This window comes from Rissa tridactyla, chromosome 4 (assembly GCF_028500815.1).
Source record: "Rissa tridactyla isolate bRisTri1 chromosome 4, bRisTri1.patW.cur.20221130, whole genome shotgun sequence".
Taxonomy (NCBI): domain Eukaryota; kingdom Metazoa; phylum Chordata; class Aves; order Charadriiformes; family Laridae; genus Rissa; species Rissa tridactyla.
Window position 1 is genome coordinate 63,543,525 of NC_071469.1, and position 72,089 is coordinate 63,615,613.

Here is a 72,089-nt window from a genome sequence, read left to right on the forward strand (position 1 = left end):
GTATTGGCTCAACTCCAAATGAGGTATTTTTGATTTTATTTTCCCATGGGGCACTTTTCAGGAAAACAAAATGCTTAAGGTTTTCAATAGTCAATATTATTCCGTGGCAATCTTTAAAGAAAAAATTCTTTTAATCTTCATTTACGTTTTCATCATGATAAACAGATACATCTGAAGATCACCAAATCACACACCAGTTTGCTTCTCTCTGGACTGAACATCCTCAATTTTTTCAAATTCAAATTTTCAGTTCTCTGAACCACTTTCCTTCTGTTGACCTACAATTTTCATGGAGTGCAGTGTCCAAAAGAGGACACGATATCCCAGCTGAGGCTTACACAGTGCTACATAGTGCAGAAGGATGCCTTCCCATGTCTCACCTCTGTTAGTTTTCACATAAATTCTTGTTTCGGTCCCTAACACTAGCCAAGATTATGATATTATATTACCATTAATTCTTCATCTTCATAAGATAAATCCAAGAAAAATTCCGTAATTTCAGCTGATGTGACCTTAATCAATGAAAATATATTTTCTCTTTCTAACAGTAGTACAAGGTGGTTGAAACCTCTTAATATTTGAGACTTGACAGCCTGTTTGTGTTCTGCAATTGCGATATTTTCCTTTGACAATAAGAACAGCAAATTTACAGCTCATGATACTGTGAGGAGCCTAGAAACCCTTCGGCACTTTTAAACATCAAGATTTACTCTTGGAAATACAGGAGGTTTTTTAAACCATCTAAATATATCCTCTTAATTATTACTTTGACTGTTACATGCCTCAGAACGTAAAGGCTTAAATCCTCATGTCTAATTAAAGCAACGTATGGAGAGAGAGACAGTGGATTAGGAGGGAGCAGTCTGTCTTTGCAACAACTAGCAAGTTGCCGTTTTATCTATTTTGAACCAAACAAAGTAGCCTTTTAAAGATGAAGAAGAGGACAAGAAGTGTGATATGTACCAGTCCTACCACTCAGTGGTGAAACTAATTACAGAAGAAAGCAAAACCAGACAAATAATACAGCACTATGCTTGCAACCAAGAGGAATAAGTGACAAACATTTACTGTGATCAAACCAATAACTTAAAGTGCACATTACAAATATTTCTTATTCATCTCTAATTCCGGAAGGCCTTCTTTCCCCCTGTTGTGCTAATTGTCTTATACCCAAGGCCTCTGGCCCCCTGCCAGATATTTGCTGTTCTCTGAAAGGCTTCTCTATTCTAGAAGATAAATGCCAGCCCAGCATGGAAGTCATTTAGCAGCCAAAGAACTGATGGATTTCCAGTTTTGATTCACTGTACTTCAGGACCATTGTAGCGCTAAATACTGTCTGTCTTTTTAGTAACAGGTGTTGTTTTTTTTAACACCACTGATGTTTGGTGACAGTACCAATAGAAGGGAATATCAAAAGATTTTTAAATAGAAAATTCAGACATGGAAAGATTTTTTTTTTTGGTACTTTGAAAATAAACACCACTATCAGATCAAAGTTCCCAAACAAAGGCTTGTCTGAAAGATTAAAATAAATGAACCCTGACTAAATAAATTAGGTGTTGGGATTTTTTAAATGTCATCTGCAAAACTCAATACAGCACAGCATTGACTTCAAGCCTTGAAAGTTCAAGCATGTTATATATCCAATATTTAGCTGAAGTAATTCAGGAAGCAACATCTCCCTGTCCCTTCTCTCTGGCCATATGGATGGAAACCATCTTGCTAGATTTTTGCCTCATCCAAGACAACAACATAATCAGGATCTGAAACCATTATTCAAAAAGTGGAAGAAGAACTAAGGTGGAGCACCTTGCTTGGCTGCTCTCTTGAACTCTCAGCCACACGCTGGTTTCATTGCAGGATCTCTTGCCCACACTCCATCTCCCTCTGTTCATCAACGACCTCTCTCAAGGGAAGATGTAGAGATGCTTTAAGGCATTTGTGTCACATCAAGTCACCCAGAGAAGGCGTCCTTTCCATCAAAGTACCAGTTAATTCCATGGATGCAACAAGCTTCCACCTTGATACTGAGTGATGCAAGAAACTTGGGAATATGACTTTCTGCTGGGGAATCTGTGTGATTTGGGAGTGAAGCTCCCTTTTTTCTTCAGTGCAATAAAATCTAGACTCAGAGCGATTAAAAAAAAAAAAAAGAATATTGAATGTCCTTTTCCTCACTGGTCTCTACCGCAGTTTCCCCAAACACACCCCTCCAACTCAGGGAATGAGCGGAGCTCTAGTTGCAAGCATCTGCCTGTGTATGCATTTTTATGCTTCTTTACCTTATTATTTGAGCCTCTATCCTCTACTGAGTGATAATGAACTCCCGTTCATTGACTGTATGCCGATGAGGACATCATCACATCTCTCTGCAAACAGGCAATTGTGCAGCATCAGCGTTACATGTCATTATGATGCAGCTACAGTACTTCAGCCCTTTCCTGTACTTTGATCAGCAAAGATTAATTACCCTAGACTGAATTATTAGTGGTGATTAAACCTAACAGAAAATAAATGGGACTGCAATATTATTGGGTTATAATTTCACCAGTGTGGTCATTTGCAAGCAATTTCCTTATGCACAAATTTTTCGTAATCATTATTCCCTAAGAGTTTTTTTATCATGTATTAATTAGGGGGAGACAGCTAGTACACAATACCATATTGTACATTACATGACATATGTAAATCATGCGCAAAGCCCACATAGAGCCATATGTACAAAGCTCAAGCTGACTTGGGCAAAACTTTAATTGAAGTCAGTGGAGGTTTGTTTGTGGTAGAGTGTGATCTTTGTACATGCAGCCGTACATGAGCTTTGCATATGATTTGCATATGTCATGTCATCTTGACCCAAGATTTGATCAATTGGTTTACAGGGTCAATTTCCATTAGATCTACAACTCTCCTATGAATTCCGAATGTAATAAATATTAAATGAGGAACTTACTGCAATCATAGTACAGCTAGGCAGGAGCATTAGATAGCTCTTCCACGGAGAGTTCATATGTCCTACACTCACAACCGTCTCCCATGTTCTTCTGTTCACATATTGCACGGGCAGAGGCTGCAGAGGCAGACTTGTGAATGTGAGCAGGGTTATATGGCAGCCTGGGCTGTGCTTTGAGAATGCTGAAAGCACTGCCAGCCTTCCTTTCCTCCAAGGGTAGCTCAGGGCTCAGAGCATCATGAAATACAAGCCCCTGCCTTTCTCTTTGGCTCCTCTGTAGAACCGGGTGTGCTCAGATGTTTTGTCATCAGAAAAGCTCCGTACCACCTATTTCTCTAAGGCACCTAGGACTTCCCCACCATTGTCAGGGGTCGCACTTTACCATTAATTATATTCTTTTTTTCCCTCCAGCACGTCAATTATCCAGTAGAAAAAAAAAAAACCAAACCAAAAAAAAAAACCCAACAATAAAACCCCAATAATTCTTTTTTGCAAGACCTGCCCTTACCACCCATATCAGTCCAAGAAGGAAATAAATTTTTCACCCCAGGCATCTCATTCCCCAGCCAGCAGTCCCTGGAAAGAGAAGGAATTGCTGGAACAAGTCTTCTTTCATATAACAACAGTCCACAATCTTGCAGTCTGTGCGAGTCTTGGTCTTGGCTTGAGCCATAAGGTCACACATTAATTAGTCCAATCCCCTTCTTGGGTCAGAGTTTTCTTGTTCACAACAACTGGTTGCTCAAATGTTTTTCCTGCCTTATTCTCAAGCAATTCTGATGGCAGGCTGTGAATACTGTGGTGAGCACCATGGTTTTAAACTACTCTAACATAACTCAAGCCTGGAAGTCCCTGCTTCATCTCTCAGAATACCACTTAATGGTCTCCTGCAGACCGTACCATTACCTGGGAGGCCTCAGAGCTCCTGCAGCGGGGTTCACTCCAGAGACAGAAATAAACAGCAAAGATTTTTTTCTCTGAGCAGCAAATCTCTGCTCTAAACCAGAAAATTACTTGCTTTTTATAAGAATGTAATAAGGTCAATAAGAGGCCTTCCAAGCCAATACTGTGTCTCCTGCAGTGACCAGTAGTAAACACGCAGGGAAGAGAGGGGCTTGGGGTTTTTGATTTTTAACTCCTCATTGGCAGGAAAAGTCATTCTCAATACCTGAACTAATACAAACAATTTCTTTCCATTTCTGTCTCTGGCCGTATAACATGCAGTCAGTAGGAATTACCTGGTTTCTTTGACTTCCAGAGCCACAGAAAGAGCTCCACCTCTATAACTTTATTCAATATTTTGCTTTTCCATCGCTGAGATTCCTCAGCTCCTGAATCAGCTCTCCTTTCTGGGTAGGCATCATGTGCAACATGCAACTAGTCACCCCAGGCCTTGTTGTGAGGTGTTAAACCCCACAGTCCAGCTGAAAAGTTTTGCCAATAACTCTTCAAAATTTGGTAAACCAGACACAGGACTGGCTTTTCTTCCATAAAATCTGCACAACCACCTTATAATTTCACAGTGTCACAAGAAAGAACGTGTTTTGTAAAACTGCAGGGGACCATGATTGCCAAAAGGGAACCCCTCCTTTTGATTCTATAGTGTATAAATCAACCTTGTATTTGTTTAAATGCTCAGATAAGCCATTTGTGACTCTGCCGGAGTGATAGATCTGAGATTATATATAAATACACACGTACACACACACACGCATACAGAGAAGCGCACACTACAGATCAAAAAGGCATCTGGCTGTCAAACATGAAAAAGAAAACAAAAGGTGTAATTGTCAGCTGTCTCCCTTGGACACCTGGAGCTACGGCTAATGCGATCATCTGAAAGGCACCTCCGAGCGTCTGCCATGGCTGTGGCTTTCATGTCAGGCAGAAACTTATTCCAAAGGCAGCTAAAAGCCCACTGAGTTTGATTTGATTTCTCTCCCCTCTCCCAAGCCCCGTGGCAAAGAGATCCAGGCAGTGCAGCTTGGTTTCTCACTTTAGGGCCTGTTTCTTATTCTGCAGCTCAGAGGATTTTCAAATTAGTTTGGCCCACTGTTCCCCATTTGCTTTATGCATTAGGTGGGCACAGCTGTAGTTGACAGAGATGTGATTTCATACCACCCCTTCTTTTTTTTCCTAAAAATCCCACTGAAATTAAAAAAAAAAAGAAAGAAAAAAAGCCAGCCTGCATCTCTGGCTCTGAGAAGCAGTCCTTGTCCTTGCTCCCTCCTCCGCATCAGTCACCTCTCAGCAGATGGTGCTTTGCCTGTGTGGACTGGCATGTGCACAGCTCAAGGCCTCCCCTTCCCGGAGCAAGTCCCTCTGGATCCGGCTGCCCTTCCTCGGCAGCTCTCCGTGAGGAACAGCTGCCATCGCTGCACCTTGCTGGGTGTCGGAGAAGGAAGGCAAGCAGCTGTTTCAGAGACGCTGCCGGCGCCAACGGAGGAAGATGCCAGCAGGCAGTATTGAAGCTACAATGCAGCCTGCGTACTGCCGCTGAGAGCTCGGACGTGCCTCTGCTAGTCTGTCCTGCTCTTGCCCTGGACTAGTCCTGGGCTCCGGAGCTCTCTGAGCCCGCTGATCCCTCTAGATTATACAGCAAATCCCCCTGCTGTTCCGCAAGGCCAGCCAAGACAGAGCTGTATTATGCTTTGCCTAGTTTTTCTCCCCCTTGAATAGGTGGCATCTCCCCGTCTGGAGCTGGCAGGAGAGGTGAACAGCCTGTGGACGTGCAGCAGATCAGTAACAGCGTGTGATGGCAGCCACACCATTCCGGAGCTCACCCTTCCCAGGGGACGCAGCATTTTGGCCTCACAGTTCGCATGCAATTGCTGTTCTTACACTGCCCGAGGGCTGGCAAACTGGTCACCTCTCCCAACCCAGGAGTGCTCGCCAGCCGGAACACGATGCTGAAACCACATGCATACAGGGTAGGGTTTTCATCCAGGGGACTTTCCTCGTCTTGTGAGAAAGTCTTAGAAACCTGCATCCTCCGGACATGTTGCTGCAATGTCCTTCCACTGTTAAAACTAACCCTTCTCCCTTAGCCTCAGGTATTAAATCTGGTGCTAGTAAGGAGGTTTTGTGAAGGCAATGCAAATCAATTCCACTAGAAATGGGCTTTATTCTAGCAAGGAAAGATAAATCGGGTTATTTATTTTCAGCATCATTGTCCTGAATTCAGAGTTCAGTATCCCAAATCATCTTTTTGGTGTATTATGTATCCAGCTTGGTTACACTGGCATAACTCCTTTGAACTGACGGAGCTATGCACATGCACAGCAAATGGGAGTCTGGGTCTTAAAAAAAATATAATAGAGCAAAATCCTACCTGGCCCTTAAGTGATTGGAAGGAGAAAGGAAGAGCAGGTGCCAAGGGAAATCTCTGAGTGCTATCACCTCCCAGGCAGAGGAAGCAGAGCGATTTCAAACAGATCTGGAAGTCCCAGTTGTTTTATTTTGCAGGGAGATACCCATCCCATCTGCAGTGCCAAAACACATGCTGGGAACATTTTAACTGGAACTGGCATGTAGGCCTTGAAGAAGCTGCTAATTCCCACTATATATAAGAAGCTACAGCCTCCCTGTGCCAGGGTTGTAAGAAAGAGAGAGACAACCTCATTCCCTAGAGGGTGTTATTATCCCCCCAATATTATTATTCCTCAAATTCCATAATATTCAAGATATTATTATTCCTCCAAAGCCTTGTCAGCATGAAGCTGCTTGTAATCCAATCCCCGCCGTACGGCAGCCAAAGATAGAGCCACCCTGTGAGGTATTTGGCTCGTCTCTAGAGAGCAGAGGCCCCCGGCAGCTGCAGCCTTCATCACATGGAACGGCTCACAGGGGAAGGCAGAGGGACCAGCACTGGGGTATGGGCGTAGATCCCCAGCACGATGGACGGACTCAAGTTCTAACATATCCAAAACACCTGAGGTTTTAAAACCCCTCTGTTTCCCCCCGTAAAAGCACACCACTGCCTGGAACAAAGAGTCACAGCGGTGGAGACGCACGTGACTCCTCGCATCAAAGCCCCAAGTCCCGGCGTTAAGCGGGCAGGGTTAAGCCTGCCTGCGCCGTGTGAATGGGAAAGCCCAGGACTCTGCCTATTCCGGTCACTTTTAGCCTTTGATCACAAAGCTGATGCAGATTGTATAAAAAGGCAGCAATCCTTGCAGGCAATCTCCCCCCCTTCCTGACTCCTGAGCCAGGCTGCCCTCCCCCAGGAAAGAAGACGGAGCACTTGAGGGTAGATTCGCCTCTCTTGCACATCTAGAGTGATTGCACTGACATCTGTGGAGTTATTTCAGGTTTGGACTTGTGTAAAAGAGATCAGCTTCTCATCGGAAGATTCTTGCTCGGGGCAACAATTAGTTTTGCTCTCCTAGTGCTTGCATCGGAAACCCCAGATCATTCGCACCATCTCTTAGCAAAGTCGAGCCAGGATGACATTGTTTGACAATGTATCTTAAGCAGCTATTCAGCAGCAGAAAGTGAGACGGGAATGTGATGAGGAAAATCAAGACTATTTCTGAATTTGCTTCAAGCAAAGGAGAAAAAAAAATTGCAATTGAGGGCAGAGAGGCAAGGAAAGATTTGGGTGTTCATATCCCACCTAAACACACTGTCTGTCCTTCAGTGATTCATGACAAGAATAGAAATTGCTCTAATGCCAAAGCTACAAAGCCTTATACTTTAAAAAAACACCCTGTCTTAGAAATATTGCCTCTTGCTTATTCAAACTCAACCTATATTCATCCGCTAGTATCCTGCTAGAAAAGAAAAAAACAGTATTATTCTTCCACATTATTTTCTTCAGATTCAGCCCAGTGGAAATTTAGCAGCCCAGATTTACTCAGGCGTTTTGAAGTCAGGCTGTGGTTCCTGCTACCTGATCCCACTCGTCTGGCATCTGGCACAGTCCTGCTTTTGTTTCCTATGACTTAAGCATCAGGCTTTACTGATGTGTGGCCATATTTTGCTCAGCCCTGCGGGTCAAGTGAATTCCATGTCTGTATTGGTTCCCAAGGGGCCAAGAAGGCGGTCGGGTATAAGCTCTCACATAACCTCTTCTTCTGCAGCCAACTTTCCAAACGGCTCTTATTGCTCTTCATGTTCACTGAGGGGCTTTTATTTAACTTGGCAACTGCTGTCACTTTTCATGTCCATTTCCGCTCGCTCCTTTTGATGTGTAAATTATCCCTGGATATTGGCAAACAGGACAATTTGGGTATTGCTGAGGGGCCCTAGCCTGACTTCCCCCCACCTTCTACAATCATACAGGCCTCATTGACTATCCTTCCTCCACGCCCCACTTTTAATTTGTTCAAGTAGCCTGAACATACACAGTCAGTAATTTGACCACGTATAATCAGACACTACAGCTTTCTGTATCCTGAGTCTTTGCCCCCGTTCCTTTCTGATTTAATGTATGTACAAATTGGTTGTGGTGCCAGAGAGGTCCTGATTCAGCAAAGTGTTTCAGTACATGCCTGTCAGGAAGCAGCAGAGCTCTGTGCTGAGGAGGGACCAGACGCCCCAAACTACACTGTGGAGCTAGGAGAAGGCATAAGCACAACACTCTTGAAGACCCATGGGCTTTGCAGTAGCAGCACTCCAGGTTCAAACAATCCATCTAGTGTTTGGAAGGAGCCAAGCTTAAGATGTGGATGAGTCCATAGCCCACTCGCACAGATGGTGCCTAAATCCAGCCAAACCACGTGGGCAGGAGCTGGGCCCTCACAGAGGTACCAATACCACGGTTGAGAAAGCCTTCCTCCGCGCAAGAAAATGTGTTTGCAAGAAGGATAATGGACAAGTCTGGTCATGAAGTAAGCTCAGATCTATGCTTACCTGAGATTATGCAGCTGAGCTTCTGCTGCCTTTGCTAGGGATGTTTCCCACTTCAAGTGCCATTGTGCTGTAACTCTTGTGACAGACACATTGCGTGTTACAGCATCTGAGCAAGAATATCGCATGACATGAGATCTCTACTGTAAGTATTGACAGCACAGGTCCTACCAGACCACCATCTCCACCTCCTCAACCCATATACACTGTACAGCTACAAAAGCTGTATCTCTGTGATAGCACCTCACAGTGTCCTCTTTCCATCCACTGACTCTCCATGCTCCTGCTTTACTAGAAACTTCATGAAGAAACCACAGAGAACTTCACCTGAACCATCTGTACCCTACAGAATAGACAAGGTGGAGCCCAGTCCCCACCTCTCTCCCCAAACACACTGAGATAAAGTGCAGAGAAACTGGTCAAGGCAACAGTTGCTGCAGGCTGATGGGAGTATGTTTTGGTGTGGGCTGTTCTATACCATATGTATGTACAGGAGCCCACGACTCCACACCCAGGTTTTTCCAGTGAGAAAACTGTTTAGTTTGCCTCACCGCAGGCACAAAGTAATGTGTACGCAGTCTGAAAAACAGGAGGGGCAGGACTTGGGTGTGAAATGGGGAATACGCCAATATGACTGTATAAATTCAGCGCCTTAATGTGTCACCAATGCCCTTATGAATCTTTGGCAAAGTAACCTTTGCCCTCTGTGCTCCAGTTTGTTACCCTTGAAGTGGGGATAGCACAGAGGTGGCATAAGAAGAACAACGTAATAACTGTGAGGCACTCAGAGCCTAGGCCTAGAGATATACAAATAGTAGACTGGTTCAATAAATGGTGTACTGGATGGGAGCCTAAACAAGGAACTTTTTGAAGGGTTTCTCACAGAGAATAACATTTCCCTGCTCAGGGTAGTTGGTCAGCAGCTGGAAGCGCGCAGAGGATGCCGAGGGTGGTTAGCCATGGGAGAGAGGGACTTATTTCCTCTACTTTGCTTGACTGGTTTTCAGGGAAGGGGAACGGCTGTCAGCTGGTTATAGTGGCACATGTTTTTTCTGTATTTGCATTTCAACTCAAGGGCATCGAGAGCAGCTGGAAAGCAGCTATTTTGTCCTGTTTAAATAAATAATGTGTGTGTGGCACATATTATTTCACCATACCCAGCCTTCACTGTAATATCAGCTATGGGAGGCGCTTATGGTTTGAGACTTGCAAAAATAAGGGGCTTCCGACTGATTCTCTGAAGGTTGACCAACAGGTTCAAAGAAGTCCCTTTCTGCACAGGCTGGTGTGGTTAGAAGTAAGCTTTGTGCTTTTCAGGGCAGGGGTAGGCTCAGTTGTGGGTTGTTTCTGTTGTCGGGAGATGGCTTCCATCTCCTTTAACCCAGAGAAATGAGTCACCCAAAAGAGCTGGCTCAGTGACTGCAGTGTGCCATCCAACCCAGTAAAATACCTGTGGGCGTGGGAGGTGGTAAGGCAGTTCCTTCAATACAACATCCCAGAAAAGTGAGGGAACAACCTGTGTGTAAGGTATTATCATTTTAACAGATTCACAAAAACCACACACACTCCAGCCCTTTAGTTTTTCCAGGCTAAAGCAAGGGCACCAATCTTGTTTTCCTGGGACTGTTAACACCTGAAAAGCCAGGAGTTCATCCCAGTGACTTTGAAGCAGTAAAACCTTGAAGATATAATGTGGCTTAAACACATGGAAATTCCTCCAGGCCTTAATTAATTTAGTATTCTTCCAGAGAAAGACTGTTGGTGTTGTAAATTATTCATAAGATATTATAGACTCACTGATCTCAAATTTCATACAAAATTACAGCAAAGCTTTCAAAATGTGAAAAAAAAAACAGCTCTCAAATTAACCCCTTGCATAATGCATTTCTAAAATTACATCCATAGGGGGTATTTTTTTGGTTTTTTTTTTTATATATTATTCTATCATTATTGCTAATACATATAATTGCCTTTTGTTTAATGAGATACTCTACCAATTTCATAAGAAAAACAGCAGCCACTACCAGCAAAACCCAGGAGCTCATTTTACAAAATACTGAGATATATTAATCACTAGTGCTTTAGTTGTTTCACTCCAGGTTCAATAAACCAGTCCAGTGGACAGAGCATGTCAAAGAGCAGTTGCTGTTTGATCCGTCTCACACTCTCCATTTTGTTCTGGCTACAGAGTCCTCTTGATCAAAACACATCATGCAACAAAGCAGACAAATAAACAGATCATAATGATAGCATTTGCCAAACCAAAATGACACCCAGTTTGGTGCTCTCTTTCAGTAAATCCTTGCAAATATTCCTTTCCCAAAGCACTAAGAACATAAGCAAAACATCAAATCATTTCTTCAAATTGTTGCAGAGGGTTTGAAAACCTGGCAAGTTAGCTCCATAACACACTATGAAATATTCCAAGAGCTGCATTTATTTACTGCAAAACTTGCTGAAATTTGGAAAATCTCTCATGTAGAGGAGTATGCTGGGTGATGGGAGTTGCTATTATTTTTCTCACAAAGAGAATAAATCTGCTTTTCTGAAAGAGATGGTTCATATGTATGCATTGACAGTAAAAACAGTTTGAATTGATATTATTGCAGCCAAACAAAGCACTTATTGTTAAAAGTACTCTGTGATTTTGTTTAGTTAATAAGATGTTAGAAAGTACTGTATGCAACCAATACCACGATATTATTCAATAGAGAAATCAAGATGTTAAATACACTCGCTCTGGACTAAGATTAGACAGATCATCATCAAACACTCAATAATCAGTTGTCTAACTACTCATTGTCACCCACCAAGTAGCTGGGATACAAAACACATAAACAGAATCATAAATGCATCTCACCTTCCCCTCTGTGCCTTAGTCTAAGCCTAGTTCCATATTGATATTGAGCAAAATGTCCTTCTTGATTTAGCTTTAACACCGCCATTTCAGGCACACTCCTACAATGAGCCCACCTTCCTCAGTGTCCCTTCATCACATGCACTGCATCATCCCAGTCTCCCCCATGTTTTCTAACCCACACATTTCTAACCCTGCCCCTTCTTGCACCCCCAGACTTCCCCACGTCCACTCTGCACTCACATTTCCAGGTCCCCCAGTGTCACAGCCCAGATGTGACAGATAACCTGGAACTAGGTCCACACCAACTTGATGACTGGTTGGGTGGTTGCTCCCCTGCAGGAGGGTTAACAGGCAGCCCTGTCATTCCCTTGGAGGGATTTCTAATAAAGTCTTTCTCCTTGACCTAGCTGTTGATTTGCACAAAATGTGTGGGAACGTAATATCTGAGAGGTGGCTATCCTGTGTCAAAGGTGACTGAAACCAGCCAATGAATTCAAAAGCTATTAAGAGACTGATTGACAGGCAGGCAGAATAAGATCATAAGTCTCATTCCCTTAGGAATCCAGAATAAAAGGGATTGGAGGTTTTTTTCTTTAATCCAGCAATGCTGAAAACAAGAAACCTCTACAATTCAGGTGTGGGGCCCCCAGAGTCATGAGGTTCCAGGGGGAAAAAACAGTAGTAAGTGAAGTTATATTTTACACTCTTTTCCTTTACTGTACATTAAGTATTTTGCAATATTCTTTTTTAATATATGAAAATATTATTGTTTTAAACTAGGTCTAAATTTTGGGCTGATTAGGAACGGTCAGAAGCTATGCGCTACAGAAATGTACAAAGCACCATGCAGCTAGCCAGAAAGTCATGAGCGATTGAGACACCAAACTGGATAAGTTCAATAGAAGTGAATGTTAAGACTCAGTTTTTACGTAGTCAGAGAAAGCTATTGAGTGCCTAAATACAAACATGTATTTTGTTCTTCCGTAAGAATTTTGCACAGATATTTTCTGTATTCAGGAAAGTGAGGATTAGTGACTGGAGATCAGCCTACAATCTGTCAGAGGCATATATAAATCTTACACATGAATTTAAAAAATGAGATAAATGGAATCTTTGTGTAATTTTTCTTGCCGTAAAGAGTCCTAAGGAAAGAAAATAATCATGCCAAATGTCTCCTGTGTGTGGTTCAGACTCTGCAAGCCGAGATTCTTGGAAATTTTTGGCTGAAACAAGGCCATCAAAAATGGTTTGCTGAGTTGAAAAATTTTGTTTTAAGAAAATGTCTTGACAAATGTTGACCTAATCCACAAAAGACTCTTGAGTGAACCCTGGATTCCTTACAGTTCTGCTGTCTTGGCTAGCAAGGTGTGCTAGTCCCAGAGCAGATGTACTTGGCAGATATCCTCCAAGATTTGAAGTAGGGGGCTTTTCACCCCTCAGCTGCTCATGAAATTAGCAATCCTACCAGCTTTGAACCCAAACCAAATAAAAAAGTATTCAGCAAACTGGAAATTCTTCTTTTTCAGCCAACCTCCTTGCACGTCTATGTTTTTGTAAACTAGAACTCCACAGAACACCTCTGGCTTTAAGCTTCCCGGCCATATGCAAACCTGCCATTTTCTAGGTGGACTTCTGTTAGAAACAGGGACAGCAAATCCTATTTCAGCCTAGCCCCTTGAAGGACAGGCCTTCCTTCCCAGGCAGCCATATTAAAAATTGGGCACTTGTCATAGGTCTGCTCCTCAACCCTTTGGACAGCAAAGCAGGTATGTGGTTCACATAGGTGTTCAGCCCTTCCGAGATGTCCCTGGGAATCCTGTTTGGCTGCTAGCTACCTCTCCAGACAAGCATGGGTCAGATACAGGTCCTGTGTTATTGTTGCCAGCCCCTTACTGGACATCTCAGATACCCTCACACATTTGAAATGGCCTCAAATTACCTAATGCTTGAGGAACCAGATCCCACCCGGCAAGTCTATGTGATCTTGTGCAGCCAAATACACACTCACCTTGTCCACACACCAAAATAACTGGACATGATCTAGCTCTAATCCAAAAGCCACATCATCACATTAGCACAACACTGAGTCTAAACAAATCAACCCAGACTCACAGTTCACATCTGTTTGCAAAAGACCATATAAACATAGCCCTTCCCAAAAAAGGGATCCAACAGAGTATTGAAGTTCTCCAACAGAGCCTCTTGAAATTCTGGTTTCCAGACACAACAATCATTTCATCATTCCTCTCCCCACTTGCTGGCTCCACTCCACTGAGGCAAATGTGCTTTATTTTACCAGCCCAGAGTATTCCTAGAGCTGGTGGTCAGTGATGTGATCCTGCCCTTAAGTACCCTAAGAAGAACAGTATAACACTGGCAGCAGAAAGGATGACAACTCGGTCCCAGCATCTCGTCTGATCATTCTGGTGACTCCTTGCAGATGAGAAGGCAAGGTTCAGTGAAAAATGAGTGCAAGGCAATTTCTTCAACCTGACTCATTTGAGAGAGGTCAGGATTCCTAACCCAGTAGCTATTCCCTAGATTGCCAAGGACGACTCCCTTGAAAGACCACAAACTACTCCAATAAGGAGAGAAGGAAAGAAGGAGCAGGAGTATGTTACCGCAGTCAGTTCTGTCCTTACCGACATTGTATGCAAGCTTCCAAGATTTTCCCATCAGTGTACAGATCATTGTTCTGTAGGACTGGCCTACTGTGGTTCACCGTAAGATACACAGGTGGGACAATTATTTACTTATAAGACCTTGTGATATTGAAAGCTAGCAACAACATCTTAACAAGTGACTCGCAGCTTCCTACGCCATGGCATACTGCTCTCCTCTTTGTACACAAGTTGCACAATGCTCCCAGTGTGAGCTATCATCAGCTTGAGAGTTTCACAGAAGAAGCTAAAAGATGCAGGGGGGGAAAGTAGAAGTTTTATAGGAAGCCAGAGGGAGGAGGGGAAATGACAACAGAAGTATCCATCCACCTGAGACACACGCAAATCTGGGAAACATCTGCATATTGCATGCGACAGGTTGCATCACTTAACAATGTTTTTCTTTTTAACTGCTCATTTCAAGCTCTTCCGCAAAAGAAATCAATTACTAATGACATACAGCCCTACTTTTCTTCCTGAGCCCATAATTGTTTCCAATTTTAAGCTAAAATTAGCCATTCATGCTATCCAAATGAGCATAGTTTAGTGCTGATGTACGTAAGCGATGCTTTAGATTGTTGAACATAGCTGATCTTTGACAGCTTCTTTTTATAAATAACAGTTTTCTCTTTACACTGAGAACTTTTCAGAGGCGACAGATGTTTGAAAGATGGGGCTGAATCAGTTGAATAGCCTGTACAACCTACCAACCCGAGATTTGAAAATATGAAAGCTCAGAATTCTTAGAAAGGCAGCTTGCAAGAAGCATAAATCACGTCTGCGTAAATTCCTCTCTTTCAGCCTACATCCTTTGCCCATCACATTGTCAGCATTTAACACGTAATAAATAATAAACATCTTTAATAATTTAAAGTGCTGACATGGATAGGCTGTGTTGCACAGAGGAAGACACCAGGAATCCATTAAATGAAGTAAGAAGTAATAGTATTAGAAATACTAATAGTAGTACTAGTAGTACTAGTAGTAATAATAATAATAATAATAATACCACAACTTTTTGTTTGTTCAGCAAGTTACAAAATGTACTGCAGGAAAGAAGAGCTGTGTCAGAGAGAAACCTGGCTTCCATCAGGAGTTTGTGACTTGTGCTGAACAAGGGATACTGGGGGAGGCAAGGTCTGGTTACTTCGTAACTTTAAAAGCCAATTTAAGTTAAAAGCCATCCCTGTGGCAAAGCATGAAGTTGATGTTTCATTCTAATTTTTTACATCTTTTGTACCTTGTTCCTTGTTGAAAGAAACGAGCATGTTCCAGCAGTACTTCAAATGACATGACTCGTAGTTGTCAAGCAGTTAATCTGTTCTCTCAGCAGGCAGAGTGTTCTAGCAATAGGCATTTTGTTTTTATTTACATATAAGCATATGCAAATATATGTGTATGTATGAGGAGGAAAAACCAAAGAAACATGCTTGGCATCTGGGGAGGGGAAGATGAGTTTCATAGTGGTCCCTTTGTTTCGGGGGGAAGGAGAGGGATTCAAACCACAAACTCATAGCAGTCCCTACATCTTCTCTGTTCTCTGTTCCCTCTTGTTGTAGCATGGAGCGTGGTTGGGATCACAATCTTTTCCATCTAATGGGCCACTGAGTAGTTTTTCACCTGTTAAATCTCTTCAGAGTCCTTAGAATACCCAGTACACAACTTACACTTCAGCAGTGTGGAGGGATAATATCACCCGCAGACAATTTGCTTCTCAAAATCCTGTTTTCAACATGACTTATATCAGTAGATAAAGCAAACAGTTCCAACCACATTATTATTCCATAAACTTCACTCTTTGATTAGCTATTCTGTTTGGAAAATTCATGCACCAGTCCCAAACTAAATGCACTTTGTCTGTTCAAGCCATATTCTGCATTCTGTGCTTCTTAAAGAAAATGGATTCAGGTTAGTAAAAATTGCAATGACTGTTATGCACTCTACCAGCCGCCCAGCATACGTTTTACAAAAGTCTACCACAAAAAATAAGATAAATAGCACCATCCCACTGCTTCGTAAGGTAGAAGGCAGAAACAAATTACCCAGCTAACACACAAAGTATACAGAATATATTAAAAAAAAAAAGCGCCATTATTAGCCCTAAATTTATACACCAATTAAGTTGTCCATCTCTTTGAAATCAGACATATTACCTTACTACTTTTGGGCTTCTGAATAGCCTTTGTGAACATTAAAAGGCAGGGGTACTAGGAAACTTTTCATTTTTCACACTGTCATTCCAGGAGCAAGGTTTTAAAGGTAAAAACAGTCCACGGGCTTCACATGACTAGTGCAAGTTCAGCCGCACACCAGCATCAATCACTACCTATTTGCAAGCATTCATCTTTTCCTAGTTCATGGTCCCTCAAGTTACGAAGCAAAATATCAAATGAATGCGCTGAATAGGGTGATCAGAGAGAGGGTGCTGTAGCAAAACCAAAGGAGGCCTTTAATAACCATCTCTAATTCACTCCATCCTTCTTACATGACCTCAGCTGTGAGCCTGCACCTTCTCCATGATGAAGCATCTCTTAATAAACCCCTCCGGTTCCAATGATCTCTATGAGTTTTGTTGACTTAGACAGAAAAATACTTCTGTTTGTTCCTTTTTCCTGGCCCAGGTAACAAGCTATGTATTTCTTCAAGCAGGAATTGTACCTTCCTCTACTAATAGAAATCACAAAGCACTACTGAGTGGTCCCACTAAAAACCAGTAATTCAATGCGAATGAGGCAAAAGCAGTAATTGGACAGAAGTTGTCCGATGCTTCTCTTGACAAATTCCCTCTGTGTTACTACAGAGTGATTACAGCAATGGAGGAGTTGCAGAAGCAGAAGAGCACCCTTCCAGATCCAATAACCCCAGTAGGATACTGGAAATAAAACAATATAAGCATCCACTTGGAAAAATAAGTCAAACACAGCCATGCAAAAAAACAATCAATGAAAAAAGTCCTCCCACATATCATGCTCCAGAAAATGTTGCTGGTTTTATTTATTATGTCAGAGAATGGCACGCTTAGAATCATTTCACAGATTCATAGAATCATTTAGGTTGGAAAACACCTTTAAGATCATCATGTCCAACCATATGCTTGGAGATTCCTGGTGCAGTAAAGACAAATGGCAAATTTCAAGGACATATAAAAGGGATTAAAAGGTTGTCTATTTCTTTAGCTTGGAAGTGCCCCACTACCCTACCCTTTATCAGAGCATTCATTTCACAAAATGGAATAAATCACAACTACCTGTTTCTTTTTCAGATATTCTATAGTTGCCAATCTACCTAGAGACTCAGATGGAAAGGCAGTACATGTTCATGTAATTAAAGATCATAGTAGCCTGCAGATGCCCAGAAGTCAAAGTCTGAACAGGACACTATTTCTGTCTCTGAACACACTCTGAACACTTCTGATTCTCCAGGAGTTTCCTGATAGACTGAAGAGACCGCCAAATCCTTGGGACAGAATGCCAGAGCTCAGGTCTGAAGAAACAGACCCCATATAGCCTGTTAATAGACACATCAGTCAAACTCCCACTGCACGCACAATCAGCGTCTGGGCATCTATTTGCAGGGTGTGGGTTTACCCGCAGAGCAAGAATTAGCACTTCAAGACTACTTAAATAATTACAAAAATCAAAGATGTGTTCCCAGAAAAAAAAAAAAAAAGGCAAGAAAAACTAACTCCCTACCCCCAAGCACCTGAGTGTTTCACTTATTTCCAGGTTTCTATAGAGAGTCATAAAGAGAAGTATTAAGATCTAGGGCACAAGGCTGCAGCTCCCATTCTGTGTAAGACTTTATTGTATATTTACACTGCAAATGGACATATGTATCAGGAAACATAGCAGAAACACAAATCAGCATACTTGCTATCCTACAGTTTCATACTGGTGCCAATACACAGCCTCACCTAGTTTGTATGGCAGAAAAAGAAACAGCAATACAGAAAGTGCACCTTATAAAACAGGTCCTCCTCCTCATTTACAGATTAGCAAATTTTCTCCGCTTACCCACTATCTTCACGCTTTGCATAATTAACCTACTTCATTAAAAGAAAGAGGTCTTTTCTTATGAGAAATAGGAACCCAGGTGCTGTAAGTTATGAAGATTTCCTCAGAAAATCCTATTTTTAAAGCCTGCTCAGTAGCATTTCCTAAACTAAAAACAGTAATGTTACTGATTGAAACAAAATGACAAGGTGGAAAGGGGAGTGAAAAATACTGGGAACCAAGGACATCACAAAATGAATAATATTTAATCCGTCTTAATGCTACCAGGAAAATTAAGTTTAAGCTGCACACTTAATTAGTCTGCTAATGCTGTTCGATGGGCCTCCTCGTAATGCCAAGACCACTGGGATCTTCTCTGTGTCCCCAAGAAACCTGAGATTTTTCATTATGTCTGCATTTATAGCAGAGATACGACTTAGTCATCCCTTCTCTTGTGCTTCAAGCCTATCAGTGTTTACACATAATTCATGTCCCTTTTGCTTATGCATCCACAGGAAGATGGCGCGTGCTGTTCACAAAGAGTTTTCATATCGTTACAGCTGTGCATGTGAAAATCTCACCTACTGCCAGGGCTAGTCACGTACTTTTAGGCTCCAAATGGCTGAATGTATTTGTCAGGTCTAGCAGTGACTACTAGCAGAACGGCGGATCGCTGTAATCTTAAAAATAATGTCTGAGAGAACGGCATCCTAGCAAGATGCATGACACAGCTCAGAGGGCTATCAGCCTTTATGTTAAAAACAGGAGAAAATCATTCCACTTACAGCATTGGATTAAAAACACTGAAGAGTAGGTAGGTGTAAAGACCTCAAAGTTACACTGTTTCATTGATTAGCTTAAAGAATTTGTTTGTTAGAGACTGGATAAGTTCAAGAAGTCCAAAGGCCCCTTAAGAATCTGTTTGGTTAATGGATTTTGAACAGCACAGCAGCACTTTAACCTTTTGTCCCAGAGCTGGAGGCCAAAAGAAGCTCTCTAGCACTGATTAGTGAGGGTCAGATTTACTCCTAGCAACAGGATCCACTAACCAGCAGGTCAAATGCCATCCTCTCATTTAAAAAAGACACATAAATGAACACACAACACCAGTCTGATCCTTCTGGGTACGTTGGATATTACCTCCAGGGACATTAATTAGTCCTATAAGGAAACACGCAGGGATATTCAGCCAGACCTGGTTGCGGTACTGTCTCTCTTTCAAATGCAAAACAGTAACAGATAGTAATAGGTTTATGTTCCATCCACACGGTACTGCTTAGTCCATACTCTGATTCTAGTCTGATCTCCAGGAAAATGTTTTAATACAGCATAACAAAACCTGACAGCCTATATTTCAAGCTGAATCAAGGAAAGCAGTTGGGAATTACATACACATTGAGCCAGATTAGTTTGATTACTCCTTCCTGGATTTTGTCTAAGAATGGTAACCTTTGAATTTCAGCTTGATGGCAATTTTATTTTCCAGAAGAGGGATACCTTGTAATTGAGGAGAGATACCTGATATAAAGCGTGTGTTTCCTTACATTATGCAAAGACACACTTACACATGCATGCACTAAGTTATATGTAAAAATAAATACATGTCTGTGACCGAGCTCATCAATATGGGCAAGGGCATTTCTGTCAACTGCCTTGTACACCATGAGTATTTCAATATGCAATCCGCAACAACTACTTGTAGCTTCTACAGCACCTTTTGCTCTTTGACACATCACATAAATACTCTTTGCATCCAGCAGCGGGAAATATTTCAGTACATGTGTTCTTGATTTATAAGTTTAATTAGAAACTTTTATGCTTTATACTGAAATACCTTGAGAACAGTTTGAGTCGAATGAGCATAAACAACGAAATTAGAATTCCAAACACATCTTCCCTGTATCTTCATGCAGTTGCCCACGATTTCTTGTGCAATCCTCAAAGAGAGTATTGCAAGGCACGCAACAAAAAATTGGCATCGTATCCACTGTTCTTACCTTCCAATTCATCTAGATATTTCAGCATACGCCAAATACTATGCAAAAAAAGAACTTCTCTGAAGGCAACAGGAAAAGTGTGTAAGAACTGTGCCAGGGCAGAACCTTACCACAGCTCCCATAGGCTTTCACAGATAACATTGCCTTGAACCCCACAAATGTAATGCATTAACATGAAAATAATCCATTAGTTTTAACGATGTCAAGTAGCAACCGCAGGTCTTGGCCCTGAGCGTTCAGCAAGAAAAATAACAGCATATAGCACTTTTGGAACAATGCAAAACTGAGGTGGCAGCATTATCTTTATCTTATAGTTAAAGAAAACAAGGCACAAAGTTTGAGTGATCTTCATCAGTAACAGGAAGGCCAGGGACACAATTAACATTCTTATGACTGTTCATCCACACTCTTACCCGTTACAATACCATAGGGTCCATGGAAATAGTAGGGGCCAATCAATTTTAAAGGCATAAAGGAGGAACAAGATGATTCTGTGTTTAAAACTCTGGAATAAGGGTTTAGAGCAACAGAACTGAGATCCTGGTTCTTCTACAGACTTACTGAAAGATATTGAATAATTAATTTAGTCCTATCATATTTGAGGTCACCTGCTGTAAAACAAGATTAAATACACTTTCTTTCTTGCAAATGCAGAGCATCTTTTGTCTCTTCAGTAGGTTTTTCCGCATATGTATTCAGTTTGGCAAAAATCCTTTTTGCTGAAAAGAGACTGATCAAAAATATTCAGCCAGCCCTAAACACAGAAGGAACCATAGAATCACAGGGTTGGAAGGGACCTCTGGAGATCATCTAGTCCAACCCCCCCGCCAGAGCAGGGTCACCCACAGCAGGTTGCACAGGAACGCGTCCAGGCGGGGTTTGAATGTCTCCAGGGACGGAGACTCCACCACCTCTCTGGGCAGCCTGTTCCAGGGCTCTGCCACCCTCAAAGGAAAGAAGATCCTCCTCATGTTTAGGTGGAACTTCCTATGCTCAAGTTTGTGCCCGTTACCTCTTGTCCTGTCGCTGGGCACCACTGAAAAGAGCCTGGCCCCATCCTCCTGACACCCACCCTTTAAGTATTCATAAGTGTTGATAAGGTCCCCCCTCAGCCGTCTTGTTTCCAGACTGAAGAGACCCAAATCCCTCAGCCTTTCCTCATAAGAGAGGTGTTCCAGTCCCCTAATCATCTTGGTAGCCCTTTGCTGCACCCTCTCCAGCAGTTCCCTGTCCCTCTTGAACCGGGGAGTCCAGAACTGAACACAAGAACTTTCTCATTATCTGGGTTTATCAAAGTCTGAAAGGGTTTTGGTCTTTTCTAAGGGGTCTGCACAAACAAATTGTAATCCCAGTAGAGTACAGAATAATCTCATTCAGAGCATCAGTGGAATGGAATGGGCTCATTACCTTAAGACACAAAATATTATTTCTAAATACAGTCCCCTGTTTAGACAGAGTAATGAGTCAGAAATGGCAGTAGACAGAAATTAAAAAGAAAGTGTATCCCACAAATTGTTTTGCACTCTGAGCTGGATGCTCAAGTGCTTGAAGAAAAGGCCTGAGTTAGTCACAGGAATAAGGACAGTGCTCCAGAACTCCTTGAACTACACAGCAACAGGATTTCCACCTGCTTTATTTCACCAACCATCTCAGTAACAATTGCATCATTGAGTACTTCTGCCCTGAGAAGAGATACCACCTCCATTAACAACAAGGGCCCTTTAAGCATTCTTGAAGGACTGGAGACTTTGGAGGACAGGCAAAGATGGGGAGGATGGCAAAATGAAAAATTATTTTATAATCTTCCTACGCTCACCTTGTAATCCCCCCTGCCTCCTTTAAATGTAGAAAAACTTAGCTAAAAGAAACTTAGCCCAAAGATTTCCTGAACAGCTCTGGCTCTGCCTCCTGTCATGCACTGACACAGCAGCTCTTCCCATAGCCTCTGCGCCAATGCTGTAGCAAAAGAGAATCCCTTTGCCTGTGAAAAAGAACAAAGGGCACCGACTGTGGCAGCTTTTTAGCAGCAAAGAGCGCTGGGGAAGAGGGAAATCCAGATCTGAACCCTCCTCAAAGAGCCAGGACTCTGAGTCCAGCATAATCCATGGTTTTACCAGATAACTTTGATAAGGTGGCTAATTATTGGCTGAGTAACCCCTTGCTATCCCTAAAATCAATTACCTCTCCTTCTGTATTGATTAAAACAATCCGTTGCTATTTTCTCACGATCCTGGTTGTCAGCAGCCCTGTTAGATGCTCTTTCTGTGAGCAGACTATTCTCCTTTGGCTTTTGCAAGTGCAACTCGTATGCAGAGGATCAGATAGCAGGAAGTTTCTGCTAGTTTTCTTTCTCCTCCCCGTATCCTCCACTCATTGAAGTTATTGACTGACACACCAAAGTGAAACTACCTTAACTTTGTACACGCCGCAAGTGAGTAATCTGAAAGCTATAAAGTAGCATTTTCTCATATAAAAAGTGCACCCCGATGAGTTACACCCTTTATTTTTAAATCAATGAATTCATTACTGAACCAATAATCCCTGGTTCATAAAATTAACTGGAGGGGGCCCATGGAAACAAAAGCATAGAGAAACTTTTGTTTTCTCGAAAGTACTCCCCTGATACAACCTCTAGTGTCTCGTGTTTTGTTATTCTGTTTATAAAGCTTTCACCAATCAACAGAACTGGGATATGTAGTACTTGGACTACCAGCTCTGTATATAAATGATAATGGACAGTTGCATCTTTACTGCCGCGATCAAATTCTAGTCAAAGAGCTGTGCCAAGAATTCTGACTTTTACAAACAATCTCCCTACTATTATAATTTAATATTTTATTGTCATCGTGCCTGTCCCATCCCCTGCCATCCCACCCCACCCCCACCCCCCGCAACAGTTATAACAGGAATCCCAAAGAGTCTGCAATCAAAGCAGACAGGACAGAGTCAGGCTGCAAGAAAAGAAGCACTATTCTGCCCAATTTTCTAAAAAGGGAGTTTAAGGCGGAAAAATATGTTGTGATCAGCTTTGACTCGCAGTGTTTCAATGGGATCCCTAATGTTTCTTTCTCAAGTCTCAGCTCCTAGATACTCCTGCCTTCATTAACAGCAGATGAGACACAGCTCTGAAGATCAAATGTCATCCTTAACCCACAGCCCACATGTAGCATGTGCAACAGGAGAACACTGTGTTGCTATGACACACTTTAGGATTTACTCACTCACCTCCAAGAACACAGATTAAGAACACGAAGTGGTTTTGCCCCTAAGTCTTTTGAACCTTGCCTTTATCTTGCACTGGCTCCCACAATATTGTACTGGAGAGCTGGTTAAACATCTTCTTCCAGGAGTTTTTGAGGTGAAAAACATTTTGACCTGAACAATTTCACAAAGAACTTCTTTGTGAACACAGAAATTTAGGAGGTTTCAATGAAAAGCTAACAGCATAGAAATTGAACTTCTTTTCTGTGACAGTTCTCAGAAAAATATCACCTCCCCTCCCAAAAAACACTAACACCCTAACCCTTTGTAGGCTGCGTTTTGGCAGGATGAGAAAAAAACACCTTTCCAAAGATGAGGTCCAGGAATACATAAAAAGGCCATAGTACCTGTGACAGAAACACACCAACTGTTGCTTGGGTTACCAAATGGCAGGCGATATTTTGGGAACATCACACTCCCGCACACTCCTACCGGGTCTTAAAGCACAGGAAACAAAGAAAATGGGAGGGAGAGAGAGGCATAAGAAATAGAAATAACTTGCCTAAGGCTAACCAATTAAAAACACTGTCAGGGTCAAGGACAAGCTCTCTCCTAGTGTCTACCATATTAATCCTGACCCCCACAGATACATGGACCTTCTGTAAGTCAGGATCTGCAAGTAAAGCCAGTCCTACCCATGGCTCTGATGTTAGGGAGGATTCTGAAAGGTTAAAAAAAAGAAACAAGTTTGAAGCATAATGCTGCCACCACAGTCCATCCTTAAATCACTCTTAAATTACTCTTAATCATCACAAACTCATAGGCCTGTCCCTTCAAAGTGGTAGATGTCATAGAGCTGAAGCTGAGGGGCATGTTGATGCAAAAAAGAGGCAGAGAAGCAGGCGTATGTCTGGATTGCTTTAATTTTGTGGTTTTATGTCAAATGCTGAATCGTACTCTAATGCTCTTGCATATTTAATTTCCCTTGTTCTTTTCAAACACTAGCAAATGTGACTGCTTGCACTGCCAAGACACTGCAAATTAAAACAATATACACAGTCAAAATGTGATATTGAACTATTGCTAGAGCTTAGCCCTGCTTATACGAGACACGCCAGCAAGCACGTTCCTCTCACAGTGCAGTCCCTTCTCATGGTACATTATGAATTATTCCAACATGACAGTCTCGCAACATAAAGTCCATTGAAATCACGGTACAGTCCAAACTTCCTATTCATTGCAACGGGAGTTTGTCTAGTAAAAATAATTAGACCTGCAGGGAACTGTTCCAAAGTCTTGCCAACACCAGTGAACAAAACCCTCAAAGCTTACCAGTTTTAGCTCAGAAGTTCACTGATGTTCTCCCAGTAGGATCGCTCTTCATCATGAAAACTGAACGTACCACTGATATTTTGTGTGATGAAGACCAAGGCCTAATGAAAGGCATTTAAATCTGTGCCAGTGAAGAGGAAATTCAGACTTCTGAAAGGCTAAGAGATGTCGGAGCAGCTGGAAATATTCAGTATGATCCTCCAGCTGAATACAACCGTGCTGGCAGACAGGAGGAAAAGTCAGGAAGAAAGCAGGGTTTGCTCTCACACACCATCCCATTGACTACCCTCTTAAGGGCTCCCCCCTGCCAAAAAAAATAGGAGAGGAGACAGGAGGGAGAGATCAAGAACACCACATGAGAGAAACCAGCCTAAAGCAACGTCTCTGCATTAGCCATAGTCCAACACAAATGGAATACAGCAGTTTTTGCTGCAGCAGGACATATGGCTGTGTCCTTCACAAATCTTTCTAAGGATGGGACTGGATTATTCAGCTATCTCTGCATAGAGAAATATGAAGAACAGGGATACATGAGGAGAATGGTTATGGTTTGCCTATGGGTCCATAGAGTAAATGCACTTACTTAAGTCAGGAAGATGATACAGCCACTAGAGGTAGGAAAGAGTTCTGGTTTGGTGTCTGTGTGAGTACAGCTGACTTCAAACTGGATAAGCTCAGTCAGGGTGAAGAACCAGTTTTACAAGAGAAGACCAAAGGGGCTCATCTTGTTTAGACTGGCAAAATAGCTGGTGAAAGGGGGAAGACTGCTCTCTGCAAATCTATCCTGAGGATAAACACCAGAAGACAAAAGAACTATTTGAGTTAATAGCTAATACTGGCACAAGAACAAATGAATATAAATTGCCCATGAATACATTTAGGTTGGAAATTAAAAGAGGGTTCCTAACCACTACAGCAATTAGGGTCTGAAACAGCCTGCCAATGGGAATAACAGAGCAAAGTCTAACAGCTTTTAAGAGAGAACTCAACACCTTCATGAACAGCATGGAGAGTGGTGCCTGGGACTTGGAAACACAGCAGCCTCGTGGATAATACTTCTCAAGAGAGAGCACATTGGTCTATGGCTATTTGTGGTCATAACAGTAGGTCCTTAACACCCAACCTGCCCGCAGTCCCTGAGCTTATCCTTTTATTCTGCAGAAGAAGATCCCTAGTAGTGGCCTTGATCCATACAGGCATTTTTGGTACTAGAATCCCACCAACTACAGTAAGAAGCATGCACCCTGAATGCTTTCACAAACCTGGCACTGGTACAAGGAAGGGGGATTTCACCCACAGCCCTTATCTATATATTAGACTTAATGCAGTAGCATTACAAATCCAATCATCGTCATCCATCGAGGCCTCTGAGCTTCTCACTGGAGCATGCAAAACTGCCAAAGGCCGAAAAGAGATTGGACTGACTTTCCACATAGCACAGTGTACTGCCTGTCTGGCAGTTCCCAGTTTCTAGCACCAGAAAAACAATGGGTTATAGATAGGTATCTCCATAATTGTATAGTACCTCATTGAGTACCCAGGGAAACTCTTAGCTCCCCAAGGCTGATAGTAGCTTTGCCAATGGCTGCAGCAAGACAGGGACTGAACTTGGCTGTCTCATGCTGGGTTGTACAGCCCAGAAACAGAGAAGTGACAGGTGGTAATTAGATTAAGTACACTGGGATGAGCTGAACAGAAGCCAGCATAACCAGAACCAAACTAACAGGAGGGAGCGGCTGGTGGCTACTGGTCCTGCTTGAAGAGTACTCTGTCAAGTCAAAGGCCACTCTGGGACCAGGACAGATGATTCGTTATCCTCAGGCCAACGTACCCAGGATTAGGCAATGGGCTGTGAATGCCTGAGTATCCAGCCACAAGGCAAGAGAATTGTGTGCAGGAATTAATGGGAGAGGCTCATCACTCAAGAGGTTAGAATACAAAATCAGGTGCCTAACTGGCCCGTCTATTCTATGAAACAAAACTTTTGCCCACATGTTTTTTTAAAAAGGTTTTTTTTCATTTTAGAGGGCTTTAAAACTATACAGATAACCTATTTCCTAATTGAAAGCCTTTTAAACATCTCTCCTCCAGTGAGATGCAGAACAATTACCACAGTAAATGCATCTGTAGATTTTATTTTCTTATTATTGGTGGTTGAAGGGATTTGTATTGTTTACTTGGAATTTAAAATGTTGTTTTTCAGTATAGTATGGGAGACCACAGATTGCAGGTTAACCTGCCTTGTTTAAAATAAATTGAGAGTCTGAATCTCACCCAATCAATCCCTAATTAGTTCAGTGAGACAGATGGGTCAACCCAGCCATTCTTGCCAAAACAGTGGAGGGGTATCATTAACTGTGGGAGGCTGGGAGGAGGGAACCACATAAAGCATGGAATGTATCTCAACCAATATCATGAAGGGGGAAAATTCTCCATCTGAAGCTTTGATGATGAGAAGGGCCCATCTAGTCAGGTCCCCTATTAGTCTTTCTACCTAGAGGGATGAAAGGTCAAAAAAAATACCACCAAGGTTTGAACAGGGAGCTCTGGGAAACCAGAAGCCTAAACTCCAGTTATCAGATATCCTTAGAGTGACTTTTCACAAGCTTACTCTTGACAGGGAAGCCAGATTCAAATGTCACTACGCCTCACCTACATATGAGCTGAGGTTGAGAAAGCCAAGATTGCCTAGCCTAGACAAGAAATGACTCAGGAGAATATTATTAATGTGTATAAATATCTGACAGGGAGGAATAAAGATGACAGAGCCAGATAAATCTCAGTGGTGCCCAGTAAAGGGGCAACAGGCACAAAATGAAATACAAAAAATTCCACAAAAACATAAGAAAAAAAATAATTGTGAGGGTAGTCAAATGCTGGAACTGGTTGCTCAGAGAAGCATCTGTCATTTGTTTAGTGGCCAGCCCAGCCTAAACTACAACATTGTGGAGTCTCCATTCTTGAAGGTATTCAAATCTGACTGGACAAGGCACTGAAAAATCTGCTCTAGTTGACACTGCTTTGAGCAAGGGGCTTGAACTAGACAGTCTCCAGACGTCCCTTCCAGTCTTAATCATCCTATGATTCTTTTCTAGAAACCACTGCCCTCCACCATACAGTACAGATCTTGAGGGTTGATTTTGACTCATACTAGTTCATCCATCCATTTTCCACTGCTGTCACGAAAGACAATTTTGACGTGACTGAGAGGGTCTATAAAAACTGTGTGATAAAAGCAGAAGGCAGGAACAAGCAGCCAGCAATGAAGCTGGGTAAACAAGGAAAACCTCTTAACACAGCTTTGTCAGTCAAGAGAGGGTTTCTTGGGAAGAAGACCCTTAGTGCTACATCTTCCAGGATGAGGTGCTGTATTCGTCTCACTGCAATGTCAGAAGTACACAAAAAGGTTTGATATTCCCCTTCTACCTGATTTCAGCATGGAAAAAACAGAATCTTGATGCTTCACATTATGAAGGCACTTCTGAGACTCTCATTAAGTAATTATCAGCCTCCAAGAGCAGTTAGAAACCTTGGACAAATCTGGTCCTTCATCTCTCTCTACTTCAGTTGTTTCCCTGCAGAATGTGTACTGTTGCATTGCCTGCCACAGCAGGTTTTAAAAACAAGCCTACCCTTCACTATATGCAGTAACCAGAATGGACATAACATCAAGGAACTGTTAAATGTAAATAGCCGTTTTTCTTCTCCCTTCTTCCTGAGCAAAAGAAGATCTGACTGACTTCACTGGCTGATGACTCAGGAGAAGTTCGTTCACGACTGCAGAAAGAATTTGCCAATGTTTCCTATTAAAAGAAACCCATGAGACCTGAATAATTAATAACCTACCAGTGAAAAATTGGCCCTAATTACCAAAGCAATCCTGAAAAAAAAAAATGTTAATTGCTTGGCCTGTGTTCCTCCCTCAATGGAATGACTATATTGACAAATCTCATATAGCAAGAGAAATCTGGTGGCCACAAGATACACTTGTTACAAATCGATCAATGGCAATTATGAAGTTTTCTTGCATTTCTGAAACTGCTTCAGGCTCACATCTATCTTAAGATAATATTATACATTTTTATCAAGGTTGGATTTCTCCCTGTTTTTGCTTCAGCTGAATGTGATTTGTGTTTCGTAGGGGACAAAATAAAATAAATATGACGAAAACTTTTAAATGATTTTAACAAAGCAAGTCATTATCAAGCATTGGCAAAAGCATTCAGTTAAATTGCACCCATGGTTGAAATTAATTTTCTGAAGCAAATTCTGAAAGGGGTAGAAGCCAACAATCAATAATCTCTTAATGAGGTGCAAGAAAAACATGTGTAGACATGACAGGTTTTGATGGCTAATGAGCTTCAGAGGAAGAACATTGTTCAGAGGAAAACTCTGAAAGGCACAAAAAATTGATTAATTGCCAGCCCAAGATATTGCAGCAAAGCATTTGGAAATTCAGCAGCCCTCAGACCTCATATCATTTACACCTCTGATGCGACGTGTTAACTTTAGGAAACATTATAGCTGAAGGGTGTTGTTTTTCCCCCCGCCTCTCTTTCCCTAGTCGCTAACTCGCAATCAATCTGCTTGCTGTGATTTGTTGCCTCAGAAACAAAGTTACCTGGTAAAACTTTCCCATATTGTTTACTGGAATGAAAAACCGAATGCAAAAGACAAACCACGGGGGGTCCTGTTTCCCTTTTGTGTTAATAGCTGCTTTTCTGCATGTAAGACATAACTAGGCTAACAGACATTTTGGTCTTCTGTCACTTAACACTCACAAGTGTCAGCAATACAACATAAAAGAGTTCTCACCAAAAAAATGATCAAAAGATCATGACCTATTTTCCTTCAGTTAAACACCTTATTTTAAGATGCAGAACTAACCTCCGTTCTATTTCCTGTCAGCAGCAAAGACACAGAGCTCATGTCAGCGGGCACAAGGGATTCCAGCCTGGGAAACCTGATGCCTTCTTTGCTTGGGTCTTTACTGCAAAGATAGGTCTTGAGGAGCCCTTGGTCCCTGGGGCCAATAGGAAAGTCTGGAGCAAGGAAGACTTACCCTCTGTAGAGGATGATCAATTTAGGGAACATTTAAACAAACTGGACAAAAAAGTCCATGGGACCTAATGGGATGCATCCATGCATGCTGGAGGAGGTGGCTGATGTCACTACAAAGCCACTCTTGATAATCCCGGGGAGATAGGAGGTTTCTGTGGACTGGATAAGAGCAAATGGTGCTCCTATCTTCAAGAAGGGCAAGGGAGAGGGTCCAGGGAACTACAGGACTGTCAGCCCCACCCTGATCCTTGGGAAGGTGATGGAGCAAATCTTCCTGGAAAATATTTCCAAACATATGAAGGACAAGGAGGTGACTGGGAGTAGGCAGCATGGATTTAAGAAGGTTAAATCATGCCTGACCACCTTGATAGCCTTTTACGATGAGATGACAGGCTCGGTGGATGCGGGAAGAGCAGCAGATGTTTATTTTTGCTTCTCTAAGGCTTTTGACACTGTCTCCCATAATATCTTCATAGACAAACTGATGAAGTACAGACTAGATAAACAGACTGTGAGGGGGACTGAAAACTGCCTGAGCTGCTGGTCTCAAAGTGTTGTGACCTCCTGCCCTCTACTACCAGCACTGCAAATAGTTTTTACTTTCAGATACAGCAGAGATTATGCCCTATGTGCCCCCTTCCATTCGAGCAAAGCCACTAATACAGACAGCATTAATTTTCCACACACAGGTGCTATTTAATTGTATCCTTAACATTTTACATATTCATGAAGTTTACTTAAGGTTTTGCTCAGTATCTTCTTCTTTATTTTCTGAAGTAGCTGGAGATACAGTCCACCAACTCTATCCTTGTTGTCCAATACAGATTTCACAGAACAAAAACAGGGAAGACTGATGGGCAGAGGATGACTCAGGAACGACTGTGGAAAGTAGAGGACTGCCACACACTAAACATCAACTGGAATCCAGAAGAGGTCACTCAGCAGGGTAGCCTGGGTACAAGCATCCACTACTCTGCTAAATTAGTGGGTAACACCCAGCAGGTTTTCGTCCAGCCATTAGAGAGGAAACAGGCCTTATAAACCAGCCAATCCTCCTGTCCAATTTTGTTTTCCTAACCTGAGGTGTGACTGCCTCAGCCAGAATCAGGAGATAAGGAAATGGCCTATTTGTTTTCCCATGTGTAAAGTATAATGTATTTCTGCACAGAAAGTGTGAGAAGTATCTTTCTACAATCAATAAACATAAAGGATCAAAACACCCCGAGACTCCACTAATTATATGGGCAAAATAAGGATACAAGAATATAGATGAAAGAAAGAAGAAAGGAACACCCAGAAGATAATTCATGAATCCCAGGAGTCAGTTGTATCATCTGCAAGCTCGTTGTCTGAATGTTGACTGGATTGGGAGATCATGAGAGATGACTTTGTCTTACTTCCAGCTCCTCTTCTCATAAGCAGTCTGTGCCTCAAGATCTTTGAGAAGAGGATAGATTGCTATTTCTACAGGCTTGTCCTCTCGTATATAAGGCAGATATCAGAAAATAAATATTTTCTCACCAACACCATAAAACATAATAAACACCTGAGGAGAAAAATCATCTTGTTTTCATGGCCACTCAAACGCTGACCACTCTTTTACAGTTGCTATATGACTAACAACAGGTTAAACTGATCTGAGACACTACAACTGAGATCTGCTACAAACATCAGTAACCAGTGTATCTAGAAGTTTGCCCAGATGTAAAACAGCACTTAAGGAACACAGGCAAAAGCACAAGGCAGAAGCTTCAAGAATCCCATCTCCACTGATAAATGTGACACATTAATTACTTCCTCTCACTCCCTGTACCCGTTCTCTCTTCATTTACTGCCTAGTGAGACAGTCATCTCTTCAGGGTAGGGATTCTCTCTCACTGCCAACATGATTAGGAGCTTGTTCTTGTTTAAAGCCTCCAGTTGTCATTTTTATTAAAAAAAAAAATATATAGTTCAGGTTAAAAACTCCCAGAGCACTGCAAACTAACCCTTCGGCAGCTCAAGTCCCAAGGCGCCTATATTTTTGCTAATAAAGGTAGCCTAACTTGAGGGACATAAAGTTAGCACTTCGGCGCATTATTAGAACCGTCCAAGTCTTTATGTTGTTGAGCAGATTGACACCATCTCATTTGCCCTACTGCAATTCACAAACTAGACGTTTCCCAGTCTAACTTGCACCTGTAGAGCCCAATACCCCTGCAGCTGTGTTTTTCAGCCATAGATTGATGGCTGCACATAACATATGGGGGGACTTGAAAACACACTGAACAAAACCTGATAATCCCACACACATGAGCAAAATGGGGGCAAATAAAAACCCAGCTAGGCAACTCTGTAAAAAAACAACTCGTGATTTTTATTACATATTTTTTTAATTGTATGAAAGAATTCTTCAATTAAGAAAACATTTGAGGAGTAAAACAAAGAACAGACCTGCACCAGGTCCTGGACGAAACATGGAAGGTCCACGTTCTTCAGTTTTAACTTCTAGCTTAGCGATAAGTGTGTTTGTCTGGAACGTGGGAAGACACATTCCCCTCCTTTCCCAGAGGCTAGGCTTCTTCTAGAGTCTCTTGTCGAAGCCCAGTTACAGAAACACAGCAACACAGCTTGCAACTCATATCTCCTTCATCTAAATGTGCAGACATGCAGCAGGGCCATCTGTCCATGGGCCAGGCCAAACAACAAGAAAGTCTCTTTGGCCAAGCTGGAAGCATGGAAACCTCACATAGCCTTGCTTGGTCCCTGACAGGGCCGTGACAGAAGAGAAGGGGCAAAGCTGGAGTTCAGTCAAAGCCAGGAGCTCCTGCCTCGCATAAAGATATTACTACTCAGTTTATCAAGGAGTCTACAAAAGAGGTTATAGTCCTACGAGTGTCCCTACTATAAGTCTCCAGAGTGACTCTCTTTCTTTGACAATGTCAATGTAATAATTCCCATGCAAAACAAAAGAGCTCCAAGAGAAGAGCCAAGACGAATCTCCAAACCTAGTGATTCAAGTGGGAAATGAGAGTTTCCCACCCCCCAGGCAGAGGGATGTTTTGAATTGTATCTCAGATCCAGGCCCAGGCCATAAGACTGTTACAAAACAGGGGGTGGGGGGAGGAAAAAACCAAGGGAATGGCATATATTCTGATGACTGTGAGAACAGCAGCTGATCCTTCCCAGGTTCCAGGAGAGAGCCATGACAGCAAGCCCCAGCTGGGGAGACGTCATTGAAATGTAGGTGCACTGAGTCCTTCTGCTCATCAAGCCTTCAGAGCTTGATTCGGGAATTACCAAGTCAATACAGAGTCACACTGATTTCAGTGAGCTAATTAAGTCTTGAGTACTCATAAGCTTTACTGTGACCTAATCCCTGTTAGAGCTGTAATTGTACAGACTGATTGATCATTTGATACTGAAATTGCTTAGAATCCAAGCAATAAACTCTTTCTGACAAGGTTGTGGTTTTTTAACAAAAAAAAAAAGTTATTTCATAAAAATTAACCTTTTGCTCAAACATAAAATTCTAATGAAAATTTTTCTGAAGAAATAGTTCCAATGGCATTTTGACTCTCAAAATGTTTGTCAGAATGAAAGTTCAGTATTTTTTCATATACTTTAAAACCACTGTGAAGTTAAAATAAAAATTAAGACAGTCTCATATATGTATCTATGAAGGACATTACTCGTGCTTGTCTAGTTTGTCACCCCTCCTCCCGCAAAATTACAAAATCTTCTCGGAAATATAAACTCCAGCCCCTGGTAGCTCTACGCCCAAGAGCTGGTGTAACCCACTGCTGTGCCTGTTCTTCATGTTCTCTTCCCCACCTGGTCCCCAGAGGAGCAGAATCTGCTGAAGTTGCCAAAAAGAAGCTTTTGCCAGAAGTCCCACCTCCTCAAAAGTTGTTCCATAAGCAGTGGAACTGTTGAAACCTGTTTTCCTATGATTTGGTGCCTTGCAGCCAGATTCTCCTGTGTCTAACAAGGTGCTAGACCTTCCCTCTCAAGGTTTTCCTGTAGCTTGGGTGTTATTCTAGCCTCTACCCATGTGAATTCTTTCACGCTTAACAAGGGATGGAGTCAAACTAACTTCCCTCCCCAGCCATTCTCAGAAAACCTTTCAGGATGCAAACTACCATCTCTGTCAAACTCAGCTAGAAGAGACCAGTAGATTTCGAAGTTATAAGGACAGTGCATACCCCCCTGTGCTCATAAACCTAGCTTCATAAGGAAACACGACTAAAAATAACTATGCTTGGGTTATGAACAGCTTTAGGTTGCAATGTGAGTTGTGTCTCCGCTCCCTGTCAGTATGCATTAGAGTATGTTTTAATTTCACATTTCCATGGCCTGTGTCAAAAGATCTGTTATTTCTCCTGTGATCTTTTCCTAGCTTCTTTATATTTTTACCACTGTGTAATTGTACTGTTTTCCTTGTCAGAACAGCCCAAGAAGGCTTAGACATTCTGCATGAAACTTCTTTGCAAGAAGTATTTTATAAGACAGGAATTTTAATAATTCTTAGAACAGTACGTTTTGGTTTTATCCTGCAACATAGCCCGCTTTATATGCAACTCAGGCAGAAAACTACAAAAGGTAATTTAGCTGTTAACTGGCACAGTCTATATATGCCAGCAAAAATGCACCGTCACTAGAAAACACTATATTTAGAAAGTACGTAGCATAAGGAGTTAAAAGAGGTCTTTTTTCCCCTTCACAGAAACTATTTCTGTAGATTCAGTCTGGTGTATGCAAAGTAACACATGCTAGAGACTTCTGTGCAAGTACCTCTGGTCTTTAAAAAAAAAAAAAAAAAGAAAAGATGTTTGTATAGTAATATTGAGATTTGCTATACGCTCTTGCATTTAAGGCCACACTCAAAAGTTTGCACATGTTCTTTCTCCACTGTCAGTTGTTAACTGTCCACTATACCCTCCTATCCAGCACTGTCTTATTTTTCTCTGAGAGCATGAGCCTTAAAAAGTGCCCTTTTTTTTTGTCTTTCTTTACAATAATAGTGCTTCATCTTCACAGAGTCTCCAGAAATCCATTATAAGCTACTTATTTTCAACACATTCTGTAACACTGAACCTTTGCTTGCAAGACAGACTCCTGGAAAAATAATAATCCTGTATAATACATCTAAATCCCTCCTGATCAGTAGTGTATTCCCAAATTATTTCCTTGATTCAGCCAAGTTTCCACTCAGAGGCATAAAATTTGGAGGGGGAAAGTTGAGCCGTCCAGGTGGCACAGACAGTATTTCACATCATTCCAGCAGCTCAGGAGCTCCTGCCTCTCCTTATCGTCTCACTGTCATCTCTGATGGAGACCGAGTTCAGCAGAGGGACACAGACGGAAGCAGGAGAAAGAACTGCAGTGTTTGCCGAGCATCAGATCTCCTTACAGCAGACCAGAGCCCCAAATATTTAACACATTGCAAGGAAAGGCTCAAATAGAGAGCACCAAGAAAGAAAATGGTGCAGTTAGCACCGAAACGCACTGTTTTTATTTATGTTTGCCAGAGCTTTCAACTGTTTATCAGAATGGCAACAGATGGCACAAGGCAAACACACGCACTTTTTCACAGTTTCCTACAAAACGAACAGATGTCTTCATTACATGCTACATGACCGCATTTAACAAAATGTGACAAGAAACAGAGGTAGAGAAAAATGGCATACCCCTTTCCTAACCTGAATTGCCTCTTGGCACAGATTTTAGTTGTGCTTGAGCATGGGACTGAATGCACAAGAGGGAACTGAGAGGATTTTTCACCTGTATCTATCTACTCCACTGTATCCAGTAGGCATAGAAAACAGAAGCAGAGACTTCAAGGTGGTTTCAGCTCTAGGAAAACATTGCACACCTCTGGACCCAACAAGATAGAGACAGGAGATATTCTCACCATCTCTTCTTAGAAGTGTTTTCAGGAGATGACTGTGCTCACCTGGGTGAGGAGACCCCCTTGAGTAGAGTCCACATGATCCTAGTAAACTTTTAGCTCTGCTAGAGAGAACATGTCAGCCACAGTCCGCTGCTGGAGCCATGGAAAGCATTTATATTGGCCAGGCTCCATCAGAGGCTGAGCAAGAAGAGTAGAATCATAGAATTGTCTAGGTTGGAAGGGACCTTTCAGATCATCTAGTCCAACCATCAACCTAACACTGACAAAAACCATCACTGAACTATATCGCTAAGCACTATGTCTACCTGTATCTTAAATACCTCCAGGGATGGTGCCTCAACCACTTCCCTGGGCAGCCTGTTCCAATGCTTAATAACCCTTTCAGCGTAAAAGTTTTTCCTAATATCTAATCTAAACCTCCCCTGGCACAACTTGAGGCCATTTCCTCTTGTCCTATCGCATGTTACGTGGGAGAAGAGACCAACCCCCACCTCTCTACAGCCTCCTTTCAGGTAGTTGTAGAGAGCAATAAGGTCTCCCCCCTCAGCTTTCTTTTCTCCAGGCTAAACCACCCCAGCTCCCTCAGCTGCTCCTCATAAGGCTTGTTCTCCAGACCCCTCATCAGCTTCATTGCCCTTCTCTGGACATGCTCCAACACCTTAATGTATTTTTTGTAGTGAGGGCCCAAAATTGCACACAGTACTTGAGGTGGGGCCTCACCAGTGCCGAGTACAGGGGGACAATCACTTCCCCAGTACTGCTCACTGCAGTGTTCCTGATACAGGTCAGGATGCTGTTGGTCTTCTGTAACAAGAAGATTCATCAAACCTAAATGGTCCCAAATGCTAGAGATTTCTCTAGTGATGCAAGTGAATAGAGCCCCATGAACAAAATAAATCTCTTCTGAAAACAAGGCCCACATTAGGCTAAATACTGCCTTTCTCTGCTCGGCTAGGGGGCTCAGCAATTCAAGGAAACCCATGTCTTGACACATAAGGCAGGAGAAGAGCATGGAGGACTTCTCCACACCAGAGAGCTGGACTTGTCAATCTTAATTTTTGCTAAGAACTGTATCAGAAATCAGACAGGCTTACATCAAGTCCTTCCTTTCATTTTCAAATCAACTAAAGAAGAAATGGGGAGAAGTGTTCAGGTTTGGTGGGTAATCAGCACTTGATGTCCACTCGCTTAGGTGTTTAGCACAGAGTGGATCAGAGAAAGCTCAGAGCAAAATCACAATTGATGTGAAAATTTTACAACAGGGCAATAGACATTGATATATTTCATTTTGTTTCTGCTGAAGAGAAAAAAGCTAGTCATTTCAGACAGCTCTCTCAGTTAGACGGCAGACGTAACTTGCTTACCGATCTGCATTTGGGGACTGCAAGGGCAGGGACGGACACAGAAAGGGTTGTAGCAAAGCACAGCCTTGGACATATTTCTTCCAGCTGGAAGCTTTGAATTGCTTCAATACAGAGCCATACTCCAGCCTCTCAAAGAAAACTTCAGACTCTTTGTAATAAAGCCAGGATCCATCGCCAAGCCAGGTTGTCACAACACAGTCTGAGGACAAACCCATGGCAAAAGACACAGAACAGACCTTGCAGGCACTTCTCTTTTGTCCACAGCATATACAGTTATAAAGCAAGAGAGACTTAATGCTCTCCCTCTTCCCAGAACTTCTCTAAGTAGGCCAACACAGGGGAAACCCATACCATAACATGCTAGAGCTGCTAGTCTGGGGTTTGTCAGGCATCAGCTGTGCCAGTAAGACTGTCTCTTGACAACAGTAAGAGCCTCTCCTATGACTGCTGGGTAAACCTCAGAACTAGCTGTAGGCTTTAAGGGCTGTATAACCCCTATGAGGGACTTTATACAGCTAGGGTAAGAGCATATAAAACATAGGCAGATCCCCCTCTTGGGAGGTGTTATCTGCTAGCCCAAGCAACAGAGGCCCAGACTCTTCTCCAGCTGGTACCAGTTCACCTCAAAGGTCCTGAGCTATCTGCAAATTTGCCCATATAGATACATGCTGCTGGCCTGCAGCACTGCATAGAAGTCTTCACAAAGTCATAATCCGGCATGAAACAGAGAAGACTCTAGAGTTAAGCATGCTGTAAAAGTAGTGATCGGCTGCACATTATTTATCAACACCTATTTGCATTGAGGAGTTGTCGATCAGGCTGATTAACACGGCCCTGCACACTGGTGTGACAGCATCCTTGAGCTGCACTGTGCTGTCCTCGCTTATTCACAGACAGGGTTGGTATCTGCACAGTACCGTGTCCTGCCACGAAGAAGTTCCTTAACAGGTTCTAAGTGCCTTGAGTCCATAGAGCAGCCATCTGCTCATTGTTCCTGCATTTTACCCTGTGACAGGCAAAACTGACTGCAATTCTTGACAGGAAAATAGTCTCCCCTTCAGGCTCACAGGGAGTTTTATGCAATGCAGTCTTCTAGACACCCATGGCTGGCTCTCCCCTTTTGCGGTAGGGGCCCAGGACAATGGAGACTGCCTTTGCTGCTGGTAAAATTATCCTGTATAAAATGAAACATCTAAAAAACAGCTAACATCAGGAAAACCAGCTCATGTAAATCCTTTGACTTTCAGATAACCTGTGCTCAGACTAACAAAACTCAATTCTTAGCTGGTTAGGAAGATGCCAACCAGATTTCTGCTTCGGCATACCATTTCCAGTGGTCAGTCCTACGCCGATGGGAGGCCATAGGAGCTTTCCCATGGATTTCAGCAGACAGAATCAGGCCCTCTGATAGCGCTGAAAGCAGCACCAAGAACAGAATGTGTCTGCAGGATGCCTACATGCCCTGAGCAGAGACGAAATGTCAGGATGCAGGCAGGGCAGAAACTCCCCCAGGCAGCAAGGAAGAAAACATTTACTGAGTTTTTAGGGAGGAGCACTCTAGCCATTCTTTCAACCATTATATAACTTTAATGACTGACCCCTCTCATTGTCTTAGCAGCTTGCAGAATTTTCTCCTCCCTTCCCCTCATCTCCACCTCCCGTATTGGCTTTGAAGATTTCATCTGCAGCTGCTCACAGAGGTATTGTCCATCTGGAAAACAATGTCTGCTGAACCCAAAGTTCCTTGTGGAGCTACTGTTCTCAGCAAACTGCTTCTCACAAGCTTTATATTCCTCACCAGTTCTCTAGGCCTCTTCCTAGTGGCAATTGGTAGCCCCTCCAGCAACAAAAGATGGCACAGGGCCTCATTAGCAGTGCAAGGCGCTCCACAGCAGAGGCTCTTTGAATCAAATGCTGTGACATCCTTAGTATATATGTCCTGAAAGAAAACCTAAAAATACAGGCAGTGGTGACACAGAACACTTCCTGCACGTGACTAAAATCCATGGCAATATTCTCACCTAGTGCACAAAAAGGCAGAAACCCAAATCTATCCTATGGCTGAATGCATTTGCATGTGTTTGTGAGCGCATTTAATGCAACCCTTAAAGCTGTTCTTAGTGCACATATCACAGCACAGGATGTTGGAAGTTCAATTATTTCCACAACATTAGAAGACTGAAAGCTAAATACAACAGATATCTCAGATGTCTAAATTGAGACTGAAGTGGCTAAATTCTGTATGCGTCTACAACTGTGATTTGGGTATTCTTTCCACCTAGCCCAGAAGTCACTGGGCACCTCCCTACCTGAGTCAAAGGTTTCAATGGATTCTCTTTCTTGCCATTGGCTTCTTAATAGAGGGCCAAAGGTGGATTCAGTCATTGCAATTCATATGTTTTCCAAGTAAAAGCCTACTGATTAAACTATTCACTCCAGAACAGGGCATTTGGTTTTGAGATTCTCTACAGCCTGAGAGTACACGTTCAGTTCCTCACTTTACCCTAAATAAGTCTCCTTTTCACTAGGCTAGCGTCTCATCCTGGTGGAGCTACGTGTATCTATTTTGCCAGAACTCACAAGCATAATAAACAAGACCAACCTACAGCCAGCCAGAACAAAGAGAGAAAAAAAGAAAAAAAAAAAAAGAGAGGCCCTGATATCATTCATACCATCTGCAAAGAGACTGATGCTCAGATTATACCTCTGCATCACTAGAAACTAGCTTTGATGTTCTTTTAAAGCAATTCATCTGTACAACTCCACACACTCTTATGGCTCCATTGAAGAAAAAAAATACAATCTGGTTTTTGCTTCATCTGCTCGTAACAGCATTTTCCCCAATACACAGGAGGGTAAGGATCTCTGTCTCTGATATTGGCATCACATTGGTAGAAAAATCGGGAGGCTAAATAGTTTGAATTATGTAGGCATATAATGCACTCTTGGAAGGAAGACCACCACAAGTGTCCTCAAACAACGTTTCTTCTCCAGGAATCCCACTCTAAACTCTAAATCTGCTTCCCCAAAAATATTGTGTCCTTTGAATTGCCATCAGCTATAGAGAATGAGAGCATTCATGATTTGCTACAGCTTTTGTTCAAAGATCACTGCAAAATGAAGAGAGACCAAATGAGACAGCAGGTCTTCTGTAGACTGAGCATTTACTTACACACCAGAAAAGGAACTCATAAGACTATGTTTAACACCATCTGGGGATCCTCCCATACAATATTACCATCAATAATAACAGAAGCCTAGCCACAGATTGTTGTACTCCATGACAGCTAAATATATCAGACCTAATTAGATAACACAGGCCAAAAAGCAAAAATCTGCAAACACAAGGGAATGCTACCACAAGGACCAGGAAGATGGAAAAAAAACCCCTGCAAATTAAGTGTAGGGATGAACCTGGATTTAAATCACCAGTCTCAACACCACAACTGAAATTTAGGAAAGGTCAGCTCTAAATAAGGAGCCTAGTTTGAACTGCACAGCTGGGGTCTCTCTGTGACTCAAACCAGAGCACAGGCTCCAAACACTCGCAAGAGCTAGAAAGAATGCACTAGGGAATTTACCTCAGCTGGTGTATATCAGCCTAGCTCCATTGACTTCAATTAGCATGATGTTAAATCTTCAGTGTTGACTTCAATGGGATTACAGTGATTTACATCAGCTGAGGAGCTAACATTTCACTTTTAGGCAGACTCTTCCGTAGCGTCTTCATTAGTGGAAATTCAATGTAAAGAAAAGAAAAAGAGATATACCCTGTTCTTATGGTTCCAGACACCTACTGCAATGGATATATCATAAATGCAAGAGATAGACTGACAGCCAACTATAATTAGCTCCATTTTCTACAGTTCAATCTGTGGTTACAATTACCCTTTCTTTGCTATAAACATCCAGCTAAGAATTGCTGGAGCCACTCCTTCCACTTCCTGCCTCTCCCCCTTATTTAACAGCTCTAAACGCAGGTTTTCATAAAGGCACAAGGTTCTTGCCCTTTCCTGTGCACACACAGCTGGCAATTACTGCTAGCAGCCAGCCTTCCCACTTCCCAGCAGTCTCTTCCCGTCTGTTTTCCCTAACTCTGTAAACACAAGAATAACTATCGTTTCATTGGATATTACACATGTATCCCAGGTTTGAATGCTCTAAGATACTTAAATTCAGTATACTGTGAAACATGCAACAAGACACTGTGGTCCTCCCACAGGTTGTGTTGCCAGTTGTCGTTGGAAAACAACATGCTGGTTCCTCCTGGATTCTAACAGAGCCATTGCTTGTTAAACATTGAAAATATTATGCGAAACTCCCAAATATGAGGAATCCAAGGCAGGCATCCCTACCTCCTACTTCTAGGCACCCAATCTGAATGCCTTGATTAGGCTCCTTTACATCCAGAGGTGATTTAAGAGCTAAACTAGGAGTTTACCGCTCTCCATGGAATATATAGCCTGTGTAGGCTCATAAACTAGGTACCTTTATTAGAAGCCTAAAGATGGTATGAATATTCTCAAAATACCTATATGTCCCATTTCTCCCCCTGAACCCTTTTATCATCCGACAACATGAACCAGAAAGAGAGGAAGTTTGCCTGGTCCAGGGTTCTCTTAACATTTTAAGACCTTGAGATTTATACAGCTGTTGAACATCAGGTCCTGCTGCCCAGTACCAAAGCTATGTTTTGGATGGAATTATGTAAATGACTGTCTTCACATTTCCCGGTCAATTTAATGGAATGTCAAGGATGGATTCAAACTGACTGGGGAAGAAATAAAAGTGTACACACCATTTAAAAGCTTTGAAAGCATATCCCTATAGGAAAAGGTTCATATTGCCTTGGATGAAGTTTATTCCTTCCTTGTGTATATTGCACAGTAGTTGTCATCTCACAATATTGGGGTTAAGACTCTCACTCCCCAATCCTTGGTCATCATCTCCTATAGAGTTATTAAGCCTAAGAAGATGCCTTTTTAAGTCAAGAAAAACTTTTGTCCAAAGTGTTTCCTGAGTAGCTTATGGACAGATGAATTTACTATTCCTAGGAAGCTGTCACTGAAATCTCAAAGACGAACTACCTGCTTCAGTTGTTATGGTTCCATTGTTACTATATATTTATGGATTTCCTCTGTAAGCTCCCAGGTTTCAGGACTTTTCCTTCTCCCCTCCTCCTCCCACAGATCTCCCAGATTTTTCTTCTGGTGTTGCATTGTGCCACTTCCCAGTCATGGTTTGCAGAACACATTCCAGCTCTGCCATGTTTCTAAGCCTCAAACTAAAGGAAAAATTGTTGCCCCTTCTGCAAAATTCAGTTTTAACCATACAACTGAACTCTTCTGAAGGTATTTAGTTCAAGTCAAAGCAAAGTGGGACACTTTAGTCTTCTTACAAAAGACAGGCAGCTGCAAATGACATCAAGTACTAACACTCAGCAGCTGCCTCAGAAAAAAAGAACATGGAATTATTGAAAAAAATTGTCAGAGAGCAGGGAGAGAGGAAGCATGGATGATGGTCAGATAGTTCTCAATTCATTAAACATTCCATCACAGGAGAGGATGTGGAAAGTTCTGGGTAGCTGCTCTGAAGTGAGACACTGACCTACAGGAGCAGCTTAAAATTCATGCAAATTTTATAAAGTGACATCCTTCTAGTTCCTCTTACTCATCTTTTGAGTAGCTAAATACTAATCACATTTACAGGTTTTGAGAGAGAGAGAAATCAGACTTTCAGCTGGTCACATGACTCCAGGAAGTTGGGATTAAAGAAAAAATACTAAATATTGTAACACATCATGAGGGTACTGACTCTCTGAGAGTGCAGCCACACACAGGTCTGAAAGAGCTGTGCTATAATATCAAAGAAGCAAAGAGAATTGTTATACTCTCCATATTTTATAACCTAAAAAGGAATGGAGGAAGCCCAAGGAGCTCGACTTCTCACCTTAAAAATGCACAGATTATACTGACTCATTCTTTATGGTCTCTTCTTTTTCCCAGTCTCCCCTATTTTGACTCCTCCTTTCTTAATTTCTTTGTTTCTTCCTCTTTCTCAGTGGTCTGTCTCCAAATTCAAAGGTGATGCTTTCCCTGAGCCTACCCTCTTCACTCCCTCCTACCCTTTGTCCCAGCCCAGAGAGCCATGGATGGCTCCCGCTGTCATCATCCGACCTTTCCAACAAGTGCAACAGAGCCTGTGGCTGTACCTTTACCCTCCTTCCCCCCACAATAAACCTTAATTGCCTCCTGTGTTTGCTTTGACAGAGAAATAAAGGATCTTCATCATTAGGCAGATTTTTTTTTTTTTTTTTTTTTCAAAAATCAGCCTCATTTTTGCCACCCTATGGACAGTTTTACCTTTACATGGCAGAACTGTTCACATTTGCCTGAATTCTTCCATACACTACAATGACACAAGAAATGAAGACCAAGTCTGTTTTTTAAGGTTACATATTGAACATTTACCTAGGAGCTGGAGAACGGTAATCCAGTGAGTTGCATAAAAGCAATAACAGCAGCAAGATTTTGTATACATCTCAGGTAGCTCTCCCTGCCAAGTGAAATGCTTTAAAATTCTTGATCATAATCATCTTTTTTAAAAAGTGTCCATTGAAAAAAAAAAAATCTTTTCTCATTATTTAATCTTTGCCTGTGTGTTTCCTATTCAGCATTTTTAACGGCCATTTTTCTAATACCGCATTCACCTCAAGTGACATTAAGCTGATGTAATAGAACCATTTTAATCAGTGACAATCAATTTTATTACTATGAAAACCTTAGGGACAGAACATTAAATACATACCATGTAATTAGTTTTGATAAAACAAGCCTTCATCTTAGCAAATCAAATATAATAAAAAGGAAATTTAACAGCTATAAAAATCTATGGCATAAAGTAGGTATGAATATGCATGCTGTACATGCAACAGTATATAATCATGTTTCATTTCATCTACACATATAATCTGTGTGAGGGCAAAGATGAGTTCTGGAAAGCCTTTGGAAATGTAGGAATGCCCCAAATGTTCTTTTATGGAGAATAACCTACTTTATATGCTTACTTTATAGGCTACATTAGTAGCTGCATCTTAGAAGATAATTCAGATTGTGAGGAGTCTGCAAAATCGCTTAATGAATGCCCTTATTGATGCAACGAAACCAAGATGAAAAGCAGTACTGAGGAAAGTAGACTAAATATCCACTACCTCACTAGTGATAAAAATAGAGTTTCTGTCTCCGTATTTATTCACAATGTAATTAATATCTGACATGATTCTGCAGCCTCTATGCCACCAAGGCTGGAAGTGTTTACAAACAACCATTAGTACTGTGTCAGAAGAGCAGGCTGGGCACATAACAGCCTCCCCCATAGGCACAGACCAATATTTCTCCAGCAACCAGGAATTCCCACCGAGGTCACCAGCAGCACAGAGGCACTTTATTCTGTTTCTTGCAAGGACCACGTCCTTGTGCAGATCATGATATCCCTCGAGCAGGAACACCTAACAGGACTGAGGGGATTTGGTGGTGAATTTTCCTTTTTCATTAGCCAGGGGCTATTTTGTTTGAAATTATTTGGAAAATATAAATAATGTTTCCACACTTAGTAATCATCCACTGGGGGCATATTTAAGTTGCAATTTGTCAGCGTGAAGTTTTGCCACACAGAGAGAAACAACAAGCTACAAAAACAGTCTCTGAGACACGATCTTCCCAGCCAGGAATCAGCAGAGTCTCCTGCTCTAGCCTTCTCTCCTTGATTTCTGGTCCAGGTGACCTCCTGGTCACAAAGAAATTCTCAGTTCACTTTTCAGATAGCCATTAAGATTACTTTGTACTATTCCACCCCAGGGGAACCGAAAAGCTAGCCCAAAATCCAGAACAATTGACTATATTTTTCTCTCAACAGAAAATTGGATTTTCTACTAAGCTTAAAACCTCTTCAAGGGAAATAGATTAATTCAGAAAGTCTTCCAATTTTAAATCCATTTTCCCAGAGCAGATTTTGATTCAACATTTTCATGGGGTTCTCCTCAAAAACAACAAAAGTTTAAAAACAAACAAACAAAAAAAAGTCCTCACAATTTCCCAGGAAAAGTTCTTCACCAAATTATGTCTATAAAAAATTAGAAGTATTTATTACTTTCCTCAAAATTTGCCACAAGAAAACAAAGCATTTCCTGGTTAGTTCTAGTCAAGCATTCAGGCTTGTCTGGTTTGTCTCATTCTTCCCCACGTTAATCAGGAATCACATCATAGCCAAGAGACTGTAATTACATCTGATGGAGCCCTTTGCATTTTGTCAAAAATATCTTTGCATCAACAACCCATTGCAGAAACCTGCACCCGGATGCTATGGAAAGCCCATGGCCCCAGAACTGGGGAAACCAGTGCACAGTTCCAGATTTGGGAGCAACTCATGAGATTGGTCGTGTCAGGGTTAAGGAGATGGGGTTTCTTGAGGCCCCAGCTCTGGGTCGTGGCACCAAGCACATCACTCAAGGGCAGAAGAGCCTTGATCTCCAGGTCATGGCCACGGGATGGGACCTCGGGCCTTTGGACTCGGAGGTTTCAAAGGGTCTCACCAGCTGCTGGCCCAGCCCTGGACTAGATTCCTCCTGCAGGTTGCCCCAAAGCTGGTGGTCCTGTGACACCAGAGCCTGCAGCTGCGGGCCAGACGAGCGGCCCAAGTGGACTGGTCTCTGATGGAGAGCTGGGACTGTGAAAGCTAGAGAGACACTGTCTCTAACCCAGCCAAAAATCCTGAGACATAAGCAGCTGCTACCAGTGGCAGAACTGACAAGATCATCAATTTCTCTGAGAAGCTGCAGCATCTGGGGAGCATATTTCATTTCGGAAACACTGTGTATTGATGTGTCTGAAACAGACTTTTCTTAGGTTTTCTGGTTCACGTGAAGTACTGAGGAAGGCTTGTTTTAGACTGAGAGAAAACGGAAAAGAAAAACCCCACAGTTTTCTGCCATCTGGAAATCCTGAGGGTTTAGCTGTCTCTATTTGCAACATTCTATGTCTGATGCAGGAAAAGAATTGGGCCAGGAATCCTGGAGGATCAGCCTTATCCATCCCTTTACTGTATCTTATTACCCTTTCAGCTGGGGTTGCTCAGAGCCCCACATAGGCTAGGTCAGCTCCATCAAGTGCACCGTATAGGCACAAACAGCCTTATATTTCTCTGAAATAATGGTGATCCATGCACAGTGACAAAATTTTCCCAAGACGTTGCAAGTCTTACAAGCCAAAGGTAAGTGTTTGAAAGAAATAGTTAATACTTGAAACTGAATCCTCAATTCAAGGTGACCTTGGAGTTTTTATTAATGCTTTGATCACCTCCATGTCTATGAAGTGACATGACTCGATTACCATGTGTTACATCCTCACATTTACTCATACCTCAGAGGGCCTAATTTGTGCCTCTGATGTATTTCTGAAGTAATTTCTATGGAAAGATATTTTTTAAATTCCTTTAAGTGTATAAATTGTATTATTAATTCAACATACTACTTTTGCTCCATTGTTCCTTTTTTTTTTTTTCCCTGCTGTTAGAATACGTGAGAGGAAATTTAAGCTGTTGAGCCATTAGGAATACCTCACCTCTGTATATCACTAAAAGAAACATTCTGTTTCCCATCTGGACCATGGTGCTTGGTGCTTGGATAGGTGCTTGAATTCCTGCAGTTTGATATTTTGGGATGGAAATCCTGCGTCTGCCAAAGTCAGTAGCAAAAAACATTCTTAGTGCTTTAAATGGGGTAGAATCAAACCTAAAGAGTGACAACAAGGCACCTCTGTTCGGCACATTGGTCCCTCCTGTTATCTGTGCAACACATGGAGTTTGTTGATATCTCAATATGAATAAAATATTCATTGACATGTTTTATGTGTGTCTGCATATGCACTGCAGCTGGATGAACACATCATCATTCCAAGACCTTAACCCTTTTGTCTGATTGCAAATTGCAAGCCAAGGCAGTGATTTTCATCACTTTTATTCTATTTTTCTTAAACATGCAACGGATCAGCTTAGGAATGCAAGCTGTATTTTGTAACTCACTCACAAATAGCCTGTTCATGTCTGCCTCGATCCAAGAGAGAACTTAAACCTGCCCCCAGAAGGGGCTACGCAAGATTTAAAATATTTCCTTGCATAGTGGCCTGTGTGTACTGGCTGGGCACAACAGCTCAGTCACCTCAGCTTCACAAATAGACCTCACAGTTCCCTCACAGGGACCAAGGATGGACAGGCTGTACTGGAAAGAGTGGTAACCTGCCTCCATCAGTGGCCTAGAGCAGATATATAGGGCATTACAACACTTCAGGAACACTCTTCCCATCAGCAGCAGCCTGAGCCTCAGACTTTCAGAGACAGAGGTGCTTCACTGGTGTTTGATAAATCTGCATGGATTTCTTGTCCGTTAACTTGTCCAGTCTCCCCATAAACTCATATGAACTTCCAGCAACTAGTACATCCCGCAGCAAGGAGTTCCTCAGCTTCACTTCGTGTTACATGCAAAAACACTGACTGTCTTTACACCCCCTACCCAAAAGGGATGAGAACGGATAAAGCCTAAAAAAGTTTTAGGAAATGTTTCAGAATCTTGAATGGAAAAGGATATTGCTTTTCTGCCAGAGCAATAGGAATAATACACTGTCAAAGGTGAGGGACAGTGCATGTTCCCAACTTTGTCACTACCTATGTGTAGATCCATGCTCTCACTTTTCCCTTCTGAACACTCTAAATTACAAGTAGATTTCAGAAAGGCCATAGCATCATTTGTTGTACAAACACTTTCATGGATAATTATTTACTGTATATTTGCTACAATTTCTATTTCTGCAGAAATTATGGATAGATAAAACCTCACTGGCTCAGCTGTTCACAGATAAACCAATAAGCCAGGCTGCAATTGCATACACTAGAAAATCAATCAATGAAACTTCAGTCATTTTAACTCATTTGGAAGGACATACACAAATATATTTGTGCTGTATTTGCCTAATTCTAATATACATTCACGTGCCTGTATACATTTCCCTGTCAAGATACAGTAATTAGATCTATGAAATACAAACAGCTAGGGTTTATGCCATTCTCCCTCCCCTCCTCCCCAACACTCCTATATTAGTAACTAGAAATAAACACTCAGCAACACGAGGAAACAGGGGAAGGGAAAGCTTTAAAAATGATCTGCTGATTTCTGTATGGAGGGGCTGATAGCTATCAAACCCTCTTAGGTAAAACATGGCTCAGTATACCAAAGTGACCTGACAGTCTACTCTTTAATTACCAGTATGAGATGTGACATGTCATAGCACAACTGTGGTGGCACTGTAATACACATCTGGCTGCAGTCAGCACCACCCTAAAAGAGCAGTTTTCACAATAGGTGTTACCTCCCTCTGGAAACAGGACTCAAAGGAACAATGTTTATGGCTTCATCCTGGGCAAAATAGCGAGATGCAAAGGGAAAGGCTAATACCTACACAGCAACTTTACTATGTGGGCTTTGGCTGAGACTAAGAAATACGATGAGTCAAACGCTTCTGATAACTTAAATGCTTGGGCTTTCAAATTAGCCATGTTTGTTTTTAAAAGATCTTCAAATGAAATTGGGATGAATTCCTTTCTCCTGATCAGAATCCAGTGTCATTCATTGTCCCATAAAACAAGGACACACCGCGGGATTGGAGGGAACTGCTGTAAGCGTGTCCAAAACCCAAGCGTGTGTGTGTATGTGAGTGTCTATGTGTGTAGACAAAGGAATTATTATTGGAAAACAGCTCTTGCTTTTTAAACGAAATCTGGCTTGTGAACCCTTCCACCAGGAATCAATATGCAAATGCTGATACAGATGTTACCTAAGGTGCAAGCAAGATCAAAGCAGTGCTTGCAAAGCTCGGCTCCAATTCTTGGCAAAGGTGCTGATGATGGAGAGGGATTAAAAATAAGTAGGGCATAATAGCTCCAGCATGAAACTCCACTCCTTACAGCTAATGCACCAACCCACACAGAAGATTGCTGAAATGCTGAAACCAGCTAGACTGGCAGGCCTGATAGGGAAATGGAGTCCATCACACTGGAACTTCAAACAGGGTCAGATAGCATAATGATCTGCATGCCAGGGGCAGGGAAGGTAAGAGGATAGCAGAAGATCGGATACCAGGGACTTTATACCTGGCTTGCTGCCAGCAGACAGGTCAGAGGCAGAAAAGGACACAAAGAAGGAGAAGAGGGAAGGCATTGTCCAACAGGAACTTAGGTTCTTTCAGTTCTCTGAAGGCTGTCATTCAACCTACTTCAGTACCCGCAGAATGTGCAAAAAAAAAAAAAAAAAGCATTACCAGTGTTTTAGTTGTCTGGTCTGTTTAGCTTTAGTTAAGGCTTCTTTGCTTGATATTTAGTAAGTCTTGCTGGTCTGAGCCACCAGTGCTTTTAACATCATGGACCTGATAACTATACACAAACTGTCTAGAAAAATCTATAGACGATCCACTTCCATCAGAAGATTCTTTGAATCCCAAGAACAGATTCCAGATGCTCAGTCAAAAGATGAAAAGCGAAGATGTTTCCCCTAGTAAAAGTATCCTTTATGGGTCTTTGCCTGGTACAGCCTCGGATGTATGAGAATGAGGCAGGTTTGCAGGCAGAGTTGTCTTTAAAAAAATAAAATTAAATAAAGAATCCTGACACACGAAGAGATGCAGCTGGAGAAGGCCCTGCAGATCTTCTTCAGGTCTGAGACAGAAGCAAAAACTTCAGCCTAAAGAGATTCTGAGAACAAATGCCCTGAGATTCACTTAATTGTGGGAATCACCTTGTCACCTACTCTCTGATAAATGCATGCCAGTACTCAAAGCTGCCTGAATGACAAGCTAGATTAAAAGGCCTAAGGTGAGAGAAATTTACAGAGTATTAAAAAAAAAAAAAAAAGTCATTTTAGGCAATTCTCCTTGGAGGTCTCTTACACCAAAGTGCTCCCAGCAGCACTTATGGTGAGTAAGAATCAGGCCCCTTGCCTTTTAAACAAGGTGTCAGGAGATAAATGTATGTTGCACATTTTACATTTCTTCTTTCATTGTTCATATAATAATGAGCAGACCCTGTCACAGGACCCAGAAGATTACATTTCCCATCTGTTACAGACAGCACAGAGCAATGGTTTTACATTACCACGTAGGGTTCAGGAGCTGTGTTCAGAAAAGTCTATTAGGAATGCACACTGACAGGCGATTCCAATTAGGCAGCAGAGGAAAGCAAAAAAAAAAAAAAGCTGGAAAAGAGATTGCATTAAAAAGTTTGGCTCTGAGTCTTAATTTCCTGGAAAACTAGAATACTTTGGGCTGGTTCTTCTCCAGGTGAAAATGCAGAGCTCTTTGCGCAGTAAGGACAGCATCAAGAGTGAGACTGAACATGTGGCCATGCACTGTCTATTGTCCAGCAGAAATGAAAATCAGCCTCTTGTGTGATTTAGCACAGAAAAATCAATGCAATTTATTGATGGGTTTAATTTACCTAAGCAGGAAGGTCAGGGACTCTGCCCAGAGAAGGCTGAGTTTAGATCACACCTGGTAAACAGGAAGGGCAGGGACCAGAGTGACAAGCCCAAACTGGGTATGCTGGAAATTAGCGAGCAAAACAGCAACAGGATGGGTCTGTCACCACTTTGTAGACTATCCTATCTGACACTAGTCCCATGAGGACAGGTGACCTGAAAAGCATGAACTCTACCACACAGCCTATGATATTCATCTCCTCCTTTAGTATCTGGTCCACCATGACATGGCTGACCCTTTGTCCTGATCTTGAAAGGAAACTGGCTCGGGAAGGGCCTCTGACAGTAGCTCTCTGCTTCAGCTTTAATCACAAACACTGGCTAAAGTTCAAAACCCCCCTTCCTATTCCCTTTTTCGTTCATCTTCTCCTTTTAACTTTTAATGTATTTTCTACCTTTTCTTTTATGTTGTGTTTAGCAAATAAATTAGAAAGCATCTAGTTTAGATGGCCAATACTGGTCATTCTCCAAAGCTATTGTGATCTTGTGAGATGCGTAAAGGCAACATCTCAAAAATTTAGCAATGGTAAAACTAACAATCGCTCTACTCCTGGCTGAAGCACCAGCCTGAGAGAAGGCCTGCGCTTAGCTTCACAAGCTCTCGACCTCAAGATCAATCTGGTGTGATGCCCAGCCTGGATCTGATTCATGCTCACCCAAAAGCAAAACAGACAGTAAGCAGGTACAGACTTGACTGCTGATGTCAGGCAGGCCTACAAGTGAGGGTCAGTAGCAGTCTGTAAAAGGAATGGAGGTAGCAGTCTCCTCACAGGTTGCTCCCCCCACACCCCCCCGCCTTTTGGCACATTAGGAAGTAAACAGGAACAGGCTCCCAGAGTATGAGCAGCCCTAGTCCATCTAAGCTAACCTCGTCCTCCAAAGGACCTCTGCCGAGACCGTGGTTACTGTCTTTAGTGCCTTCAAAAGGGCCAGCAAAGAAGAAGGTGGGTCTTAAATAATTCTCTGCAATCATAAGGAACAGAAACCTTAGGTACTGTTACAATATCATATTTCAACATTCTTTATTTTTTATATTGCAAATATAATTCATAGAATAGTTTGGATTGGAAGGGACCATTAAAGGCCATCTAGTCCAACCCCCCTGCAATGTGCAGGGACATCTTCAACTAAACTAGATCAGGTTGCTCAGAGTCCCCTCCGACCTGACCTTGAATGATTCCAGGGATGGGGCATCTACCACCTCTCTGGGCAATCTGTTCCAGTGTTTCACCACCTTCATTGTAAAAAACGTCTTCCTTATATTTAGTCTAAATCTGCCCTTTTATTTAAAACAATGACCCCTTGTCCTACTGCAACAGGCCCTACTAAAAGGTTTGTCCCCAAAATGATTATTTGGTTTTGTCTTTTCCTGTGCCTTTAAGAAGACAACTGAAGGTGGATGTCTGAGCCAGAACCCAACCAGGGGAAGTCTTTGAACTCAAAGCCTGTACCTGATGTAGGTGTTTAATACTGCACAAGTGGCAGAATTCACATTGACACCTCTGAGACTCTGGATCCTTTCCATGCTTTCAAATTAAGCACACCACACTCAGGTGCACCCCTCAGCGACCCATGGCTGAGAAAACCACCGTTTGCAGGCTCAACAGCTGGTACTGCCAACACTTTGCATCCGAGCACTAGCAGCTACAGCCCCAGATCCCAATCCTCCTCTTTACTGCTCTGCAAACACATGCTGTAGAACTAGCATGACAAGGTCATGCAAGCACTGCATGGTCAGCGGTGGCCCAGTGCACGCCAGCAGAGCAGTGTGCTAGTAGGACATCCTGCAGCACAGAAATGGCAATGAAAGCACCATGGCTTCTCTGTATCAGTCTGGAGCACACACCAACCTCCTAGCCCATTTTACAGACTGAGGAGAGCACAGGGAGCTCCAAGGTTTGCCTGCACCCCTTTCCAAACTGTGCCATGCGCATGCCAGGCCTGGTGACAGCAACAATGCATTTATCCCCCTGCCATCGTGTGACACAGGGAGTCTAAACAGAAACACGAGGTCACAGCCTTTACAGCATCTTTCCTAAAGCTTTACTTGGTGGGCAATCAACAGCAGTGCTTTTGAAGAAAGTTACACAGTCAGAGAAGCTACAACAAAGCAACCAAGAAAGGCAGCTGCTTTTCCAGACGCAAATGCCACAGATGAGAGGCTCTGTGCTTTGGCCTCCTGTGCCAGTCAGCAGAAGGCTCTTGCAAGGGAGACTTGCTGGTCCTGTGGGTATAAAACTTTAAACCACTACTCGATCATCCAATCCATCTGCATGCAAACCTGTTCCGGGCTTCAAAGCCAGTGCCACACATGGCCTGACTACACAATCAAGCTTTGTACACAAAAGCTGAGTTAAAAATTAACCAGGCTGGAAAGAAGGGGAGAAAGAGGGTCACCTGGCCAAGCTGTGAACATAGGAGCAAAACGCTCACAAGTAAACGTATTACACATAATGTTGTCACATATGTTCACTAACTGGAGCAGCCCCCTGCCCTCCTAGCAAAGGAGAACAGATGTCTGAAATCAAATCACCTAAATGCCCTCTATTTTTTGGGCATCACCTTTTTTTCCCTTGTTGCCAGATTTGAAAGTCCAATTTGCCAGAATAATATCCCCTGCATGCATGGAGGCTTTCAAAGTTGAAGCATCTGTCTCTTAGCAACCAGAGAGGCTTGAAGGATCCTTTTTTTTTTTTTGCTTTCCCCTGATACCCACTGAGACATGTCAATTACTTACATCTTTCAAAAAAAAGATAAAGGACCAGACATCCCTTCCACTCCCCAACCACACAATGCAAAGAAGAGAACTCCACAGAGGGGATAACAAAACACTGTTACCTGGCAAAGGAGGAACAGCCCAGGCACGCTGCTATATCCTTATGTCCAGGGGCATTGACTCCAGGGCAAGAGATACAGAGATGCTTGGTCTTGTAAGAGAAGTGACAATGCCGGGGGGAAGGGAGAAACCATGTCCTGAGATTCTTACCCCTTCTAACTGTGGTGAAGTTCAGGGAAGTTAGACACAGAGGTCCTAGTTTATGGTAGATGTCCCTCAGGAGGCATAACTCAAGGCTAGGAGGGACAGCACTTTGATAAGGGCAAGAACACTGTGGACTGACAGGTAAGACATCATGATCGCAAAGACTTCTGTACAGCCAGCATCAGGGAGCAGCGAGAGACAGCTGCTTCCCAAGGATAGCCCGGGAGGAAAGAGTGACCCTAGCCCAGGCAGTGCCCTCACCAATGGGGGACAGTGACAGAAAGTCTGAACATGGTGGGCAGAGCCAGGTACTGGTAAAAGAGTCCATCGATAGTTCAAGACCAGACAGGTGGTGCACCAGATCTGAGGGCCAAACAGGGTATCTAGTCAGGAACAAATGGAGACACAGCTAGGAAACAAGGCTACAACATGGGTTGAAAGTCCATCCAGGAGACAGGGACACTCACAGGCATAGAGACAATCTACAAAGTACATTCAGGCTGCCCATCTATGAGACCAGATACCTGCAATGTAGCTCCAAGGCCCACCCAGGAAGCAGGTTCACCTACAGCACAGGTCACGAAAAGCCTGAAGGCCCAGGCTTGAGCTAAAATGGAATTCCCGGCAGGGGTGTGGGTCCCAGGTGAGGCTTGAGAGCTATCAAGGCCTATTAACACCCTGAGGGCCCTGATGATGGGTTTAGAAGTAGTGGAATGGGGTATGAGCCACATCTGAAATCTCTTACCCTACGCATAACTGTGTCTGTGCTGGGTAACACCCCAAATCATTGCTTGAAATATATTGTCCTCTCTCCCACTCCTTTACTTATGCTTACAGCATCAGGAGAGTACCGACCTCACACAAACTACTGAGACTGGTGTGACAGAGTATCTTCTGCATAAAGGTGCACGACTGGAAACCCTAACAAAGCCCCAAAAGTGACCCCAGTTTGGCTAAACAGCAAGTATCCCTACCACGGTTCCTTCATGTTATACAGGTAAACAACATGGAAAGGTCCTTCCCTACTGAACGTATGGCACTAACAAAGCTCCTCAGCCATCTCCCTATTCCTTTAAAGTTAAAAATCACTGTAAACTCATAGACTGGCATAAGGTATGTCTGACACTATAAAAGCAGTTAAACTTGTCAGCATAATTCCAAGAGCATTGCAGAGATTTTTTGTATAAATAGCAGGGATCTCCAGTGTAAATAAGGGGAAGGTGGAACCTGAGGTGGCTGAGCCAAGCCTGGGATAAGGCAGGATTCAACACTCAATAACAGAAAATGGAGACATTTCCTCCTCCACCTCACCCTCAATTGTGCTTTTAAAAATCTCAGAGTGGGAGGATCAAGGGGGTCACATTTCTGGCTGTATTCCCAGCTCTGATTCAAGTGCAGCACTGTCCACTACACAGATTTTTAACGGAGCAAAATACGCTTGAAATAATTTGTACTGTAATTAGAAACCTTGCTTGCAATTGTAAGTGAAAAAAAAATAATCTCTAATAAACAGAATCTATTAAATCCTCCCTGCTATTCTGAGGTGTTTATTATGCTGTATTTACAAGTTTCTGTTCAACCTTGGGAAGGTTTAACAGAAATTAAAATACATGATACAAAAATAAACCTGTATCTACCTGTGCCCTTCTTTACACATAAACAAACACAGTAAACTGCAACTAAGTTCAGCAACCAAACCTGACTTAACAACTCTTTGTAAGAAAGAGATTGAAAAAACAAGTGTTCATATACACAAGAAGGATAATACATTTTTAGATATTTTTGTCTGAAAGCAACAGGACAGGCCAATCAGTTGAATATTTTATGTTAAGTTAGGAGACAGATAATTTGATGGCACTAGTGGAAACAAGAGTCTCCTTTGCAACATCTACGTCTCCTGCTAACTCAGCATCCAGATTTGAGCGCACGTACTTGCTGATATAATACAACCTGAGAACCTGGGTGTGAAAAGAGGCAAGGCCAGTACTCACAAGTGCTTTAAAAACCCAATGATGTCAAGTGACCTGGACACCCACGCTCAGCCAGCAGACAGGACGTCAAGTAAGCACAATAGGATCCTAATGGCTCTGGCCAGCCAGCAATTGCAGTGCTGAATTCTGAACAAGCTGCAAATGGACAGGGCAGTCCCAGCAAAAACCCTACAGAGAGCGACAGGTTCAGCCTCAGGCATCTTTCTGCTTTTAGCAGTACGGGTTATTCCTTCAAGGTCACCTCAGGCCTCAAGGAGCAGTTAATGGAAGTAGCTCAGAAAGCTCTTCTCACATCTCCCAACCCTTCTCTGATGACTGGAAAGCCGCATATGGGATGGTCACCCCACGTTCAACAAACAGATGTCCACTTCTTGAGTAGTGCTGTGAGTGAGCAGTACCCCAGACGCCTCTGCAGGGCTTGCCCTCTGACTGAATGCCAGCTGGGGCTGAGGAATTCGAAGAAAAGTTCTTGAGTTACTTTTGCACAAGAAGTTCTTGTGCTTTGTCCCTTGCTCCAAAGCCTTGTCTGAGCCCTGCAGCTGTACGCATGGGAAGGACCACTTCATGGATCTAAAGAAAGGCAGGATGAAAACTTGCCCGCCTAAAGAATTACTGTGAACTGGAATAGCTTGTATTTTAGACTTAGAAAACAGAGAGAGCACACAAGGTAGGCCTGGTCTATTGCAATCTGTACAAAAATAAGACCAAAACAACTGTCCTTCCAGTCATTGTGTGTCCCCCATCAGAAATATAAAGGCAAAAGTCCCAGTCATCACCTACCCTTTTTAAAATTTCTTTTGTTCCTATTTAAAACTAGGCTGCTGCAAGTTTTATTATGTTTTACACCAGCTGCTGGTAAGTTATCGGTTTTGGACTTGTAATTATTTGCAAAACTCAGAGAATATCAGCAGTGAAAAGTATGGCTTTGTTTTGAGGTTATTTTTATTATTTCCTCAAAGGAACATAGCCCACCAAGACTATTTAGTTTGCATAAACCTTGTAATCTTTCCTAACAAATCACGTACAGAAATATTTCCCAGTGTCTGCTGAACATAGTGATAGCAAATACATGTAGGCACAGCATGTAATTTAGAGAATATTTTTGTTTTATTTATAACATGGAAGTGAACAGGACGGTCTGTTTGTAGTTGCCATGGAAATTGCTGGCATTAGCTCACTTCTTACCAAAGAGGAAGCAAAGAGCTTTTCACTTTCTGCTATTTAACCTCTTTTAATATTAAAATCCTATATACTGCAGTAGTACAAATCTCTCCTCTTCGGAAGGTCAAGGGCATTCTAGAGCTATCATTGCTAAAAAGAAATCAGCTATTTGGAGTACTGTGCATATGCTTTGTGAACATGATATTTCTTGAAACAGATTGAGCTCATCTGCTTAGAAGCTTTTTTTTTTTTTTTTGCTTTTTTAATATTTTGGAGAACTCTTTGGATTGTGAAAGCAACACAAACTGGCAAAAGTTGGGCTAAGGAGGTTAATGCAAAGCACCTCCACGTTATTTTTACTAACTTCTCCCTACCGCATTGTTCCTTTTTGATGTAATCCCAAGGGATGGAGAGTCTCACCAATGACTAACATGTGTATTACACTGACCACCCTCTCCACTCTTAAAGTTCAAACAACAAAAGCAACACAAAATCCCTCCTCCCTTCCAGAATTATGACCTCGAGGAGGGAGAAGTGACTCCATGAAGCCCTGTGGTATTTCACTTTTACCTTTGCAGCTAATGGCAGGTAAAAACTTCCCAGTTAATATAAAGTTAGATAACAACATAAAACCCCTCTTGGATATGACAGCAAAATTCAGTTTCAGAGAAGACTCATGCTACCTGCATCTGTACGATCATGAAGCAGCAATACTGAATCTAACATAGCTTCTAGCTCAGTGCTGCCAAGACTGGGTGTCCTCTGGAGCCAGTGAGGCACAGGAGAGAAGCATCCACCTTGTCTCAATCCCCGGTGTTTTACAGATTTATCAAAGATCAAAAAGCCTGAAGAATTCACTCTTGCCTTTAAGTCTCATCGCTATTTGGAAAAAAAAAAAAAAACAAAACACAAAAACCAAAACAAAACAACCAATAACCACCACACTTATTTAAACTAGAGCATGTCTTTTTAAAAAGATTTGAAAGTTTCTCATAATGGAAAAATCCACCAACCCCTTGGCAAACTGGAAGAGGGGTTACTAAGCCCTCCATCTGGGGGGGGAAGAGGCTCATTTAGCCTATGTGGAGCAAGAAGGAAACAGGTCAGCCTGCTGAAGATAATTTTTTGAGAACACATGCAGTTCCTTCTCTTCCTCAATATGCCTCAAGCATCAAGGATGTAAAAATTTAAAGTTCTAAAGGAAAAATGAATCAAGCAAGAAAATCAACAGCTTCCTTACCAAAACATAGTCTCCTTTTTCTAACCAATCACAGAAGCTGAAAATATATTTAAATACAGAAGGAAAAAAAAAAAAAAAGGAATATCTAAATGCTAAGAAGGAAAGAAGTCCTTTACCCACCTTGTTTTTTATTAGATCGTGCACAATATCACATTTTAACCGTCCCCTGCACCTCTTTCTCCTGTAAGGTCCCCTGCCACTCTTTTTTCAATTGGCATTTTGTGGTTTCCTGCAGCGTCACAGTGTTTGTAGTAACACACTGTGGTGTATGGCATATGATGATTCCTGATCTACACACGTCTGCTAAAGCAGGCTGTGTGCAAGCTTAGCTCTGTAGCGCGGGGTACAGCAACGGCTGCATTTAGCCACAGAGCACCTCCTGCTTCCACCCCCGACGGCAGCAATCTCCTGCATCCAATTTTGTGAAATACAGGAGTTCTCGGTCACTGGGGCAGGACGGCCAGGACCTTACAGGCATAGCTGATATCAATTCAGGTTTTTACGGTTAGGTGATGAAATTAAAAAGATACAGGAAAAAATAGGTTGGACTCATGCCCTCCTGTTTAGAGGTGAGCTGCAAATAATCTGTCAGTAATGCAGGTAATGTGAGGTTAGGTGCCAAGTGCCCTTCCTATCATCATTACGCAGGGCAGTCAGCACCTACCCATGCTTTCATCTCCCTTCTCAAAGCACACACGTGCGTGAGTGTGGATAAAAAGTGCAGTTCATCTTTAATAGGGAGCTCTTCAAGTCGATATATTGCTTAACTGGCAAATAACACTGCACTTTGGACAGAGGTGAAATGTGGAGATCATCTCTCTATTACAAGAGCCTGGCAGCAGCATTCAGCACCAGCTGGAAATTGTACAGGGTCTTATCAGGCCAGGCTGTCAGGAGGGAGCCGCAATAATCTAATCTTGATGTGAGAAATGCACGGGGAACCAATTCAAGGTCAGGACAGCTACAGACCATAGATATTTGTTAAAAGATAAGAGAGCCTCTGAAATAACTTTCAGGATCTTGATTTGCTGAGGTAGGCAAAATTAAAAAAAAATTTAAAAATCTGCTTTCCGGTGAGGGAAAGTGCAGGTAGCACTGACGGACAAAGAGCATTTCACCTCAGACAGAGCTGCCTTTCAGCACTGTTTCAGTCGGTGATCCATCTGCATCATTTGTAAGGAACAGTAATAGGCTGCCAATATTTTAATAAGAAGCTGCCACAGAATTCCCTCTCAGCTGTGATAAATCTGCAGGCTCCGGGGAAGGGTTGTTTGTGGAAGGAACGGGCAAGCAATTAGAAATCTATCAATTTTTCTTCCCTTTCCCACTGAAATGTGTGCTTCAGCAAACCAGAGGCAGTGAAGGAGGTGCTGATACCGTGAGGTACAGCGCTCCACCCACTCTGTGTGCTGGAAAGCCACCAGCTTCCTCCAGAAGCTATTTAGACTCATTAGCCCACACTGTGCCTGTGCTAATGAGTCCTCTCTCTCAGCAGGGCTCGCCCCGTTACAGCGTTTTTGAACAGGAGGGAGCTGATGCCTGTCTGGCTCAGAGAGGGGCAGAGCTAACCTGCATCCCTGTGCCCAGCTGTGCTGCCAACTCCCAAAAGAACGAAACAGAAAATAATAGGGCCAGGGGCTGGGGATGCCAAGGCTGTACAGGCAGGTAGAAGGAAAGGTAAGCAGGATGCCAATCAGAAAGGCAGAGTTCACATTTCGGGACACTAATCATTTACCAGCACACCCTGCATTATCACTGTTCATCTGGGTATCTTCCCACACAGGAATCCCACATCCCAGCCTACAGAAAAACACAAGCAAAAAATGGTCTCTGCTCTGAGTTCACAGCATAGCTGTGCATCGGACACTTAAGGCTGCGGTAGGGGGTCATGCCAGTAGCAGGATCCTAGATTAAAAGTGCGGCTTTTTGAGTTTATTTAGCCCATGCCCATAGAGAAAGCAAGAACCTTGGCTTACTTATCAATTGCTTTTGAATACCCAGAGTTTGTAAATTCAGCCAGAGCTCCTTGAGTAGGGTTCAAAGTCACGATTACCTGTGCTAAGGAAGAGTGGTGGAAGTCAAAGGACCTATCCGCACCCAGATATTTAGAATAGGATGTAAAAACCATTCTTGGCAGCTGGCTAAATTAAGAGGGACAAGATGGGCTTCAAATAGACAATTAAATAGTACATTGACACTGCTGCTGACTGCTCACTCATTGTCCCTGGTTGCAATGTATTACCACTCTCTGCTATTGTTATTGAACTTCTGCGATCAGATGCATGCTAATATTTTATTTCTGAGGGAAAATCAACTACTATAATGACAGTGCACAACCTTACCAAATGCACTGCTGATCAAACTCACCAGCTGACACGCAGCAGTTAGCTAATAGCTTCTTTTTTCTCTTTTCCTTTTTTTAAAGGAACAATTGTTGGCATTGCAAGCTTTTCTTCTCAAATATTCAGTAAAAATGCAGGTACATGGGACAAGTTAGTGGTTTGTTGGGGGTTTTTTGTGAACATGATCCAAGATCTTTTTTTTAACCAAATCATCCTACTTTGCCTGCCTTTCACTTGTTAATCTAATACAAGGGGCGAAGTCATTCTAATTCTTTGGATTCTTTTACTTTGGTAAAAAAAATTTCTATGGAGGATATTTTTCTTTCCAGCCATAGTAATGAAACACGTTTGTTGGCTTCACTCCAGGGATTGTAAACAGGTATCTATCCTTGTTTAATTTCACAGTAAATAAGGTCTTCTATACATTCTTACGGATGAAGTAGTTTAAAGCAGATTTATTTCAATCTCTGGTTCTTATGGCTTGGTAAATACCGATAGAAAACTATGTTGAACTGCTACGAGGTAATCAGATGTCTGGCAGAAAAGCAAAAAAGGTCACTGAATACATATTCCTAAAGAAAAAGTAAAATAAAATCAGTCTAGAGAGATCTGAAAATGTATTAACTTCATCGCCTCTTCCCAACCCCCTTTGACACCCCAGGGGATTCCAAGTTGGTGGAGACTACCTTTCTTCAGGAAATGGTAGAAAGATCGAATTAGACATATTTGCATGCTGCTGCTATCAAGTGGAAGAAGGGGAACTGGCAGAATATAACAGCAGCATGTTTCCCTCAGTGCCACCACTTTCTATTTTTTTTTTTTGCAAAAACACAGAGAAAAGGTTGATAGGTCTGCAGGTCTGCCCCAGCACCATCTGATCCAAGGGCTACGGCTGGCATTGGGCAGGCATCCCTTTTTCTGATTCATATTCTACCACTGCAGTTCTCTGTGTACTTCTAGCAAAGGTAATGATGCTTTATTAGGTTTCCAGAAAGTCCCTTTCCATTCTGCGGTCAGTTCTGTTCTATAACTTCCATTCTTCCATTATTTCCCCCCTTCCATTTAGTTTGTAATTGCTGTTTTCCCCCTCCAAGGCTCCTGCCAGTCAGCCATCATATTGGTGATTTGGACGGAGCTAGCGCCGAGTAAGCTTTAATGACAGAGCTGGGCCCCTGCTGCGTTAGGCAGCCTGCAGACAGGGGAAGAAAGAGTCCTTTGCTGCAGAGGGCTTGCAGTCCCAGCCCCTCCCGTCTATAATGCTTTGTCTCCTGATTGTTAAAACTTTATTTAACAGCATCCAGCCAAGGTATCGCTAAGGGCTGTGTAGCCCTCTGTGCGCACACACTCCTCGGGAGACCTGCATTGTAGGGGACACTTCCAAACCAATAACCACACGGCCTCAAAGTCGCTTCATTCAGTAGCTTTCTTCATTCCTTCTTCTCTGATGGCGTATTCGGCCTCCCGGGGCTCATTGCCGCAGGCTGGCTTCTCTGGTGAAACAGCCTCCTCTCTGAAGTCTCTCAGCCCTACCTTCGCCCCGCCGGGCCCTGCTTTAATAACGGCCTCCTTGTTCTCCTCGGCACCACATCCCAGGGCCTTGCGCGGGGAGCCCGCGCCTCGGGCTCGCTTCCTGCTGGCACGCTGGCCAAATCCACCACCATTACACAAATCCTTGGCTCCCCTGGGCCCCCAGCTCCGCTCCAGCACCGCCAGCCAAGAGCTGGATGCATAGGACTTTTGTGCGCGGAGCTGAGCTTACTTGCTACGGTCCTACAAAGTAAACATGGCCACTTCAGCAGCGCGCTGGAAGAGGAGAAAGACACCCTGCGGAAATCGGCTGTGGGGCCCCGGCGATGTAGGCCCCCTGCATTTCGTCACATGCATGGGCATAACAATTTAAACACCTGGAAAAGAAAAAATGGAAAGTCTCTTTCCAACAACATAATGACATACTGCTGGATATCATCGTATCGACAGGAAGCTTATCAGTCCTGAGATAGGCCAGAAGAGATGGCAACCGAAGGTGATAGGGCCTAATGGCTTCTGAGGCTGCAAGCCCCTGAAGAAGCCTCCAGGAGGTGTGTATCATTCACTTCAGTCACTAACACTAAACCACAGTGACCACAAAGATAAGTGCTCACACAGGATCCAAATTAAATAGGGTCAGGAAGGGCAGCATGAATACAGAGAAATAATCAATAAGCTTTGCTATCAACAAAGCTGGAACAAGGCTGGGTGTTTTTTTATAAGAACGATTACCTCAACATGAAAAGGACGCAGGCTTTGGTTTCCCCCAGTTTTCAGGAGTTTTCTGATGAGACACTGGAAGGACTAATTCTCCCTTTCGTAACATTATCTCCTTCTGAATAAACTGGGGGTTTTTCCATTGTCCTTCCACTGGTCTTCATCATATCAAGGCAAGCAGATGGTGAAAACTTTCAAACACAACAGTATTTTTGAAGGAAAATTTGCAGCGTTCTCAGTTTTGCTGCTCTCTACTCACAGAACCAGTCATGGTCCTTGTAGAATACAATCCAAAGGAGGCTATTAATTTGTGAAAGCCTATAATTACCAGTAACAGTCAGCTATACCAACAGCACAGTTTTGGGAAGGGACAGATCTCCCAACATTATAAAGCTGGGAAAGAAAGCACAGAAAAATATTTTCTTAAGGAAAAGACAGCTAAGTCGTGTATTGGAATCTATATTATGAGAATTTATATAAAATACACCTTATAGTAAAACTAACACAATTACAAGTAAATTTTGCCGATGCTTGTATTGAAAGCTGTATATGCAGAAGTGAAGCAGGGTCAAAAAAAAATAATCAGATATTGTTCCATATTTTGAAAATAATGAAGTTAGTACTAATTCTATAACCAATAAAATCAGAAGTAGCCTTCCAAAGACTTCAGTATGTCTCAGAGCTAACTACCAGAATTTGGACAACATGACTTTCCTGGTAGAACTTCAGGTTAACCAAGATCAAGGACTCTCTATCTGAGAATATTAAACCCAGCACCCCCAACAGCTTCCTAAAGCAAAGTATACTGTCAGAAAACAGATCTTTCAACAGACATGGAATTAATGGATCCCCAGAAGCCTGCAAGCATCTAGTAGAGCAGGGAAAACCACCCAGTCCTGCTCACTAGCTCTGACCTAAAACGTTACAGATGAAAATGAGAATTAACTAGGAAGAAAGGGCCAAAGTAGAAAAGAAAAATGTAGTTTCACTCAGAACTGGTCATACCTTAGTATTTCTCTGCTATTGGGAATTCAGACTTTTCACAGTTTTTATTCAGAGTTTGTATGAAAACCTGAAATCTGAGTTTTCTATAGGAAGAAAAAGATTTTAATTATTTTTTCTGAAACAGATTTTTCCAATTTTTTGTCCAAACAAGCTGCTGAAGTTCGTAGCCCTGACTCCAAGAAATCCTCAAAGCAGCCACAAAATTGAGGGAGAACTAAATTGTCCCCTGGTATCAAGACAGCTCCCATCATGAAACTGGAGACTCTTTCTCCAGGTCTCCAGTCACTGGCCCCAAGGCAGCTCTGCACACCAATACTGTTGCTATTATCCTTAGTGCTATAGGGAAACCTCCCACTAGGCTACATATGAAGCCCCTGCCCAAGACAACTTCTTTTATGTTTCAGTCAAGTCTGCTGAAATATGAAGTGGGCAATAGGATTATCAGGACAACAGAAGTTTCCCTAAAACCTACACTTCTCATAAAAAGGAGAAAAATTCCCAAAATGTCATGAAAATTATACTACTTCAGCACATCTTCCTGCCTAAAATCTTAGAAAACTTGATTACAGTACCTGTATGTTCCATCAAAACCTTATTTTCCTTACCTACAAGCAGTTATTTAAACACAAGGGTTTCAACACAAGGATTCAAATGCATAAACTTTACTGCTGAGGAGAAAAGTGTGAGCGGTCCTGGCCAAAGGTCTAGGCTTGGAGCCAGCACACATGATGACGAACAAAAGTACAGCCACAGCCTTCTATTACCGGTCTCAGTGAGAAGCAACTGCAGATGCTGGACTAAAGAAAGCTAGTGCTCCCCAAAGCTGTCTACAGAAGAAAGCACTCCCAGAACAACCACAGCCCACATGAAAGAACTTAAATAAGCTTCAGCTGAAGAGAATGAAGGTCCAAAGCTAATTGCCCTTGGTTTGTCACAGCTCTAAACTGGTGAGTCTTAACTTTCTATTACAGGGTGCAGATGGTCCCCTAGAGATGTCAGTGGAGAGAAGGGGCCAATGGGAAGCACTGTTTCTCCAGTGCCCTGCCCTCCAACCTTTGTAGTCCATGCCTTGCCCCAAACGTTAAGTTCATGCCTCTTTCATGAGATGAGGACGCTGTCCCCAGGTATTTCATGCCTCACTGCTGACTATAGGGAGACATATACATCCACATCACAGTTGCCAAAGCGTTGGTTTGCTCTTCTCGTTCATACAAAAAGTGAGCTTCCAGCTTTTCCATGGCTTCGCACTAACATGCTCCCCACTCTTCCAGGAGCTGTGCATTATTATGTGATGGTTTTTGGCCAGCGCTGCCTTTAGCAACAGAGGCTGTAAGACACAAGCCAGCTCTGATCCAGGAGCCAGCTATCCAGAACACGCGCCAGAACTTACAAACTACCTTCAACTTGTTTCTGAAGTTGAACCTTTATCAGGGCAACCACTGCATATTCAGGCAAGCCTGACCACTTACAGTTAAAGAGGCCCTGAAGCAGATGAAGGAAAAGCATGCAAGCCCTTTCCAGCACTGCTCTTAATTATCGATGTAACAGGCTGCCTTCTTTCAAAGGCAGTAATAGCAAATTCCCTCCCACCTCTCTAACTAAAAATTAGTGTTAGAAATGAGATGGTGTATTTTAAAAGAAATCTATTTTGATTTTAGAATCCCACACTTATCTTTACACACTGTGTCAGGATGCCTTAAAGTGTTAAATAATTCCCTGCCATCCTCTTCCTTGCAGAAATGTCATTTCTCTATTCTTCCCTCCTCCTCCTTTGACATTAATAATTATAATTGACATTATTGTGCTGGCCTAGAACTCAGACTGTCTTGCGCTAGGTCTTCGCTTTGCCACAGATTTTTTGTATGACCTTGGAAAAGTCATTTCATATCATGCATCAGTTTCCACGTGGCCAGATGTAAGAAATTTTATTTTGTATAATCCTTCCCCTCTTTGGCACAGAGAATGCATAGTGCTTAACAGAATGGGGGCCCACTCTAGGTTATCACCAGTAGCCATTCCTGCTAAATAAACCCTGCTATGCTACTGTGCCTCTTTCCCACAAGCACTGCCAAAAAGACAACACAAAAACCAATGAGCCATAACCTGAGCCTTCTGGAGGGAGAGACAAGGATGATTTTAAGACTCAGCTTCAAAGGGTAAATGTTTCCATTATAAAAGAGTTCCACATTCAGTATTAGAAGATCGGATCATAATATCCTCCAACTGATCACAGCTACAATCAGTCAAAAAAACAGCACCTAGAGTCGTAAAATAGCCAAATGCTGCTGAACATCAGTGGGAACTCAGTGCCCAATTCCCTTCCTGCTGATTTGAAAGGCTGGGATGGAAGAACAGCTGATAACTTTTGGAGTTTCCATTATCCCTGCTCCCCATCACGCCTCTTTCTGTATACTGGGCCCTTGTCAGTGATATCCATTTAAGAGCACTCTCCTCAGCAGAGGCCAATAGCTGCACCTAAAATAAATTGCTCTGCTAATCAGCACAAGCTGAAGTTAAAGGGCTGAGTGGCTCTGTGAATATCAAGAGTGGCATTCCATCTGTGGGATGCCATCTGTGGCTTAGGCTCAACCAGAGAGCCTATGTTTAATTAATGTGGCTGTAATTTGCTCAGATCTTAATAGATCATGGACCATTCTACTTAATCACAACACACAATTTGGCATATTTGAGCCATCCCACATGATATTCTGAGGGCTGAGCTGACGCAGAGTTTGAACTACCTCTTACCCTTTGTAAAAGTTTGGGTCATTGCAGAGGTCAGCGCTATGTAAAGCAGCATGGGAAATCTCAGATTGCTGTTGCCTGTCCTGTACCTGACCTGTAAATAAACACAGGATAGATGTGTCTAGCTTTGCCAGCGTCTTCACACTGAAAAAAGTAGAGGTCTCTTACTTGAAACACGAGAGCAAATCCTGAAAGTAAAGTGAGGAAGAGCTGCCAAGGGCCAAGAGCACAGAGAAGCCAAGAGTAAACTCTTTCCTTCTGGGCTCTGCAGTAGCAACTGCAAGGTGACACTGGTGTTCGCAGCAGGAAAAAGGAGGCCTCAGCTTGAGGGAGGTGGTTGTGGCTGAACAAAGGATGCTGAGATGCCCAAAAGAGGCATGAGAAACTATGGGATACAGGGGGAGGGAGGGAGGAAGGAGGTATTCTTTCACAGTCCCCTTCTACCTTTTTCATCAAGCATCATCCCTGTTGGGCTTGTTTGTATATCATCATAGGTATGTTAAAAAAGTTAAAAAATAGGTAGTTACGGAGTGTCCCCCACCATCAGATCAGAAATCATGATTGCTTATTAGCCAAGACACATGATTAATGTCACCGAGGAACTGGAAGAAAAAAAAAATTAAACTGAGCTGTTTCTTGAGCTGTTAGCATTCCTCAATCTAATCTTTGTTAATAAGGTCCCACTTTAAAAATAACATCATTCTTACCCTATATCCTCATTTCTTCCCCAGACCCAGAATCCCACTATTCATTTCCCCCTGTTCTCCCTTCAGACACACATTATTCATTGCCAAAGCTGGGTGACCGGTTAAGTGAATATGTCCAGGCACTGGAACTTGAGGTCTGAGCAAACCAAACCTAAGGATTAACTGTTGTGATGGTCCATCCGATTCAGTTGGTGATCAGGGCTGAAGAAGAAGAGAGATGAATAAACAAGCTGCTCTGATTTGAAAAAAGATCCTCCCCTAAATCACATATATACAAAAGCTTCCAAAGTAGAGGAGTTTCTCCACATGCACGGCCACATTATTTGCCAGCAACTGCTTAAACCATGGGGAGCGCGTGTTGTTCCTCTCCCTATGTGTGCACTTACACACATGTGCACACCTAGGGAGAGGAACAACAGCCTAAAGACAAGAAGAGCCAGAGGCCAGGTGTTTCCCCATTAACAGCTGGGGTGCTGGGGCTGCTAAGCAGAAGGTGGCAAGGAAATACAAGTGCTCCAAGCCTTTTTTTTTTGCATTTGTGTTATAACACAAGTGTGAATTGCAGCAAATGATTGCATTTCAACCTCTTCAACAATAATAAAAAGGTGTCAGTTCATATAAACCCTGGATGTTTGGTTTCCTTAATGAAGCTTAATGAAGGCTGAGGAAGCACAGCAGAAAGGTGTAGGGGATGCTCAGTTCAGAAGAGACTTTGGGGGCCTTTATTTCATGTAATGAAATCCATGATGTGAACATCAGAAATTACTAGTCAGCAATTAACCAATTTCTGACACAGAGAAGGATCTCTGACTCATGGCACCGTTTCCATTTCAGGCTAACCCAGCCCTTCCTTCGCCAGGGAAAACCCCCAAGTGCCCTGGTTGGCATACACCCTTCTCAAACACGTGTCAAGGGCTTGCTGAAATGCCTAACAACCTTCAAATCCACATGTATTACCTCTCCTTTGCTGACATGTCAGAAGTGCAAAACAGCCAAGGTTGACTATAAAGGAGAAATAAAGAAGCTGCCGTTTTCCCCCAGAGGCTGCATCCAAAGCAGAGATGGCAACTGAACTCAGCTTTCCAGAGAAGGACACTAAAACCTAAACTACTGGGACAGTTCCTCAGAAGTTCCTCTTCCCTCAGTTTTTCTTTTAAAACAAAGTCATGAAAAAGTCCACCCCATCTCATATTGCCAGCACCATTGCAGTGAGTATGCCCAACAGCAGCATGCAAGACCCAACTGAAGACTGCTTTCAAAGACCTTAACATCTTCATGTGATATAAATACCTCTTTGCATCCAGCTGAGAAGACTATAACACAACCCAGTGGAGAGGATCTGGGGATAGACAAATTCTGCCAGAAAATAAGCACTGATTAGTCCTTTGCTGCTGCTGTTTGTTACAAAAATAACTGACCTACCAACAACGTGGGAGATCTGCCACCATTCAAAGTCCAAACTCTTCCCCAAAGTGCTATTTCTGAGGTGATTTCTCAAATGGTGGTGTCTGTACCACTGGTGGGAAGTGATCCAGCACAGAAGAGGGAGAGTATCACCAAAAGCTGTGCCATCTGCTGACCATGGCATCCTCAGTGTCACAGACCCATCAGCTCTATGAAGCAAAAGGCCGAGCACAACACAGGCTTGTAAATAGCTCTGGAGGGCAGAGAGACTCTTAGAAATACACCTCTAACACTACTTTCCTCAGCCAACATTAAATCATTCTCTCTGGCATCTCTAGCATGTACCCATGGATCACCCTGAAATATCAGCACAAGTGTTTCCCAGCAGTAGTAAATCCATCAGTTCTGCGCATATCATGCCTGAGGTTCAGCCGTTTCAGCTTGCTATGGCTGTTGTATTTGACACTTCCTTAGTGCCCTTTTTCACTGCTCGTCCTGGGATTTACAGATGTTTCCCATTACTCTGAATACATACCTTTCTAAACAACAATACCACCCAGCTGTGGGGATAGCTTTCATAATACCGCTGCTATTTGCAGGTTTTGTTTCCACTTTCAGACACTTAAAGCATTGTTCTCACAAAGTGCTGGCCATGTGCATGACTCTACGCTACACTGAGTGTAATGTGGAGCTTTATCTCCTTTGCTTTATCTGGCACTTTGTACAGATGCAAGTTGCCACTGGCTTTCAGTGTCTAACATTCCTGTTTTCAACAGGCAACAGCTCGTGCTGCACCAGTCGTGCTTCACTAAACTACAGCCAGGCCAGAGACTCATCCTATAACCCTGCTTAGCAGATCATTTACAGGAGTGAGACTGGTTCCCTTCAGTCCACTGAATTACAGATAATTGGAATTAGTGGCAATATGCACTCACTGCAAACTGCTTAAATTTATGCCACAAAACTCTGGATCACTGTCACAGCTAATATGTCTGCTGAAAATGGATGTGACAGGTCTCATCTCAGGCTTTGCTGATCCTCTTCTAGTAGGACAGTAGGGCAGTGCTATCAATTCAGCTTAGCATGTCACTTTTTGTGGTACATCACTTTGAACATCCCTTTTCTTTCTACATCTCCTTTTCTATCATGTTCTGGATTTCTATGTGCTCTATATATTCCAGTTTAGGCTTGATAACGTCCTTTGCTTGTCAAATGCTAATTTTCACCTTTTAATTCTTTTTGGGTTATTTTTGCCCCATGTCCCAGTCATAAATACAGTGAGGATCTCAGAGACCTAACCCTTCCACTAAACCAGTTCAGTCCCAGATCAGTACCAGATGTACAGCTAGAGTACTGTGTCCAGTTCTGGAGCCCTCAGCACAAGAAGGATATGGACCTGTCGGAGCGCGTCCAGAGGAGGGCCATGAGGGTGATCAGAGGGCTGGAGCATCTCTCCTACAAAGAAGGGCTGAGAAAGTGAGTTGTAGTTGTTCAGCCTGGAGAAGAGAAGGCTCCAGGGAGACCTTACAGCAGCCTTCCAGTACATGAAGGGGGCCTACAAGAAAGCTGGGGATGGACTGTTTGCCAGGGCATGTAGTAATAGGATATGGGGCAATGGCCTTAAACTAGAGCTGGGTAGGTTTAGATTAGAGGGTTGTGAGAACAGGTTGCCCAGAGAGGTGGTGGAGGCCCCATCCCTGGAGACATTCAAGGCCAGGCTTGATGAGGCTCTGAGCAATCTGATCTAGTTAAAGATGTCCCTGCTTACTGCAGGGGGGTTGGACTAGATGACCGTTAAAGGTCCCTTCCAACCCAACACATTCTATGATTCTGGGATTCTATGAGATCTGCCATAAACTCCAGTTCTCCCCAAATTTCTGTATACTGCTTCATCTTTGCCCTCCTGAGTTACAGAAAAAAAAACAGTGAAAACATCAACTGCTTGAGAAAAAGCTATTATCAAAATCAGGTCACCTTCTGCCACGTTCTTATTTGCTGGCACTTCTATCTTCCAGATACAGAGTAAAATGTTGGGGGCTTTTTTCCCCCAAATAGCCTGCATAAAGCAGGACTTGTAGTTGGTTTTGCTTTTTGACGCAGCATGACTTCTTGTTCCCTGGGTGCTGTTTTTTTACTTCTGGACCCACAAGTTATTCAGAACTCACTCAAAGCCAAGGCGTTTGAGAGTGGTTTGATTTGAAATGTTTCATCTCAAAGATGCAATACCCTGCGACTCTAACCCTTTGGGGCATCAACATATGCTATAGAGGGGCGGCAGTTTAGACACAAATGGCTGGAAAACCTTTCCAGAGCTAGAACAGTAAACATGTATGAAATCAGCGTTAGGAGGGGGGAATGGAAAAATACCCATGTTTAACAACAGAATTGTAATCTCCTAATGAAACAATCAGCAGAACAAACAGCATCTCTGCCGGCACACAGAGAGGAAACGTGGGGAGGGAGAGCCTTGGGGTGCCAGAGATAAGGAAATCACATCTGCTGTACTCTCCTGATGGGGCGGGCCACCAGCCCTTAATGATCCCTAGCAAAGCTGTATTCATGTTACTAAACCAGTGTCCACGTTTTACCAGCTGGAGCAATGGGCACCAAAGCTCAAACGGAACCAATTTTCTACTGAAAAATCATCACTAAATTGTTCATGTCCAGTCATTAAAAGGATTTCAGCCTAAACAGATGGAGTTTAAAGATTTAACAAGTGGTCAATATAACACAAAAGGGTCACTAGTTTTTCTGTTCCTGGACACAAAGCCCGAGTGGTAGCTGTGCCCATGCATGAATTTGCCATAAAGGGAGGTTTTGCCCCCTCCCTCAGGCTCACCACTTGCTGTGAACCAAAGGTGGAGGGTGGGAAAGGGGAGTTGCGCGGTACGAATCAAAGGGGGCACAGCTAATGACAGATGTCTGCAGCAACTGCGTTACACGGTGCCTGAAAGGAGAGCAGCAGCTCAGAGAGAGAGGGCACAGGACAAGATGGCAAAGCTGACACACCTGCCAATGTTGCATTGAGCACGGGAGTGAAAAGGAGATTGGGGCTTTGAGAAAAGGTTAAAAAAGCACCAGACCAAGGACTGAGTTGGAAGGGATGCAGAGAGGGAAAGCAGGGTGGTAAAGGCAAACCAGGAACCAAGAAGGTGTCTAATTTGTAGCAGCCAGACAGCACCACTCCCACCCCTTTAGCAGCTGGAGCATTGGGCAGCTGAACTCTAATGGAGTCAATTTGCTGCTGGAAATAATGACTAAATTACTCCCATTTGCCCAGTGAAGAGGCTGAAGTCTAAGTAGATGAACATCAGGAGGTAAGAAACTGTTAGGAGCAGACTGATGTGTTGTGAGGTTTTTCTTGCCTGCGAAAGGGAGCTGACAACCCCCAGCACCCTTCAGCATCGCCGCACCCCTCTTACTTACTGCAGAGCCCTTCCACCAAGTTAAACAAGTTTCTAGCTCAGTTCCTGACAAGCCCCAAGGAAAGACAGCTTGGCCAAAATGTCAGCTGATAAATGAAAGGGTTTATTT